The sequence below is a fragment of the Lactuca sativa genome, chromosome 3 (assembly GCF_002870075.4).
Source record: "Lactuca sativa cultivar Salinas chromosome 3, Lsat_Salinas_v11, whole genome shotgun sequence".
Classification (NCBI taxonomy): Eukaryota; Viridiplantae; Streptophyta; class Magnoliopsida; order Asterales; family Asteraceae; genus Lactuca; species Lactuca sativa.
Genome location: NC_056625.2, coordinates 30,337,111 through 30,409,199, shown reverse-complemented (window position 1 = coordinate 30,409,199; position 72,089 = coordinate 30,337,111). Strand labels below are relative to the sequence as shown.

The following is a 72,089-nucleotide window of genomic DNA, read 5'->3' as shown; positions in this document are numbered from 1 at the left end:
CATCGCCGACAACGACCCAGATGCTTCCCACCCTCCTATACAACAACACATTAATGTTGCTGAGGAGGCCCCCAACATTCCACACTTTCTGGCTCTATCCCCATCAACATTTTATGGTATTGCGCCTAATAGTGCCTTACGTCTCACGGGATTCGTCAACCACAAACCACTTCAAATCCTTGTTGATTCCGACAGCACTCACAACTTGATTCAGCCCCACATCGCTGCTGAATTGCACCTTCCGATCCAGACTGCATCAACCTTTCCGGTCCTCATCGGCAATGGCGAACCACTACTTTGCAACGGTTATTGCCCGGACGTTCCCCTCACACTCAATGAGGCTTCTTTTAAGGTTCAGTTGTTTGTTATGCCATTCAAAGGCTTTGATGTTATTCTCGGGTTCGATTGGTTACAATCCTTACGTCCGCTTATAGCCGACTTTTTAATTCCTTCAATCACTTTCAACAGGGCAACAACACCATCACCTTGCAGGGGTCACATCCATTTCCGGTCAAGTCCAGTCCAATTGCAGTAACGATCTCCGACCTTGAGGACAAGGTCGAGTCTCATGGGCAGGGTATTGATACAATCCAGAAGATAACTGATCCAAACCCGTGACCCACTAAACCAAGTGATTAACTTGCATGAGAGATTAGCTTAGTTGAATTAGTCTTTTCCTATTTCCAGTTGTGGGTAGATAATAGCCCACATGATGCATGCATAAGGTCTTTGACCATTTCCTTTCCTAGCTAGTAGTTACTTTTTATTAACTTTATTTAAATAGATGTAATTCCCTTTGGGTAGGAGGAATGAAACAAATATAGAAAATTGCTTCAAGGTTCTACATCTTCTTCTTTCTATTTCTCGGGAGTGTGACCTACTCTAACAGGTCTCTTATCAGGACCTTGTGGGTAAGAATTGTTAAAGTGAACTGATGTGTTAAAGATTTCATTTTTAACTAATCAAGGGAATTGATTCCTGCACCATCCTAATTTTGTTAGAATAAACACACGTTTGAACTTACAGCTCTTATACCATGAAGATTAATGTCCAAAGATGGCTAATTATTTTTTAAATAGTAGAAAATATATCTACAAAAAATATTAAAATATTTGCTATATTATGCTAGCTAATAAAGTATGACGACTAATCGGTGGGTACAATTGCGGCTTACGATTGATGTCTTACTATAAAAATGAGTGGAAAGCGTGATGCAGATTTTAGGTCATGCAAGAATGAATTAACATTTATACCGGTGTGATCTATGTAAAAGATTGGGATAACATTCTTTATATAACTAGAACGAAAATTCTGAAATGATATATCAATTTTATTGCATGACGTACAAATCTTTACAACCGGAAAGTAAAGTTTACCTAAAACTAATGCATTATTTTAAGATCTAGAGTACATTACAAAACTTGCCCCTTGACTATATTTCAGCTTATAGTTTTATGCATCTTAGATAAAAAGAACCCTTATAGTCCTCCAACTATGATTTCAATCATAGAGACCATCTACACCATTTTAGTATATGCCATTTTCTTTTATTGGTGAGAATTAAATAGTTTGATAATGATGGCATGGATGATAAATTATTTTTGATTTTGATTCGTATTCTTCGATATAAAAGGTTTTTGTATCCATCTCACAAAAATATTATTTTCAGTATTGATATCATGATAGAAAAATCTCATTTATGTGTGTGAGATATACTGTAGGGATGGGTTCGTACTCCCAATCATCAGATGTACTTTTTATTAAGAAACATTTGTAATGATTGATGAAGACAAAAACAAAAAAAAAATGTTTAACTTTTTTTTGGTAATTAAAAAACTAAGTGATATGTGGTGGAGCTCAACTTGCTTAGTTCCCTTTGGGTTTTACAAGTGCAATGGACAACTCAACACCCCATGATCATAAAGAAAAAGGGGAAAAGATAAGATAACAAATATTAACTTATTTAAGGTCATATTATAATTATTTGATGAGTATACTTATAAAACTACGAAATTGAATTTTATATATGGTTAATATTATAAAGGGTTAAAATATATTGACGATTATTATTATTATTATTATTATTATTGTTATTATTGTTATTATTGTTATTATTATTGGGTCGTTTACCTTATTTTAAATTTTAACTGGATTTAATGAATTTCTTACAAAGTGATTACTATGAGCGAAAAAATATATTTTCATATTCTTTTAGCTAACTATGTTCATTGAATTTCTTTTTTGGTCACTCAAGTTTTTGAGTAATTAGTAGTTTTAGAAAAAGATTTTTGAAAACAGATTTTGTAAGTGTGAGGGAGAAAAAAATTTGTTTATATAAGCCCTGTAAGATTATACAGAAACGCTTTTTTTTTCAAAGTTCGTTTTCACAAAGATTTGTTTTAAGACTGTTAGGAAAATAACCCAAAAACTAAATAAAAGTATAAAACCCTAAAATAAAACTAAATAAAAGTATAAAACCCTAAAATTGTTGTCTGAGGTCTGTGCTTAACACAATTTTCTTAAAACAAGTTGGTCCTATATATGTGTTTTTGTTTCCAAGAATACATCTGTGCTTAACACAATTTTCTTAAAACAAGTTCGTCCTATATATGTGTTTTTGTTTCCAAGAATACATCTGTGCTTAACACAATTTTCTTAAAACAAGTTCATCCTATATATGTGTTTTTGTTTCCAAGAATACAAATAAGTGTTTGTTTCCAATGATACAAGACAATTCTTCTGGTCGGATTATGCATTGGTTGCAAATAAGAGAAAAGATATATGTGTTTTTGTTTCCAAGAATACATCTATGCTTAACACAATTTTCTTAAAACAAGTTCGTCCTATATATATATATATATATATATATATATATATATATATATATATATATATATATATGTGTGTGTGTGTTTTTGTTTCCAAGAATACAAATGAGTGTTTGTTTCTATTATGCATTGGTTGCAAATAAGAGAAAAGATGAAATAGAATAGTACTATTTCCTCTCATTTGGTGTGTAGAGTTGATAACTTTTGACATATGAAAGAGAGACATAGAGAGAGCATTGGTTTTAATAATTCTTACAAAGTTAACTAGTCTTTGTAATTATATACCCATTTTCTTTTCATACTTCCATCAATATGGGATTAGTTAAAACCATTTAACTCATTTATTTTTCTCTTCCAACTACCACACTTTGATAAGTAATTTCTTATTCATTTCTAATTCATTTTTGGCGTTTCATATATCAAAACGAAGGTATCATGGAGGAAAACACGAACACATAATCATTTGTCCTTTTTTATTATATTAAAAGTTCGAAATTCATGCTCAAAAATGGAGAAAATCCACTTTTGCAAATTAATAAACTTAATTTTCCAACATAGTTCGATCCGTGATAATGGTGCATTCTATAAAGTTTTCTACAATTATGAAGTCAACAACTATGGATTGAATAAAGTTATGATATATGTGGAAAAACATGTAGAAACAACGTAAATATATAAAATTATAAAACTAATAATGAAAATATATATTAAAACGAAAAAAAATAAATGAAGGTTTAAAAAGTTTTTGAAAGAAACATGAACAGTGAAATAGTAAAATATAGTTTTAAAAATAGATTATGAAAAAAACCTGACACTAAAAAAGAAATTCTTAAAGCCAACCATGAAATAATAAAAAAAAAATAACGTAAAACTCAAGTAAAAGATGGAATTTAAAAGAGAAATTGTGAAAAAACATTTAAAAATGAAATACAAAATAAAATTGTAAAAAGGAATTGTGAAAAATATATATATATATATATAAAAGAATGATAATAAATTAAAAAAGTTAAGTGACTAATTTAGACCAAAAAAATTCAATTGTAATGTCTCAAAAATAGGACCTGAAATTTTTTTATTTTTAAATTAATAAAATAGTAAACCATATCATTGTCATAAAACCAAAGTAATCAAATTTTATTAATACATCATTATTATCAGAGTAATTCACAAAATATGAAATCAAGTGGTGTGTGCTCTGCAATTGTCTCGGGTTCTTCCCTTTGGAACCAACAGAACCTGAAACATAAACTGAAAACTGTAAGTACAAAACTTAGTGAGTTCTCCAAAATACCAAATACCAACATAAAATTGATGTTATGGGCAATCATAGTCTTACATATAATTCTTGCCTAGGGCCAAATCCAAGTCTTCTATATAATTGTCAGGGGCCAAGTATTGGTCTTTCATGCAACTGCTAGAGGCAAGATCCTGATCTTTCATATAGGTGCTAGGAGCCACATCCTGGTCTTTCATATAATTGTCAAGGGCCAAACCCTAGTCTTTCATACACATATCACAAAAAAATCGATATTCTATAATACAAATAGTAGGTCGACCTTAGTGTCTTCAACCCATTGATACAGTGAGAAAACTCACCTCAAACTGCTGGATCTCACAGATAAATCTTTGGCTGCTGGCCCGCTAAAATCCTCGTGTTATCAATCACAAAATAACATCCAATTAATAATGGATCCTAACTCACTCTAAGAGTTCAAACTAAGATAAAAGACCTTTTGACCCTTTACCCAACTTGGCCTAAGGCCAAGGCCAAATCCGATTTTCCAAAGAGCCCAAATTTCAAAATAATCACATATAGCCCAAATATGGACCAATTTTCCAAATTGGACCTAAATCCCTTCATGGGCCTTCAACAAAAGGAGTCCAATAAAATATCAACAGCCCGACAATAGAATTCTCATAGCCCAACAAGGCCCTAGACAACTAAAGTCCAACATGGCCCAATACCGAGAAGCCCACAAATCTGAAGCCCACTGCTGAGTACACAAGGCGTACTCCGCATATACGCTTAGCATACTCACTTTTCGGCTTGTACGCAGCGTACCTGCTTGTCTGTCCAACGTACTCCACCAACTTGGCAAACTTCCATTATTTGGGTCTTAATCGCTTAAGACTTCACCCAACACTCAGATCTGACTTCCTTAAGGTGGTTTATCAGGTAACGTTGGCAACTTTACATGCATGTATGTGTGAAAACCCGATATTTCAACTCTTTGTGATGACCTAAAAAGTCAAGTATTGTGACCACTTTTGAGTTAATGAAATTAACTTTGAAAATAAAATGTCCAAAAAGTTTCTATTTTAATTACCTACTATGTTTGATGTCATTAAACCATGATCGTACGTAAAAAGAACGCCCAAATCCAACTTCATATATTGAAGTTATGATTTTTCCAAGTTCGGCTTAGCAGCAGACAGCTAAAAACTCGAATCGGAGATCAAGCGACTTTTGGTCGGAATGACCTAAACGAGAATCGAAGGTCTCGACAATGGTATTTCAGCGGTAAAAAGTCTGGCAAAAACTGACGTCAGATAAAGAAGTTATGAATTTCTAACGAAATTCTCTTAAACGCGACATTTTAAAAATAAATAATAAAAATAATTTCAAAATTTGCCGACGGAATCTAAACGAAAGTTGTAGAGTGTAGTCTCACCTACGCGTGGATATAAAGAACATCGAAAACGGAGTTCGTATGAAGAAGATATGAATTTTAGAAGTTTATTAATTAAATAAAATATAAATTTAATTATTAATCCTTGGTATTATCCGAAGGGGAGTCAGCAAGCCTATCCGAGTTACGTCCAGCGTACAGGCGTACGCCCCGCATACTCAAGGGCTAGGCTTCGGATCGTCCACGTCTCTCCCTATGCGAAGCTAGTAGCCCGTCCCATCCGAGTCCGAGGCAGTCGAGGATCCGGTCATGCATGACGCACGCGTACGCCCAGCGTACCGAGGCGGTTCCCAGCCCCTATAAAAGGGATGCGAGGGTTCCGAAGAAAATTGCCTTTCTCTCTCATTTCTCTTGCGTTGTTGCCTCGTTTTCCGTGCCCGTGCTAACCCGAAGCCCCGGTCATTTTGCTCAAGTCCCGAAGATCGTTTGTGCTCCCGAGATTCCCGAGAATCCCGAGAAAATTCGTTTTCCCGAGAAGAAATTCTGCCCGGTTTTCATCTCGCCTTTCTTCGATCTTTCAAGTGAGTTCATACCCCTTAATTAACCCTTTTAAATATTCTAAATGCTTTTATATGCTTTCAAGAAGGGGGGGGGGGGGGGGGGGGGAATACAAGTAAAACACACGATTATTATCGGGTGTTATATATAAAGTTTTATTATACACTTTTATTAAATAGAATCATATGTGATTTATAAACTTTATAGGGAACTCTCGTATATAAAATATATTACAATAGCATTCTATCTTTTGAAATATAAATTGTTGTCATGCATGTATAAACTAAACATTTTGCTTAGATTATATGTATACGTGTCTATCTTAGACACTATAAAAATCTATACTTTCATATCAAGTGATTCATTTTCTAGGGATTTCTAAACAAATGAGACACAATTTTAGAAAGCTATAATAGGTATAGTTTTACGAGAATATTGCTAACTTTTACATACTAGAAACAAAATTTTCAAGAAGTCACTTTCATATACAAGAACAAACGAACATTTTAACACGTAAATCTGTTTTTATACTAAGATATGTGAGACATTAACTTCACGTACGTTCGAGTACACATTTCAAGTCCTGTATTATATACCAGAATCCCTTGGAGGGGGAGCATGGTGTTTGTGTATAGATCTATACGGGCTTGTCAACCCGCGCCTTGACTGTTAGCTACAGTCCACCATTTGGGGTGACAAACGTCATAACATTCCAACGCCTGAAGAACGTGGTGTATAGGCATTCCGAGTCAATAGTATGGTTATAAAACTCACATGAGGTATTAAAAATACATTTATTTACGGGGTTTTCAAACATATTGGTTATTTTACACGTACATACATTTTCTAGAAACAAACATTTGTCTTGTTAGAAGGCTACATTTATGTTAGTAGAAAATATGGGATTTTCTAGAAACAAACAAACAAAAACAAAACAATTCATTTTCATACAAACATTGTCATTTAATACTTATGAAACTCACCAGCTTAAATGCTGATCTACTCTTTCAAAACTACTTGTATGTCCCAGGGATTCAGTAATTACAGGTATCAAAACAACTTTTGAAGAAGGGACGCTGCGTCGTCAGTTTAAATTCATATTTTGGCATCATATTGTAATTGGTTTTGAACATGTACTTTTAACAATGGAAACTTTCAATTATATATATGATGGTTGTATTGCTTTCTTTACTAGTATTCATTTGTTATGCTACTATATGAAGTCATCCGCCCCCGAACGTTTCTGCCGTTCCGGTTTGGGGGTGTGACAGTATGGCTTAATGAGGCTCTTAGAGCTCAAAAGAGCTTAACAAACGACTTAACACATGCATGAGTCCAAAAATAATATAAAGTTTGCATATTCATGCTTAAGGCAACTTAAAATGTGCAAATCTACAAGGTTTAGCTTTTAGAATGGCCTTAGCTCATTAAGACTAACCAAAAGGGACCAAAATGACCATAAACAAGCTAAAGAGTAGATCAATGTAATTAGTAGCCAAGGTATAGACTTTATACCTCAAAAGTCACCAAAAGATGGGGCTAAATCTTGATCTTTAAGCTCTCCTCGTAGGAATGAGTCTTTAAACTTCTTCTTCTACCACTTCAAGATGTACAAAATCCACCAATGATCAAAACCAAGGCTCAATAGCAGCACACAAGGCAGAGGTATGAATTAGGGTTTCCAAAGGTATGGATGCTAGTTAAATAAGGCGAAAAGAGGATATCATATGGTTTATATAGGGTACAAGCCCTAAATTTAGGGTCTCAGAAATGTTCACGTACGCCATGTGTAGTCCATACACAACTAGCGTATGTGGATTGGACCTACAATCCTACATGCACTAGGACGCCCAACGTACTCCAACTTTCTTGAAGTTGACAAATTTGCCCCCTTAGGGACCAATTCTGCAAAAGATGACACACCAAGGGTCTAAACTGAAAAGTACTTTGAATCAAGTGTTACATTAATAGCCTTAAATAATGGAATATATATATATATATATATATATATATATATATATATATATATATATATATATATATATATATATATATATATATATATATATATAAGTAACGTACTCTATAATTTATTTATGTAGTTTACTCTAAAGTGATGTGCTGTCATGTTTACATTGATTCTACCATTTATTGTTGTAATCATGCATTTTCCATAGAACTTTTGTATATATATATATATATATATATATATATATATATATATATATATATATATATATATATATATATATATATATATATATATATATATATATATAGGGTTAGGTTCATATGAGATGGCCTAATTTTGGGAGACCGTGAGATGCATTTTTTTATTTTTATTTTATTTTTATTTTTTTTTTCGTTAATTCAAGCTCCGAAAATAATATTTAAAAAAATAATTTTTTGATTTTTCCATTTATTTTGCATTTTAAAATTATTTTTAGAATATGTACAGTGTAATATTCTATTTAGAATATTTCACGTATTTTTCAAAAAAAAAAGATTTTTTTTAATTTTTTTTTAGTTAATTCATGTTTCGAAAATAATATTTAAAAAAAGAATTTTTAGATTTTTCCATTTATTTTGCATTTTAAAATTGTTTTTTTAGAATATGTCAGTGTAATATTCAATTTAGAATATTTCACGTATTTAAAAAAAAAACGGAATTTTTTTTTAGTTAATTCAAGTTCCGAAAATAATATTTAAAAAAGAATTTTTGAATTTTTCCATTTATTTTGTATTTTAAAATTATTTCTAGATTTGGTCTCACGGTCTCACAAAATTAGAATGGTCTCAAATAAACCTGAAGTTATATATATATATATATATATATATATATATATATATATATATATATATATATATATATATATATATATATATATATATATACATGTTGCTCATCATACTCATCATACTGATCATTTTGGCAAAAATAATGATGTTTAGTGACATTTTTGAACTTAAGCGAGTTAAGTGACCAAATAAACATAAATCCAAAAATAAAGTAAAAAAATATGACCTTAACCCTATTATAATATGATATACAACTCATGATATTTTTTTCTATTTACCCGATTCCATATTTGAGTTTTTGGCATGTTTGTACGACGATCTAAGGTTGGTTACGACCCTAAGGTTTAATGAATGTCATGACTTGCCATCTTGATGGCACGACGCAACATTGTTGAATGGAGAAATCCTAATTCTCGGCCTTGATGAAGATTCGTGTCTATAGCCGTAACAAGCCCGATAATATTACTATAAATAATAATTTTCTTTTGGGTTACACGCAAGAACAAAATAAAGCAGAACTGAAAAGATATTTATATGAGAGACTTGTTTTGTTAATTAATTAATACTTTTATTAATTAATTAGAAAATAATGGAATATATAATATTTCATAATGATTTGAGTTCCATAGATAATTATTATTATATTCGGTAATTATCCTGAGTGTTTCAAATCACATTCCTATACAAAGATGACTCCAAATCCGGTTTTGAAACAAGTGAAAAATACCTTTCAGCTATCAAAGTTCGAAACCCTCAAAAATCCTAAAGAATCCCAAAGTGCAGTTCCCAGGACGTGGCACCTTGATCACCACGTCGTGGCTAGTTACAAAATCGAGTTTTTGATTCAGTTTGCAACTCACAGTTGAGGATTTCTTAGATCTTCTTACAGAAGAGAAACTCTATGTTGGGTTCTCTATTCCAATTAACCGGCTCGTCAAAAGAAGAAACCTACGAAGAAAGCAAAGGTATGATTCTATATATTATGTTTTATTCTGTTAGATTTGATGTTTCGACTCTATTAGATCAAAATTGTTGTTTTCGTTGCCTTGTTCTTGGTCTTTGACAAGGCTCGAACTTTGCCTCGATAGCATGATAGAGTGTGTATGTGATGGATTTATGCGTGGAAGACAACGTTTTGGCGTTCTGCCTCTTCTCCACGTCGTGGTTGGTCCTCCACCACGACGTGGGCTCGGTCGATGTTGAACTTGGATCACAAATATTTTTGTCTCCGCGTCGTGGTCTGCTGCTTAGAACCCTAAAAAATTATTTAATAATTTTCATGTTTTATGTGTGCCACGACGTGGTTTCTCATTCCCCACGTCGTGGAAGCTGAATTTCCATAGTTTTCTAAATTTATTCCTTATTTTAGTTCCTCATTCCTTTTGATTTTAAACACATACAAACTAGCCTCTATACTAAAATATAAATTAAATCTAATTAATTATAATACTAAAAGACAAATCTTATAATTTAATTGTTAACTTTTACTCAACAAAATTAAAAGACATATATATATATATATATATATATATATATATATATATATATATATATATATATATATATTGTAAAGTCGTATTTATATGTATCACATCAACTACAAACATTGTTTCCTAACGTGTATTTAAATGTGCATTGTTAGTCTTACCTCGACCAGGCTCATTCACTTTATTGTCATAAGGGAGGTTTAAGGTAGGCCTCGTTGATTGCTAATGAGGTTATCTTTTAACTAGCATTCATTGCTCACCACCCTCACCGCCTTCTTGCATTTCAAGTAGAGTTATAGAAAGAGTTTGATAGGAATATTGTACAAAGTTAAAAGTATTAACTAAGCAATAAAACAAAATCATATTTTAAAAAAATGTGAATCTTATGCTTCTCTTGGAAATTACGCATTGTGGTATATTTTTTTATGTAAGCATATGTGGTTTATTGGCTCATCAGGATTAGAGTATAATCAATGATGATGGGTTTAATAGGTCACTGACCAAAAACATGTATGTGCGGAAAATTTCTTAACACTTAAGTGCACATGCACCCTATAAAGATGTATGTTTTTTCTAATTAATTGCAACATACCATGAATATTAAGAACCCTAATGAAACCTTAATAATTTCGAAAAACATACAAGAGTTAGGCTTTACATACCTTAGAATTGTTATTGTGAACAATTCCTTAAATCACTTCCTTTGTGTCTTTAGAAAGCAAGTCTCAAAAATTCGATGCCTTTTAAGGATTCACACTTAAAACCCCAGAAACCATAGAATGAAGAAGAGAGAGAGAGGATATGTATATAAATATCGTTCCTAAGCTTATATGAAAAGGTATGAACGAAATTTGTTGGTATTGGGGTAGTCTGTGAAATTTGTATGAAAGACCATGGGGTAGCCCATAACAATTGCATGAAATACCATAGACGTAGCCCATAGCCTTTGGATGTAAGACCATGGGGGTATTCGATGACATTTCAAGGAAAGAGCATAGGGATAGTCTATGACATTTGGTTGTAAGACCCTAAGGGAAATCCATGGTATTCTTGCGAAAAGTCATTGGGGTGGCCATGGCAATTGTATGTGTGGTACGTGGTATTTTGGGGAATACACTAAGCTTTGTGCTTATAGTTTCCTGTTTATTATTTCAGGTACTTTTAGTTCTAAAGGGAGGAGCTCGACGTGATTGCATCACACCCACCAATGTTCCACATTCTATGATTTGTTTTGTACTCCAATAATTATATGACATGTTTTTATTCATTGATGGGTTTTTGGAGTGAATGAATCTTTTCTTGGTTTTACTTAAAGAAAAATTTTCACTTAGTATTTTTGGGATGTTACAAGTTGGTATTAGAGCCTTTGTTTTAGGGATTTGGATACACTCTCGGGTGTGTCTACACTCAAACTGAGGAATTGGTAAACTTTTTTTTAAAGGAAAACAACTTTTCTAAAAACATTTCGATAATAAAAAGGTGTGTGATGCATGCAATTGGCCAAGATCAAGTAAGTGATTCACAAAATGCCCATACCTAAGTATTATGATTAGTATGCCTCTTATGTGAATTGCATGACAGAGTACGGCTAAGGATACATACATGAATTATATGCTAGAATTTCCTGATTTGTGTGATGCCTTATAGCATAGAGAGATTGAATGCTATGTATTACTCGGGATTCATATTGACTCCGTTAACTATGAAATTTATCCTTTAAAAATTGTATATGCTTAGGATCATATAGCCGTAGAATGACTAGCTTGGCCTAATTTCTTGTTCCTTGTTTGGTTGTGTATTTAGGGTAGAATCATTTATTCAACAGTCTATGTGATCCCATTTGTGTATAATTTGCATGCAAGGCAACCAACAATGTTGGTAGAAGTTCCTGGTAGCGTGGGAGGAAGTGAGTTAAGGATTCCTAATAAATTTTAGGAAATATAGTAGCTTGTTATGTGTGTGTGGTTATCAGGATACTCAAGAAATGTTTAACAGGTGGCTTAGAGGTTTCAGGACAGTTATTGAGGAAGATACAAATGGGTATAGAAGGTAGTATTGGGTTCGTCCTACTGAAAGCACAAGATCTATACCCGAGTCAAAGAAAGTCATGATGATTCTGAGAAACCCCTATAGTATGAGTCTCTTCGTGTGTGTACTGATTATTTGCATGTTGTCTTCCAATATGGTGATGACACGTGTTGGAGCAGGAGGTTCATAATATGGTTCTGGTTCAGGCTATGGAACTAAACCGATTGATAAAGGATTACGAGAGTTCCTCACCTCGGTGATTACATGAAGTATCCTTGATGCGACCTAGGTGACGTTCAGGACGACCAAGGAAGGGATCATTGAGATGATAGAAGAGCGCTTCCGGGTCTTTCATGCTAAGATGTCCGTCGGGCAGTACATATCCTGCACCCTTACATTCAAGGATTTTTGGGGATGCTAACCACCAAAGTTCTTCGGGATGAAATACCTCATTATTTCCAGGCGATGGATAATTGGTATTGAGTGTTCCTGGATGGGGAGCTTCTACCTCGAGGGGTTGAAGGAGAGGTTCGCTTCAGGATGTTTGAGGGAGAGATCCCGAGCCTAGTTGGTGGGGTTTGGCTATAAACTAGGAGCACCGGCCATTGTGGAAATGACTTGGCCTGATTTGGTGAGCAAATTTCAAGCTGAGTTTGCATCGTCTATTGTGGTGTAACATCTGGAAAGGGAGTTATAGGACCTACGCTAGACGACTAAGATCGTAGTGGAGATCATTGCCATCTTGAAAAGAGAGCTTTAAAGGTCCCACAATATGCCGCAGACGAGTAGATGAAGAAGACTTGGTACCACGATATGCTGAGGTCTGATCTCAGGGAGTTTGTGAGCTTTTCAGGTTATTAGACATTGGAGGACATGATAACCAAAGCCTGGGAATGGGAAATTGATTTGAATCACCTCGGAAATAGGAGGGCACAACTAGTGTCGATGGTTGGGGGTTTCGCAAAGAAGCCAAAGACTTTCGATTCTAGATCGAGGGGGTAGCAGGTTCGAGGCTGTTGTGGAAAGTGCGGAAAGAAACACGATGGGGTTTGTAGGGTAGATGGTTTGGGTAATATAAGTGTAGAAAGACCGGTTATTACAAAATGTATTGTACCACCACCACCCAGATATCGAGTCTGATTTGCTTCCATTGCAATCAGAGGGGAAACTAGAAGGCTAATTGTCCGAGTCTAGAAGTAGGAGCAGTTGCAACACCTCTTGAACAACATTGAGGATAACTGATGACCAATAGGGAAAGGAGAATTCACCAATCATGAGGAGTCGAGCTTTCCAGCTAACAGCTGAGGAGGCCCATGCAACACCAGATGTAGTTATTGGTATGTATCTTCTCTCTATCTCTTTTCTATTTTATTTTTATGCTTAATGTGTGTATGATTTTTTAGGGACGTTCTTGGTGAATGGTGTTTCAACTTTGGTTCTTTGCGATTCGGGTGTCACTCGATCATTTGTGTCTCTTGCCCTCAGCAAGAGGTTTGGTTATGCTTATGGGGAGCTTAACTATCTGTTAAAGATGGAGATTGCCGACGATCGTACAGTGAATGTATCGAGGGTTCATTGGGGTTGTATTCTTGAGCTATTTTGGGAGAGGTATCCGATCTAATTGGTTCTTGTTCCTTTGCGAGAGAGCAAGGTCATCATGGGGATGAATCGGTTGAGCCCTACTGGGGAAATGATTGACTGTGAGCACCAACTAGTATGGGTTCGAACCCGAAGTGGGAGAGAACTAATTATTCATGGAGAGGGTGCTCAACATAGACCAACTCTCTCTTCAGCCATGAGAGCTACATGTACCATCACTAGGGTTGTTCCGATTTTGTAGCATATGGGTTGGATACTAAATATGAGGGAAATAAGATGGTTGATGATGTAGCGGTCGTCCAAGAGTATCCCAATGTATTTCTTGAGGATTTTCTTGGATTATCTCCGGTGAGGCAAGTCGTGTTTCAGATTGATTTGGTACCAGGTGCTGCTCCAATAACCAAGGAACCCTATCGGTTAGAACCATCTAAGATGTAGGAGTTGTCTACACAACTGCGTGAGCTGTTAGACAAGGGATTTATCACGCCGAGTATTTTACCCTAGGGAGTACCAATATTGTTTGTGAAGCAGAAGGATGGTTCTCATAGGATGTGCATCGATTAATGAGATTTGAAAAAGTTAACGGTGGAGAACCCGTATCCACTCCCAAGGATTGATGGTTTGTTCGATCAGTTGCAGGGTGCATCTTGGTTTTCAAAGATTGATTTGCATTCAGGCTACCACCATATGAGGGATCGGGATGAGGATGTTCATAAGATAACTTTTAGAACACGATACGGCCGTTATGAGTTCATCATGATGCCTTTTGGGATAACCAATGAACCCACAACGTTCATGGATCTCATGACAGGGTTTTTAGGCCAATGTTGGATCGGTCGGTGAATGTCTTCGTCAATCATATCTTGGTCTATTCTAAGACCAAGGAGTAGCATAAGGACCACTTGTAAGAGGTTCTGGAGACTTTGAGGATGGAGAGTATTTATGCCAAATTTTTCAAGGACGAGTTTTAGTTGCATGAGATGTAGTTCTTGAGGAACCTTGTCAACCAGAAGGGTATATTGGTCGATCTGATAAAAATTGAGGTCGTGATGCAGTGAGAGGTTATGACATCTCCATATGAGATTTGAAGTTCCCTTGTCCTAGCAAGGTATTGCCAGATATTTACTGAGAATTTCTCCAGGATCACGGTTCCATTGACCAAATTGACAAAGAAGACAGTTACATTACGTTGGGGGCCTGAGCAGCAAGTGACATTTAAAACTCTGAGGAAAAGATTGTGCGAGGGTCCAATTCTAACCCTACTGGAGGGTGTTGATGACTTTGTCTTTTATTGTGATGGTTTGATCATGGGTATGGATGCAGTGCTTATGCAGCAAGGTCATGTGATTGCTTCTGCTTCGACGCAGTTAAAGCCTCATGAGGCGAATTCCCCTACGCATGATATGGAGGTGGGGGATGTGGTTTTCGCCCTCATGATTAGGCGATATTAACATTATGGGGTCCGCTATACCATTTATACAGATCACAAGATCTTGAGGTACTTGATGGCTCAGCCAAATCTGAATATGAGGCAACGTAGGTGGCTTGATATAGTGAATGACTATGATTGCGATATTTTATACCACCCTGGGAAGGCCAAATGTGGTAACCGATGCTTTGAGCCGTAAGACTGATAGCGCACCTATCAGGGATATGTGTTTGAGGATGGTTATTGCTTTTCCACTATTGTATTTGATAAAAAAGGATCAAGTGGAAGGGTTGAAAAAGGAAAACTGGAAGGAGGAAAAAATCAGGGGACAAATTCTGTAATTTGTTAAGGATAGCCGTGGGTTATTGACCCAGTGCATGAGGGTTTGGGTTTCGAATATTGTGGGTTAGACATACATTACTGGAGGATGATCATAAGTTGAACTTTTCAATCCATCCAGGGCTACAAAGATGTATAGAGATCTGAGATTGAGTTTTCAACCCTAAACCACAACTAGTATCAAGGAGCCAAGAATTAGAATATGCCAAGTTATTAGACAATATAGTTGATGGGTTTTAGCCATAAGAACTTTCCTATGTGCGCATGCAAAACCCTAATGCTTGGATCTAGGCTTTCTAATTAAACATGCTTTGAATCCAAGACTTCTAACAACTAATTAGGTATAAGAACAATACACAATCAGATCTAGAAGTTTACCTTTGAATCTCTTGTTTGATCTTGATGTCTTGGAGCTCTAGAGTCACAATTGTCACTCCTCTAATGGCTTACAAACACCAACTAGCAAGGAGGATGATTTGAGAGAGAGGTTAGGAGGAAATCGACCAGGGGTTATCTACTTTAGATGAGATGTCGATTTCCCTTGGCCATAGGGTCTATTTATACTTGTACACTCCTTAAGGGTTTCACCTTAAACCCTAGTTGGATAATCATTCCTTAAAGCAATCCAAATCCTTTCCTTAGATAAGCATTGGACGATTTGAGGCTATCCCTAGCCCTAGAATCCGTCCATCCTTCATCCAATAAGGATTTACAGTCTAAAGTGTAACTATCAAACAATTGACAGTTTATACCCTCTTATTTAATTAATCTCTTTAAGTCACCAAATTAATACTAATTAATCTATGACTTATATTAATCAAATAACAATATTATTATTCCTTATATTATTCTCATAATATATTACTAATATTTACTCTCTTATAATAAATTATCCTATCAAGTTGCTATGGTGAAGGCAACCCAAATGGACCATGCACAATCGGGTCAAATACTTGTCTAATATAGTTGCAGCCTTAGACACTATTCCAACAATATCCCACTTGGATAAGTCTAGTAACTATATGCACAAGTACAATTTGATTTGCAATCGTAGCTCTCAAAGACACTATCAAACTCTGATCTAATCAATCTTATCCTTTAGATAAGGGATCGTACAGTCCTCTGTTAGATATCATGCTGACAATTCTATGAAATGATTAGTCAAGCATTTAGGTTTCCCGATCTCTGATTTATTTGATGTAGAACTTAATCGAACACATCAATTCAGTTCTGACCGGGCCCGACACATAAGTCAAATCAAATCATCGAGCGGCCGAGATATCGCTTTTACTTTCTTAGGATAAAAGTTATAGATAAACTTCGACTTATATGCATTTACTTATTCATTAATCAACTATACACAACAATGCGTTTTATAACATCGAGTTACTGATGCTTTTTCGCATTATCAATGTACAATCAATTAACAAATAACAAACCATATATCTAGGTTTTAAGACTATATGATATTATCGTCTTGCGATCACCCTTTTATATCATATTCCATAAGGTGATTCCAGCAAGCACGGGTTTGTTCCAATGCTCAAAACTAGTTCATAAACACTCATGAACGTCGCATCAATCTTTTGCTATGTCTAAAACCATTTAGACAATCTACGCACCAATTCACGACAATCTTCATTCATATCTACTTCCAACATATGAACGATTGTGGAAATTTTGAATAATTCGATTATTCTTAATAAACTCAATTATTCTGGAGGTCAAAACATGCAAAATGAAACAATAGTTAAACAATTAGCATAAGACAGTAACATTACTCATAAATAAAACTCCTTTATTTAATCATCAAATGTTAATTACATTTATCTATTACACGTTTCTAATACTATCTATCTAATCTATGCTAATATCATCCTTCAGCCCAATACTCCTAGCATGCTGCAAGTGCTTAACCCTACTCAGTCCCTTCGTAAGCGGATCTGCTGGGTTATCTTCTGATGATATCCTCTTCACTACGAGTTGTCCTTCTTCTACACGATGTCTAATAAAGTGATATTTTCTGTCGATATGTCTAGATCTACCATGATCCCTCGGTTCCTTGGTCAAGGCAACCGCTCCTTCATTATCACAGAAAATCTCCACGGGCTCCTTTATGGCAGGTACAACTCCATGATCACCGATGAAGTTCTTTAGCCATATTGCCTCCTTCGACGCTTCGCTCGCTGCAATGTACTCTGATTCACACGTTGAATCAGCTACGGTTTCCTGCTTGGAACTTTTCCATGTCACTGCTCCTCTATTCAAGGTAAAGACCCAGCCCGACTGCGAACGGTAGTTGTCCCTATCGGTCTGAAAGCTGGCGTCACTATTGTTGGAATAGTGTCTAAGGCTGTAACTATATTAGGCAAGTATTTGATCCGGTTGTGCATGGTCCTTTTGGGTTGCCTTCACCATAGCAACTTGATAGGATGATTTAATAAGAGAGAGTAAATATTATTAGTATATTATGGGAATAATATAATGAATAATATATTTGTTATTTGATTAATATAAGTCATAGAATTAATTAGTATTAATTTGGTGACTTAAAGAGATTAATTAAATAAAGGGGTATAAACTGTCAATTGTTTGATAGTTAAGCTTTAGACTGTAAATCCATTTGGATATGCTATGGACGGATTCTAGAGGCTATAGGATAGCTAAAATCGTCCATTAGAGTTATCTAGGAATGGATTTGGATAGCCTTAAGAGAAGATTATCCAATTAGGGTTTAGGTTGTAACCCTTAAGGAGTCTACAACTATAAATAGACCCTATGGCATAGGGAATTCGACACATCTCCTAAAGCAAGGAACCTCTGGTCGAAATTCCTCCCCTCTCCTCTCTCCTAAATCATTCTTATTGCTTTGGTGTTTGTAAGCCATTAGAGGAGTGACATTTGTGACTCTAGAAGCTCCAAGACCTCAAGATCAACAAGGAACTCAAAGGTATGATTCTAGATCTGTTTCAATGTTGTTATTTAACCTAATTAGTCATTAGAAGACTTGGATTCAAAGCATGTTTATTAGAAAGCCTAGATCCGAGCATTAGGGTTTTGCATGCGCACATAGGAAAGATCTCATGGCTAAAACCCATCAGTGGTATCAGAGCCTAGCTTGGTTTTCTTTAAATTGTTGCTTGATTAACTGAAACAAACCTGCAAAATTCGATTTTTAGGTTTCTGAGTCACTGACTCGGCGAGTCCCAAGGTGGACTCGGCGAGTGGGCCTGACTCGGCGAGTCCCAAGGTGGACTCGGCGAGTAGGCTTGACTCGGCGAGTCCCCTTGTGCACTCGGCGAGTCCAGGCGTCAGGAATGGCCAGATTCGGGATTTCTTTGTAATTATCTTATCTAAACTTTCCTTAAACTAATTAGATCAATGTTAATTCGTTTTTATGATAAATACAACTGCAATCTTGATCTAATTAAAGATATTTATCTTATAATAAAATATTTAATTTCCTTATATGATAATTAATTAATTATTTTGATTATTTTGGTAATTATCTTAAAAGAAATCTTGAATAAATCAAATATAGATAATTAGGATATAATTGTTAATTGAAATTATTTGTTATCTGATCCTCCATGTTTTAAATGTTTAAAACTTGTCCTTGAGTTTTGAAATTTATATTTGTGATTAAAAGTTTTAATTTAGACAACTTAAATTTCAAAACCCTAGATTTTAAAAAGTTTAAAATACAAGCCTATACTAATATGATATTACTAGTATAATATATATATGTATAACTAAATGCTAGTCTTACCGTTAGTAGGCCTCATTCACGAAGCCAATCTATAAGGTGGGTATAAGGTTGCGGCCTATAAAATGGCGCTTAATGGGTGTACACTCACACCCACCGCTTGCTTGATTGGTGGAGGGTCGTTAGCCGAACGGGTAGGATAGGGCAACCTCATCCTCTCATTAAAAGTATAATAAGAAATATAAAGTAACTACACATATTTTTTAAAAAAATTCCCAATCTTAGTTACTTTAGGAAAAGTGAATCGATGCAATCCCATGAAATTACACTTTGCCCTTTGCTAAGATGTTAGTGGAGCGTGTGTGGTTTACCGGCACACTAATTGGTTCTAAGCAAAGGTGGCAAAGGGTGATTCATTGTTTATCATAGTTCGATGGAGCGTGTGTGGTTTACCAGCACATCGAATAGATGATCGTTACAATGAAGGCACCATGTGAATTTGCATGGTTATTCACACCCGCTTTGTGATCCTCGGTATCCCAGTCACAAACAAGAGGGGCATATCGAGATTTAAACATGCCATTGAATAGTTTCAATGAATCTCATCCGAACCTAGGAATTCTCAAAAACACTTAGGACTAATAGTTTAGGTTTTTGTGATGGAGAATTAGTGAATCGTCGTTCACTTACCTTAAATTTATTTGCATGTTAGATTACGGCATCCCTTTTCTAATATGTAAATGTTATTGTTGGATCCTAGCCCTAATTTTTCTTATTGGGTGATAATTAGGGATTCTTATTCTAATCTATCTTTGTCCTTTTCTAATTGTAGATGTCAAACGCAAACAACGCTGCTGTTAGTTCTTTCATGTTGATGAGCCTTTGCCAAAAGGTCACCTTCGATGGAACGAACTTTAGCGAATGGATAAGATACATTCGCACGATTGATCACTATGAGGACAAGGAGTATGTCCTTGATGAGAAGCTCGAGAAAATCAACACCGAAATCGCTACTCCAGCCGAAATCACCGCCTTTGAAACTCATGAGCGAGATGCAACGAAGGTACATTGCATCATGATTGCTACCATGAACTCCGAATTCCAAAAGTCCTACGAGGACATGTACCCGTACGAGATGCACCAAGACTTATTGGAGAGGTACCACCAAAACGCGAGACAAGAGCGGTATGAGATTTTCACTAACATGATTTCCGCGAAAATGGGTCATGGAGAATCTCTTACCGTGCACTTGCAAAAGATGCAAAGGTATGTCGACCGCCTTCGCAAGTGAAATGCTGACTTCGGGGAAGACTTGGCGATCGACATGGTGCTTCACTCTTTGCCTCCGATGTACAACCAATTTAGGATGACCTACCACATGAACAAAGAAGAGGTCACCCTAAGCAAGCTCCAAGGTCTCTTGAGGGTTGCTGAGAGCAACTTCAAGGACAAGTCTGTCGCACCCACTCCCAATCCGCCCGTTGCTCCTGTCTTGGCTATTGGTCAAGGAAAGGGAAAGAAGAGGAAAGCTTCATAGAAGAACTATCGCAAGGTTAAAGCCCGAGATGGTGCCTCTTCTAGTGGGACCAAAGTTGATCCCGCTAAGCCCTGTCCTAACCCAAAGGAGGCAGAGTGCCACCACTGCCACAAGATAGGACATTGGAAGAGAAGCTGCCCAGAGTACCTGCAAGCAATCAAAGAAGGAAAGATCAAGCCATCTTTCGCAGGTATATACACAATCAAATCTAACGATTTTAATCATACTATTTCTTGGGTTCTTGATACCGGTTGTGGTTATCACATTTGTTCTAATGTGCAGGGACTAAGAAGAAGTAGGGATGTGGAGAAAGGAAGGATAAATCTAATCATGGGGAACAGAAGATCGTCGCCTGTAACCAAGATTGGAATGTATTCTTTAGTGCTTAGGAATAATTTGGTTTTAGATTTGAAGAATTGTTGCTATTCGCCAGAAATGCCTAGAAACATCATTTCATTTCATGGTTTATATAGACAAGGATTTAGATTTTCTTTTAATAATGAGAATGGTTCTATTTTAGTTTATCTAAATGGTGTCTTTTACTTTGAAGCTATACCATGTAATGGAATATATGAAACTGTTATGATTGTTGATAACTTAGGAAATGATGTTTTGAATATTGATTCTTCCACTAGTATGGATAAAGCATCCTTGTGGCATTGTCGTCTTGGACATGTTAACAAGAAACGCATAGCCAAACTCCAAAAGGATGGAGTGTTGGAGTCATTCGACCTTAGGGAAGATGACACGTGCGAGGCTTGTTTACTTGGAAAGATGACTAAGTCACCCTTCACAAGTACGTGTGAAAGGGGTGAGGGTATATTGGACCTAATACATACTGATGTATGTGGACCGTTTAGATCAACCACGAAGGATGGGAACCTCTTCTACGTGACTTTTACCGATGACTATAGTAGATATGGGTATATCTATTTAATCAAGCAAAAGTCAGAAACTTTTGAAAAGTTCAAAGAGTTCAAGAATGAAGTGGAGAATCAATTGGGCAGGAAAATCAAGATGCTTCGATCCGATCGAGGAGGAGAGTACCTAAGTGTTGAATTCCATGATTATCTTAAGGAGTGTGGAATAGTTTCACAATTGACGCCACCTAGGACACCACAGTTGAATGGTGTGGCAGAAAGGCGTAATCAAACCTTATTGGATATGGTTCGCTCTATGATGAGTCGTGCTTCACTATCAATCTCTTTTTGGGGGTATGCCTTAGAGACTTCCGCCCATATCCTTAACCGAGTCCCTACTAAGAAGGTTGCCAAAACACCTCACGAGATGTGGACAAGGAAAGCTCGAACCTCGAAGTGAGCGATGTATTTTCATCGGCTACCCGCAGAAATCCTTTGGATATCTCTTCTATACACCGAAGGACAATGTTGTCTTCGTTGCGAGGAGAGGGGTTTTCAGAGAGCGAGAAATCATATGCTAAGGAGATAGTGGGAGGCAAATCGAGCTTGAAGAGATTCAAGAGTCGATAGATGAAGGAACCTCTACCGCTGGCACTCAACCCGAGGAGGAAACTCCGTTTGAACCGATTGACGAGTCCTTACCTCTTAGACGTTTCGATAGAGTTAGAGTTCAACCCCAGTTTTATGGTTTTCATATTACTACCAAAGGGGACACGTATATTAGTGATGGTACACTAATAAATCTTGATGAACCTAATAGCTATAAGGAAGCCATGGCAAGCCCGGAATCTCCGAAATGGAAAGAGGCAATGGATAGCGAGATCCAGTCCATGTATGATAACCAAGTTTGGAATTTGGTTGATAATGTGCCCAGACGTAAGACCGTTGGGTGCAAATGGATCTTCAAGAAGAAGACTGACGTGGATGGAAAAGTACACACATATAAAGCGTGATTGGTCACGAAGGGCTTTACTCAAACTCCCGGAGTTGACTATGATGAGAACTTCTCACCAGTTGCGAAGATAATATCTATTAGAGTGATGCTAGCGATTGCCGCATTTCATGATTATGAGATTTGGCAAATGGATGTCAAGACCGCTTTCCAAAATGGGAAGTTGGTCGAGGATGTTTACATGGCTCAGCCAGAGGGGTTTGTGGATCCAAAGCATCCGAATAGAGTGTGTAAGCTTGAGAAGTCCATCTATGGACTTAAGCAAGCGTCTCACAGATGGAATCTTTGCTTCGATGAGAAAGTCAAAGAGTTTGGATTTGTACGAAGCGAAGACGAGTCTTGTGTATATGTCAAAGCCAGTGGGAGTATAGTAAGCTTCCTTGTTCTATATGTCGATGACATATTACTCATAGGAAGCCTCGCAACCCCAAACCTTGATATGTGCTAACGAGGGAGCCTTCCTTGTTCTATATCTCGTCTTACGAAAGCCTCGCAACCCTAAACCTTGATATGTGCCAACAAGGGAGCTTTCCCTGTCCACATCTCGTGAGGTGTTTTGGCAACCGTCTTGGTAGGGACTCGGTTAAGGATATGGGCGGCAGTCTCTAAGGCATACCCCCAAAAGGAGATAGGTAGTGAAGCACGACTCATCATAGAGCGAACCATATCCAATAAGGTTCGATTACGCCTTTCTGCCAGACCATTCAACTGCGGTGTCCTAGGAGGCGTCAATTGTGAAACTATTCCACACTCCTTGAGATAATCGTGGAATTCAAGACTTAGGTACTCTCCTCCTCGATCGGATCGAAGCATCTTGATTTTCCTGCCCAATTGATTCTCCACTTCATTCTTGAACTCTTTGAACTTTTCAAAAGTTTCTGACTTTTGCTTGATTAAGTAGATATACCCATATCTACTATAGTCATTGGTAAAAGTCACATAGAAGCGGTTCCCATCCTTCGTGGTTGATCTAAATGGTCCACATACATCGGTATGTATTAGGTCCAATAGACCCTCGCCCCTTTCACATGTACTCGTGAAGGGTGATTTAGTCATCTTTCCAAGTAAACAAGACTCGCATGTGTCATCTTCCCTAAGGTCGAATGACTCCAACACTCCATCCTTTTGGAGTTTGGCTATGCGTTTCTTGTTAACATGTCCAAGACGACAATGCCACAAGGATGCTCTATCCATACTATTGGAAGAATCTATGTTCAAAACATCATTTCCTAAGTTATCAACAATCATAACAGTTTCATAAATTCCATTACATGGTATAGCTTCAAAATAAAAACACCATTTAGATAAGCCAAAATAGAACCATTCTCATTATTAAAAGAAAATCTAAAACCTTGTCTAAAGAAACCATGAAATGAAATGATGTTTCTAGCCATTTTTGGCGAATAGCAACAATTGTTCAAATCTAAACTTAAACCATTCCTAAGCACTAAAGACTACACTCCAATCTTGGTCACAGACGACGATCTTCTGTTCCCCATGATTAGATTTATTCTTCCAGCCTCCACATCCCTATTTCTTCTTAGTCCCTGCACATTAGAACAAATGTGGTAACCACAACCGGTATCAAGAACCCAAGAAATAGCATGAGATGAATCGTTAGATTTAATTGTGTATATACCTATGAAAGGCGGCTTGATCTTTCCTTCCTTGATGGCTTACAGGTACTCTGGGCAGCTTCTCTTCCAATGTCCTATCTTGTGGCAGTGGTGGCACTCTGCCTCCTTTGGGTTAGGGCAGGGTTTAGCAGGATCAACTTTTGTTCCACTAGAAGAGGCACCTTCTCGGGCTTTAACCTTGCGATAGTTCTTAGACGAAGCCTTCCTCTTCTTTCCCTTTCCTTGTCCAATAGCCAAGACAGGAGCAGCGGGTGGATTGGGAGTTGGTGCAACAGACTTGTCCTTGAAGTTGCTCTCAGCAACCCTCAAGAGACCTTGGAGTTTGCTTAGGGTGACCTCCTCTTTATTCATGTGGTAGGTCATCCTAAATTGATTGTAGCTTGGAGGCAAAGAGTGAAGCACCATGTCGATCGCCAAGTCTTCCCCAAAGTCAACATTCAACTTGCGAAGATGGTCGACATACCTTTGCATCTTTTGCAGGTGCATGGTAAGAGACTCTCCATGACCCATCTTAGCGGAAATCATGTTTGTGAAAATCTCATAATGCTCTGTCTCGCGTTTTGGTGGTATCTCTCCAACAAGTCTTGATGCATCTCGTACGGGTACATGTCCTCATAGGACTTTTGGAATTCGGAGTTCATAGTGGCTATCATGATGCAATGTACCTTCGTTGCATCTCGCTCGTGAGATTCAAAAGTGGTCATTTCAGCCAGAGTAGCGATTTCAGGGTTGATTTTCTCAAGCTTCTCATCGAGGACATACTCCTTATCCTCATAGCGAGCAATAGTGCGAATATATCTTATCCATTCGCTAACGTTCGTCCCATCGAAAGTGACCTTCTGACAAAGGCTCATCAATGTGAAAGAACTAGCAGTAGCGTTGTTTGCGTTCGACATCTACAAATAGAAAGGACAAAGATAGATTAGAATATGAATCCCTAATTATCACCCAATAAGAAAAATTAGGGCTAGGATCCAACAACAATATTTACATATTAGAAAAGGGATGTCGTAATCCAATATGCAAATAATATGAAGGTAAGTGAATGACGATTCACTAATTCTCGACCATAAAAACATAACTTTAAGTCCTAAATGTATTGAGAATCCTAGGTTCGGATGAGATTCATGGAAACTATTCAATGGCATGTTTAAATCTCGATATGCCCCTCTTGTTTGTGACTGGGATACCGAGGATCACAAAGCGGGTGTGAATTACCATGCAAATTCACATGGTGCCTTCATTGTAACGATCACCTATTCGATGTGCCGGTAAACCACACACGCTCCATCGAACTATGATAACAATGAATCACCCTTTGCCACCTTTGCTTAGAACCAATTAGTGTGCCGGTAAACCACACACGCTCCACTAACTTCTTAGCAACGGTGCAAAGTGTAATTTCATGGGATTGCATCAATTCACTTTTCCTAAAGTAACTAAGATTGGGAAATTTTAAAAAAATGTAGTTACTTTGTATTTCATATTATACTTTTAATGAGATGATAAGGTTGCCCTATCCTACCCGTTCGGCTAACGACCCTCCACCGATCAAGCAAGCGGTGGGTGTGAGTGTACACCCATTAAGCGCCATTTTATAGGCCGCAACCTTATACCCACCTTATAGATCGGCTTCGTGAATGAGGCCTACTAACGATAAGACTAGCATTTTAGTTATACATATATATATATATATATATATATATATATATATATATATATATATATATATATATATATATATATTAATCTTGTAATATTATATTAGTATAGGGTTGTATTTTAAACTTTAAAAAAAACTAGGGTTTGAAATTTAAATTGTCTAAATTAAAACTTTTAATCACAAAACATAAATTTCAAAACTTGAGGACAAGTTTTAATCATTTAAAACATGGAGTATCAAATAACAAATAATTTTAATTAACAATTAATTTCCTAATTATCAATATTTGATTTATTGAAGATTTTTGCAAGATAATTACCAATTTAATCAAAATAATTAACTAATTATCATATAAGGAAATTAAATATTTTATTAGTTGATAAATATCTTTAATTAGATCAAGATTATAGTCATATATATCAAAAAATCGGATTAGGGTTGATCTAATATGATTAAGGTAAGTTTATATAAGATAATTATCAAAAAATCCCAAAACTGGCCTTTCCTGACGCTTGGACTCGCCGAGTGCACCGAGGGACTCGCCGAGTCAGGCCAACTCGCCGAGTCCACTATGGAACTTGCCGAGTCCATGACTCAGAAACACAAAAATCGAATTTTGCAAATAAGATTCAAACAAACAAGCAACAATTTAATAGAAACCAATCTAGACTCTGATACCACTGATGGGTTTTAGCCATAAGAACTTTCCTATGTGCGCATGCAAAACCCTAATGCTTGGATCTAGGCTTTCAAATTAAACATGCTTTAAATCCAAGACTTCTAACAACTAATTAGGTATAAGAACAATACAAAATCAGATCTAGAAGTTTACCTTTGAATCTCTTGTTTGATCTTGATGTCTTGGAGCTCTAGAGTCACAATTGTCACTCCTCTAATGGCTTACAAACACCAACTAGCAAGGAGGATGATTTGAGAGAGAGGTCAGGAGGAAATCGGCCAAGGGTTCTCTACTTTAGATGAGATGTCGATTTCCCTTGGCCATAGGGTCTATTTATACTTGTAGACTCCTTAAGGGTTTCACCTTAAACCCCAGTTGGATAATCTTTCCTTAAAGCAATCCAAATCCTTTCCTTAGATAAGCATTGGACGATTTGAGGCTATCCCTAGCCCTAGAATCCGTCCATCCTTCATCCAATAAGGATTTACAGTCTAAAGTGTAACTATCAAACAATTGACAGTTTATACCCTCTTATTTAATTAATCTCTTTAAGTCACCAAATTAATACTAATTAATCTATGACTTATATTAATCAAATAACAATATTATTATTCCTTATATTATTCTCATAATATATTAATAATATTTACTCTCTTATAATAAATCATCCTATCAAGTTGCTATGGTGAAGGCAACCCAAAAGGACCATGCACAATCGGGTTGCAGCCTTAGACACTATTCCAACAATAGTGTAAATACCTGCATGGTTGGGTTACACTTTCCCATCCTTAACATCTTGCAAGTACTTTGGGCACTTTCGCTTCCAGTGCGCCTTTTCATGGCAATAGAAGCATTTAGCCTCTTTAGGGTTGGCAGAAGGAGTGACAGAGCCACCTTTGGTTCTATTTGAAGAGGAGCCATCAAGAGACTTTCCCTTGGTACCCTTCGAAAGGCTCTTCCTCTTCTTCCCTTTACCTTACCCGATATCCAGAATAGGGGTGGCGGTAGGACTAGGAGTGGTAACAACCGATCTACCTTTAAGACCGGTTTCGACGATCTTCAAAAGTCCTTGAAGTTTGCTAAGTGTGGCCTCCTCCTTGTTCATATGATAGGTCATTCAGAACTGATCATAACAAGAAGGTAAGGAGTGTAATATGATATCAATAGCCAACTCCCCGGGGAAGTTCACATTCTACTTTAGAAAATGGTCCACAAACCTTTGCATTTTCTGCATGTGGCCCGTGATGGGTTCACCATCCTTCATCCAGGTTGTTATCCTGGTGCATCTCAAAAGGATAAAAGTCGTCATAGGACTTTTGGAGCTCAACTGTCATCGTTGCCACCATGATACATGCCACTTTGGTAGCATCTCTCTCATGTGCCCTAAAGTCAGCGATCTCCTCGGGAGTAGCAGTAGACTCCTCGGGAGTAGAAGTGGACTAATCCAATCATTGAAATTAGTCCTGTCAAAAATGACTCTCACACAGAGGTTTATGAGAGAGAAGCAACCAATAGGGTTTGAGCCAGAAGCAACATTGTTGGAAGACATCTGAAAAAGAAGAAAGACAAGTTTAGATTAGATAAATAGATATTCCTTAATAAGAAACCCAAATGTAATATTTTGGCTAGGACCCAACACAATATTTTTATAACTTAGAAGAGGGATGTCGTAATCCAAGCTATAAAATATTTGAAGGTAAGTGAATGACGATTCACCAATTTCCACCATGAAAAAGAAATGTATTATTAGGTTTTAATTGGTTTTGAAACTCCTAGATTCTTTTGTGATTCATTGAACTTTTCCATAGCATGTTTCAATCTCGATTGTGCCCTTCAAGTTTGGTGACTGGAATGTTAAGGATCACAAAACAAGGTGTGAATAATCATGCTAACTTACTTGGTACTCTTAATGTTTATCACCTAATCGATGTGCCGGTTAACCACACGTGTTCCACCGATCTATGATAAACATTAAGCCACCCTTTTCTAACCTTTTTAAATCGAAGTTAGTGTGTCGGTTAACCACACACGCTCCACTAACGACTTAAGCAAGCTGCAAAGTGTAATTTCATGGGTTAGCACCAAATTCATATTATCCTATAGTAACTAAGATTGGGGATTTATAAAAACATGTAGTTACTTTGTAATAATCATTATACTTTTAATGAGAATTAAAGTCATTGTCCTACCCGTTCGGCTAACGACCCTCCACCACTCAAGGAAGTGGTGGGTGAGAGTGGACACCCATTAAGCTACCATTTTATAGGCAACAAACTTATACCCCCTTATAGTCCGACTTCGTGAATGAGCCCTACTAACGGTAAGACTGACTTGCTCTTATACACATATAAATATTATTAACTTATAATACTATAAAGTATAAGGGTTGAATTTTAACTTTTAGAATTATAGGGGTTGGAACTAAAGTTATCTAAAGTGACTTTACATGTTCCAACACTTGAGGGAAAGTTTTGTAACTATTCAGAACTTTTCAACTTCATAGCTTATGAGTTAATGGTTTGTTAAAATGAAGACTCTTCATTATATGTAACCTATGTGTTCTTGAATCGACTTTAAAAGAAACACTTTTGGTAATCCATAACTTGAGGACAAATTATGGATTCCATTAAAAATATCAAGATCAAGAATTTAATTTAACAAACACTTTGAAAAGAATTCCTATGATCTACCAAACTCATAAGTGTATGAACATTCATATCAACAATTTCAAGAATCATATAAACACACATAATACTTGAAATTTTTGATAATAACAATCGTAAATGGATTAGCATAATCATTACCATATCAAAAAAAAGTTTTATAAGTCCAAAACAGTTTAGGGTAATGATTCTTGTCCATTTCCAACAACAAAACTCGAAAAACTGCACTTCGGGCCTCCTACTCGTCGAGTTCACGAACGTACTCGACGAGTAGGATGAATATATGCATGGACTCGTCGAGTCCCCCCATGGACTCGACGAGTTCACTCGGCAGAATGCTGAAATTTCGATTTTCTTCAATAATTTGCATCAAGTATCATGAAAACAAGCCTAGGCTTTGATACCACTGAAGGGTTTTGAGAATTCTAACACTCCTATGGTGTACATGCAACCCTAGAAACATTGGATCTATGTTTTACTAATGTACATGCAAATCTGATTTTTCCAAGGTTCTTAACCTTACTAGAATAGCATGGGGAACTTTAAACATAAATTCTAGTAGAAGAACATACCTTTCTTGTTGCTTGGATTCCTGAAGAACTTTTTGAGCCTAGAACCCCAAAATGTGATGCCTCAAATGTTTCACACAACACCACAACTCTTGCAATAACTTTGGGAGAAGCACACTATCACTCAAAATCGGCTAGCCCTCCTTGTTCATCACTTAGTGTCGATTTTAGTAGCCTATAAGGTATTTATATAGTGTGTCAAAAGTAGGGTTACACCATGTAAACCCTAATTGACATGGCTTTTCATTTCCTCCATGATCCGTGGGTTTTAAACTCCATGGACTATCCATGGAGCACCCTATGAGTTTTAGCCCAATCCAATAAACCATGGATAATTAGCTCACTATATAAGACTGGATGATTCACACAATCAACCCCATATATTCAATTAGTCTCTTTATGATCACAGAATTAATTCCAAATTAATTCTTGATCAATACTAATTAAATAATATCATTTCGTATTAATATATTGTAACTTATAATATATTAACAAATCATAAGTGTCCTTTTTCTCATTTTGTCTATCCAACTATCATGAGCCCATGTAACCCAAACGGACCTTGTCAACCGGGTCAAATACATACCATAAATAGTTACAGACTTAGGCACCTTATCCAACAGATTTCTCATTAATAGTATAACAAATAATGAAATAAATTGTTAACCATTGATTTCATATTAGTTTATTAATCACATAATAAATTAAAAAATAAAATATGTATTTCCAATTAATATATTAATCATATCGTATATTAACAAATCATTTACTCTCTCTCTCTCTCTCTCATCTCTCATTCTCCTAATATGATTTCTTGTTATTTTTGGTTATAAGGGCAACCCAAAAAGGAATTTCCTTATATTTTTCAGTTTATACCAATTTTGTTATGAGCTTAGAGACCTTAATCCAAAAAATGAAATGTGTATGTTGATCGCAATTCTCAAGCGTTTCTTGACCCGAATATCATTGTCACTTAGCATGGTTGATTCACCATTTTGATTCATGATCCTCTGCTAATCCAATCATGATTTCTAAATGAGAATTCACTACTAGAAAAAAACCTTTTATGACGCTCATTGTGCATCGTAAAAGGCTCAGACGACGCGCAAATGCATGTCAAGGCCCTGTCATAAAGAGAGACGACGCGCAACGACGCGCATTTATGACGCTCATTTACGACGCACGTTTACGACACGCAATGCGTATCAAGAAAGGCCTTATCATCAAGGAAGACGACACGCATTCGCGTGTCATAACCTTACGACGCGCGTGTTAATGACACGCAATGCGTATCAAGAAAGCCCCTGTCAAGATAGGCCATGTCATAAATGAAGATGACACACATTTTTGCATATCATAATTTTAAATGTTTAAAAAAAATATTATTTATAGATTTACTAACTTTGAAATTAAATAATACATTAAAATTCTCATAATACAAAATAAAATACCATAAATAACAAAGATAATTCATTTAAATAATATGTCAAATACAAATAATTATTCCAAAAGTGAGTAAATGTTATAAAAAATGAACTCATTTATATACAATTGCATCATCTTGCTTACTATGTGCCAACAACTCTCTGTATGTTTACTTTTGCTTGAGTCTCGTTTCCTTCAAAGCTTCTAGCCATGCCAAAATATGATATCTTGAGTCTCGTATGAATCGATCGCGCGTAATAGGTCTAGCTTGTATCATTCCAAATAATTCCAATGTTGGTCTCTATACAAGCCAATAATTTGAGAACTTAATTTTACCATTATTTTATAATTAATCAAATAAGAAAACAATAAATACCTTTTGCCATATACGAAAGAGATCAAGATAAACAAGATCAGTATCGCCACTTTCAGTTGCCTTAGTTAGGGCTGTATCTTCTTCCCCAATGCCTAGTAACAAAGGAACCTGAAAAAGTGCTAATATCCTCCTGCTAGTCTAATATGCATGAGCAGCAACTGCAGCATAAGAATTGCTTCTGCACAATTTTAACTGAAAAATCCTAAAAAGTTAGCCATTAACATTTTGATGAAATAACACTTACAAGACAGCCTTGTTCTTGTTGATGATCAAATTTTCAAAAATAAAAATAAAAACCCTCTCCTAACTGTTACTATTTCATCATGTGGAAGAAAGCCAATTGTAAACAGGTTACAACAACAAAGATATCATGTAATGTAACACAACATTGATCTGCATGCATTTACGCACTAAAACGACTAGCAGTATTTACATAATTCCCCCACCCCACCTTAGGCTTAGGATTTGATTTGGTTTGGTTTGGCCAACAACAATGACAACTATACCCCTACTACTATTACTACTGCTACTACTAAAGGGGCATTAGTTAATACAATGGGTTCCAAAAATATGAGAGAAATAAACAAAATCTTTTAACATAGGAAACGAGAGATGGGAAGAAAACTATGTACACACATACCTCTATATCTTTCTCCATGGCCAAAGACTGAGACAGAGACTGAGAGATCCTACTTTGAAATTTCAATCGAAAACAATATTGCAACCTGTATTCATCTTCCTACTAACCTCCTGACAGCATGCAACTATGAACGTCATCTGCAACCAAGATTAAGAATCACCACTCATATAATGAGATATGTTATACAACATTTCAATCACCATTTTACCCTTGCAATCTAACAAATAATATTCATCAATTTTAATGTGAGGAAAAAAGTAGAAAAGCAAATAGGTAAAGAGTGTGTATCAGAATAGATTAAACCAGGTTTTTTGGTTTAATCATTTATGTCATGATGTATAGATTAAGTCAAATAAAGAACAACCATGTGTCTAGATTAAGCTCGGTCAGTCAAAAGAAATAGAAACAACCCCTTAATCTGGTAAAGCTATATTATATAAGTGTGTATTTCATTGACCTAATAATGCACACAAGTAACAGAACTTACCACAAAGTAGAAAACAAGGCTTTCTTACATATAAACATCCTTGTTAGAAGAACACACACACACACACACACACACAGAAAGACAACAAACACCTAGTCTACATTTGTTACAAGGGATGGGACTGAACAAGCTCTTTAGGTCTATTTTCCATGAGATAATGAGAAGGGAATTCATGTCATTTGCACACAGAGAGAAAATTTCCCAACTTGTTCTACCTTTTTGGTTGGGAGTGACAAAAAATTGCAATTTCTATCTCATTAGTCCAACATGTGTCTATGCAATATTGGTATGTAGACCTCTCGTGGTGCTCAAATTCTTGATGGTGCTTTCATGACTCAAGAACTACGCTTTTTAAGACAGCCAAAAATAAAATATGTTGTGATTTCAAAATTAGTTTGTTGATAAAATAAATTAAAATTTATGATTCTGGTTTCTGTGGCATATTATTTTCTTCAGGTTTGCTCCAAATTATTAGCTGAGTTGTTAGATTTAACAAAATTAGGACCAAATTCCTTATGAAACATTAAACTAAAGACCAAAAAATTCAGATTTGGACCAAAACCGAATGTTTTTGCTGAACACAAGGACCAAAATTGAAATTTCTCGTTGGCTGTGGTAGGTTTTGCATGTTCTTCAAGTAAATGTGAAAAAATCTATTGTTGTTGATGCTTACACACCCCTCAACATGCACCATGAGTATCAATAGCGTGGTTGCATTTCACAGCTCCAAGAAAGCAATAGCTTGATGTACACTGTATCATGATAGAGGAATAGAGCCATGGCTAAGAAAGACAAGTACATATGCTTGGCTTTTGACAGGTGTCAGTGAGGCAATTGAAGGAACCGACGGAACACCTCAGGATCAAGGCGATATATACTGTGTAGTCTGTTATGAAAGCGGCTCACTCAAAATATACGATGTCCAGATTTTCTCTTGTGTTTTCTCGATTGACATCATTCAAAAGGGTTGAATTCTGATAAACAGACTCATACACGAGATATTAAAAAAGGGTTGAATTCAGTTTACTTTCATTGTTGAGTTTCTTTCAAAAGGGCATCCCTCTTCTGCTCTCTCATGTACATCATTCAAACCAAACAATCAATGGGGAAAAATATGTAAAAAGTCGGGAATTAATGGTTCTCTCTAATCTTTCTGATATAGACATAAAGTCTTCAGTTTTCCAGATTTGTTCTCTATTTTTGTAATCTTCCATACCATCACAAATTGGATTATAATTTTTTCAATTTATAAAGATGCCGGAGGCTAGGATTGAGGCAAGGCAGAACTACAATGGTTATGGTTGTGTGTTGGTGCCGAGATTGGGAGTTTTAAAAGTGGGAATTGTGTCCATCCTATTAAACACCTAAGAAACTGTTTGACATGACTTGTAATCATACCTTGTAATCAGGCACTTTCACATACTCCGGAGACCCGAGAAGTATGTTTTGTGTACCTGAATGATACAAGAATCAATCAAATTAGTCAATATATATAATGATATATTACAAACAATTAGATGTAATTTGTTCATAAATTGTACTCACTTTCTCCCATTTTCCGATGAATCTTATTTGCAAGTCATGCAATCAAACAAATAAAGAAAAGAATCAGTCTGTACAGGTTTAGCTGTTTAGGGGTTATAACTTATAAATATCAGATTATTTCAAATAATTTTTTTATAAAATCGAGATGTGGGATTTGGAAATGATTATCGGATTATTTCAAATAAAGTTTTATTGTATAGGTTTGCTGTTTAGGGGTTATAACTTATAAATATCCAAGAAATGAATATCTGATTCTAATTATTCACGAAATCATTTTCAAATGCCATCTCCTGATTAAATAAAATAAAAAGCATAAATAGATAGTAAATAATAATATAAGCAATATGATGTTCATAAATTTAAAGAAGAAAAGGGGAGCAAAGGCAAGAGGTGTATTACATGAAGCTTGGTGTGAAAAGCTTCATAATAACATAGTCTTCAAATACAGGGCCATTTGGGATAGCATACATGCATCTTTGCATATTCTTCACCACCACACAACAACTGTGATAAGTCCTTCCTAATTTGACCTTGATTCAAATGAAAGTTATTAAAGATCAAGATCAATCTTTATCTTGGTATGAATGATAAAATAGTGAGTCTTATATAATTACTCAAGCGTTATAATACATATGAACAGGGTCAACTAAGATGTAACTGAATTAGCTAAAATACCTTCCCAAATAGAATGATATTGCCAACATTAGATCCACAAAAACTCCTCATATGCATCGAGCATGTAGAAAGGAAGAGATCCATAAAGTTCCACCACAAATGGTGGTTTTTCATCAAAATATACACCAGGAACGATCTCAGCATTCAAATAAGAGCTTATGTTCATCTTCAATCCTGCTATTGCACTGAGAGTTGGATCCTTTTCCATTTTAATTTTAACATTTAAAGTCCAACCGTCGGCCTCCTTCATCACTAGCTCAACTTTTAGTTCACTATTATCCTTGGATGCTTCAACTTCACTTGCCACCACCGGTGGCTCCTCCACAACACCCAAATCTGTTTCATTTTTAGGAAATTCTAGAACTTCCTCCCTTCTTCTATTACATCATGTTTATGCAAACTATTAGACGATGGAGTATTCAGAGCCACCACACTTAGAAATCTTAAAAGACCAAAACTTGTAGTAAGATGAAATTGAATACAGATCAAGCTCAGATTGGTACGTATCTCTTTAAAATATGCTTCCCCGTTACGCTAATCCCACCGCTATTCCACCAATAGCTCCGACAACAGCCGCCGACCTAGAGCCCGCCGCCGCCTTGTAAAGCACTCTGGTCGCTAATCCAGCCAATACGCTCTAGTCGCTAATCCAGCCACCACGAATTTTATACCGATTAACCCTAAGTTTCATGGTGTCTCTAGCCTCAGAAGCCTTCACGCGCTCTAATAAACCCTTCCCGTTGCCAACTACTGCGCCGTTGAGGTAACCGATGCTGGTGTAGTATGTCAGGTTTTCGCCCCATGAACGCCGTTGAGCGATGGATTCCTCTTGAAAGAGGTATTCAGGAGATGTAGGAAGTTTGTATAGGGACTCTAAGATCTTGGTAAGGGTTGTATAGCCGACAATTGTCGTGGTGTTCGTTGTTTATGATGCGATTTGAAGATAACGGTTGGTAAGACATGTCGTAGTTAGGGCTACAATTAGGGTTTCGATCATTCAAGAATCTGATTCCAAGAGAGATAGAGAGATGTTTGATGATACTGAAGATGAAGATGAGGGACCTAGGGCTTTTTCTTTCTAAGTAGAAGAGGCGGGGGATTAACTTTTTGGGATTCAATAGGCGGGGGTAATTTTCGTCGATTTCATTTCCCACCTAGAACACGTGTTTCACTTAAAAATTATAAAGCGACACATTTACATGACACACATTTTATGAAAGGCGCCCTCTGCATTTCTTTTTATTTTCTCTTTTCTAACACTAATTTTTGGGTGCGCACAAATGTGTGCCCTCTATCCTTCAAATTTTGCAAAATTGACATTATCTTTTAGGGCACTTACAAATGCGCGTCGTCTATCAGCGAGTGTCATTGTTTGTGCGTCATTAAAGGGTTGTTTTCTTGTAGTGATTAGAAGAGATTAACATGTTATTAACATATGTGAATAAATCTCTTTTTCTAGGAATCTCATAAGATTAAGTCTGACAATAGTTTGTCCACCAAAATAATTTCATTTTGTAATTTTTGGCAAATGCACTTTACATTGTCAAGAAAATATGGATCCTAGCCTTTTGTTTAGTAATTTGATATTAGGTAATTATATTAAAAGGTTTTCTTGATCAAACTAACTTTGTTTCATTCTCATCAATATATGTCTTCTAGTATAGGTACTACTCCTCCTCTTGCACCAACCACTTCATCAAACTTCTCACTACTGTCACTCCTATCATGAGATAACCTCACTGGTCCTAACTACCTTGGTTGGATTCGTAACTTTAGTATCACTTTGGTATGAAAAAAGGAGAATGTCTTGGATTAGTATCTTGAAAATGAGATTTCTATTGATGCTAATGAAGAAGAAGCAACCAAGTGTGAAAGGCATCGCTATCATTATATCAAGGTCTTGTGTCTGATGTTGGCGATCATGTATTATAAACTTCAAAAAATTTGCAAAAACCTTGGGGCATACCAAATAAATGAGAATCTAAATGAAATATCCCAAGTGCAAGCTTGAACTGAGAGATTTAAGGTGATGCAATCAATTTTAGCTTGCAAACAACATGAGGTTGGTTCTGTGAGTATCCATGTTCTAAAGCTAAAAGGGTACTTTGACTGGCTATAGCGTCTTGATTTCAAATTATCTGAAAAGTTGGCCATTTATGGCATTATTAACTCTTTTACAAGTGCATACAAGCAGTTCACTATGAGCTACTATATGAATGGTTTGTAAAAACCAAAGGGCTTGTATCCTAGTGGTATCAGGTTGTGCCCTCTCTCTTTGAGGTTAAGGGTTCACGTCTCGTCGTGGACATAGGTGGAATAGGTGTTGTTAGCTTAGGAGTAGATTATATTTTCCGGTTAAAAAAAAAAGAATGGTTTGTAAAAATGTATAATGGAACTACATGATATGCTCAAGACTACTAAGGAAAACATTTTTCCTCCTAGGAACACAAGTTCAACACTCTTGTGTTGGCTATTATGGAAGGTGGTGTCAAGAGAAAGAGGCCCTCTCATCACAATGTTAAGGGAAAAGGGAAGGGGATATTTGGTTCTCCGAATCCCAACCCTAAGAAGGATGTTTCTGACATACCACCAATGAATGAACCTATTGACACCATTTGTTACTACTACCATGAAATGGGTCATTAGAAACGTAGTTGCCCTAAGGATCTGGAGGATCTTAAGAAGAACAAGGCCATGGTTGTTGGCACTTTAGGTGTGCTTCCAATTGAATTACATTCAACCTCTACTTCTAACAATTAGATACTTGACACAGGATGTAGAACTCGCATTTGCTCTGATGTGTAGCGACTAAGATGAAATAGTAAGCTAAGGCACAAGGAGCTTGATTTGATCATGGGGAAAAATATTAGAGTAGCTATTACCATGATTGGAGATTACGAGCTTTCATTACCTTCTAGTTTTTCATTTGTTTTGAAATATTGTTGCTACTTGCCTTACATGGTAAGAATCATCATTTCACTTTATGCATTATAGCGTGAAGGTTATAATTTTGGATTTGATAATGATAATGCTAGTATTTTGCTTCAGAAAGATAATACTCTATATTTTAAACAAAATCCTTTCAATGGAATATATAAATCTGTTATTGGTGTAAGTAGAAACGATAACTTAATCTTAAATGTTGGTTCATCTACTTCAGATAAATCATGTATATGGCATTGCATATTAACTTGTGCCTAGATCGACACATTACATATTCCTTAACTACCCATCCAACCATTGTGATTACCAATGTATTGATCTCTCTTCCCGTAAGATCATTATCTCCCATCGCATCGTTCTTTAAGAGACATCCTTTTTTTTGCTCCATGTTACCTAACCAATCATCTCCTTACATGTTTTAGATCAACTTGGTTATCCTACTTCTATCTCTCGGTCCTTCCTTGAAACTAAGACCACTACACCCCCGTCATGTCCCAACACACAACTTTTCTCTATCTTGCATCCACATCAACCATCCAATAATCCTCCATCTTCCCCTCATAATCTCGACCTCCTCCTCCCTAAACACTCTCCCATTTCACTTTATGGTTAGTAAAACCCAACATGGAATCTCAATACTCGTTTCTTATATCAATATTCATACCACAACTGAATCCCCATGCCTATCACATGTCCATGCGCTTTGTTCCTCAAATTGGACCATTTCCATGAAGGTTGAAATGATGTTCTTACTTATAACAAGACATAGATTATTATATTGAGGACCATAGAGGAAAATATTGTTCCGTCTATGTAGCTGTTTAAATAGAAGTAGAAAGCATATGACTCTCTTGACATGTATCAAGACTGTTTAGTCGAAAATAGGAAGAGTCATCGGTTTATGTTGGCTGTGATATGACATTTAGCCTGGTTATTAAACTAGAAATGATCAGGTCAGTTCTTAGGATCACCCATTCTGAAAATTGGTCAATTAAATAGTTAGATGTGAAAATAATTTTTAGACGGTCAACTAAGCGAGCCAGTATATATGCAACATCCACTAGGATTTCATGATTCATACCACCTTGACTATGTTTGCATATTATATAATCCATACATGGATTAAAAGAAAACCATGAGAGTCTGGTTTCATCGATTCACATTGTATATCACACATATTGGTTTTTCTTGTAGTGAATCTGATTTTTCGTCGTTCATATTTAAACAAGGAAAAAAATATTGCTTATCTAATTTTATATGTTGATTACATTATTCTTTAAATCTTCTTCTTTGGATATTCTGATGCGTATCACCTCCTTGTCTTCATAATTTCTTATGACTTATGTGGGTAGCCTCTCATATGTCCTTGGTATTGCGCTGACTAGGGATAAATCCAATTTTTTTCCTATGCCATCGCATATATGACCCCGAGTTACTTCAAGCGTGCCAACATGTCGGATTCTAATCCTTGCCAGACACCAACTAATACATAGTTAATGCTAAATCTCTCAGCCTCTCCAATAGTTGACCCTTTTTATACTATAGTTGGCTGATGAACTTCAATATTTACGTGACACTCGGTTTCGAATTGTTTCATTATTCGGGGTCGTGACCCAATTATCATAAGGCTTATGGCCTTGGGGAAGGAGGTTATTGGCCCTTTTTGGATGGTGGGGGGGGGTTATAGATTAAGTAATCCAATGTTCGTTTGTGTTTGGGAGCCCAAGGGTATAATCGTAATTTGGTAACTCGGTCCTTAATGAATTTTGGGTTTTTGTTCGGTAAGTTCTTAGGCAAGGGTGATCTGAAAGAAATGTAGGGTTTCTCGTAACCTTTCTATGGATATAAAGTTGGTTGGAAACATACTTAAGTTAAAGGAGTTATGGCCAATTGAATATCATGAGATTTGGAGCTTGGTCGAGGACGTGGGGTGTACTTACCAAGTACGTTGGGCGTAGAGGGTTAATAGATTGTGGGTATTCTTTGAGTACGCCAAGTGTACTAAGGGGTACGTGGGGCATACTCCTTTCAGCAAGAAACCCTAAATTTGAGGGTTGTACCTTATTTAAGCCATAAGTTAGCCTTTTGTTGCCTTGTTTAACCAACCTCCTCACCCTTGAAAGCCCTAATTCGTTCCTTAGCCTATGTTTGGTAATTTTGAGCTCTTGTGAAGCTTTTGTGGAGGGTTTTGTGCACCTAGAGGAGCAAGGTGAAGCTTGAAGTCTCATTCTTTGGGGGAGGGCTTTGAGATCCAGCTTAAGCACCTTATTTCGGTGGCTTTTTAGGTATAACATTCAAACCTTGAAATTTCATTTCTTATATCTACTTCTTGGCATGTTTTTAGTAATTTTGGTACATTTTGGTTGGTGATTGGGAGTTCAGGCCGTTTTTGCAGCTTATCATTTTAGATCTAGACATATTAAGGGGTCCTTGGGCATAAAGGTGCAAACTTTATGGTGGTTTTGGTCTCATGCATGTATTAAGTCATTCATTAAGTTCGTTTTTGCTCCAAATCCTCATTTAGCCATGCATGGACATAAAGTTGGCAACTTTATGTAATTAACCACTTCGACGATGTCAAATTTGAGTATGGAGTAAAGTTTTAATGGGTTAAAAGATGAAATGGAAAATTTGGCCACGTTTGTGAGTACATTGGGCGTACAGGTTTGTACGTTGCGTGTACAAATTGTTTGTGTAGTATGTTGAGCGTATACGCCCTGCCTACTCAGCAAGGTGGATTTCTTTTGTTTGGGATTCGATTTTGGGCTTGAGTGGGCTTGATTTTCTTGGGCCACTTTGGGCCAACATAATTATTGGTTTGTATTGAGATTTTGTTGGACTTTTTGGGAAAAGGCCAAGAAAGGGATTGGACCCAATTTAGAAAATTAGGCCATATTTGGGTCATAGATGTTTATCCTAGATTTTGGGCTTTTGGACATTTGGTTTGAGCTTTGGCCTTGGGCCAAGTTAGAGGAAGGGTAAAAAGGTCTTTTACCCAAATTTGGACTCTTAGTGTGAGTCGGGATCTAGTTATTAATGGATTGTCGTTTTGGTATTTCATAGCATGTGGATTTTTGCGGATGTGTCGTCAGATTTTTATCCATGGGTCTCAGCTGTCGGAGGTGAGTGTCCTCACTCTACTATGGATTGAAGGTAGAAATGTCGGACCATTGGCTTATGTATTATAGGTAGACCAAGGGATGGCCCTTAGCATTTATATTTAAGACCCAGAGGTGGCTCCAGGCAAATCAGTATACAAGACCAGGGTTAGAATCCTGGCAATTAAGTAGATATTTAGTTTTAGATTGTATGCTAGTTGCCTCTGTGATACTAGCATGGAAGACCAGGAGGTGGCTCCTGGAACTTATCCATGAGACCCAGGGTTTTGGCCCCCGACCTGGCAAGGATAAACGATGATACGACTCATGGCAGAAGGGCAAGACTATGATTAGCATATAGGACCTCCTATTGCATGTTTGATATGTATGGCTCGGATGTTATGTATGGTATGTGGTATTTGGGGAACTCACTAAGCTTTGTGCTTACATTTGTTGTTTATGGTTTCAGGTACTTCCGGTTCGAAAGGGAAGGGCCCAGTTTGATCGCAGTGCATACACCCATATTTTCCGCAATCTTGAGATTTTGGGATTGTACTTTGAGAATTTTTTTTATTATAAAATACCTTTAAGGGTTTGAGTAAATGATAAATGGGTGTTTTTGTTGTTTTAAAAATGAAATTTTTACCTTCGTATTTTGGGATGTTACAAATTTGTATTAGTGCCTTAGTTTGAGGGATTCGGTCATACTTGCGGGTGTACATGAACTCAAACTAAGGGTTTAGTGAAAATTTTCATTTAATAAATGTTTTGTCAAAGGGGTGTGATGCGTGGAATTGGCTGAGCTCAAGTAAGCAGTTCCCAAAAATACCAATACATGTTTATTATGTTATATGATATGATTATGAGAATTGCATGCTAGATTAGGGCTAAGGATCTGCTTTGGATTTTATGATAGGAGAGATGCCTTTATATGCCTGATTGTATGAGCATTTAGGATTGCATGCTAGTATGGTTTCCAGATAAGTGGATATAATGGCTTGCTTAGTGTATGTTGGTTAGATTTTCCATTGCTTGAATGTTGCTTTCTTTGTGCTTTATGAGACTCTTAGCGATGTAGATAAACTACCAAGTGAATGTGCTAAGTCACATGTGGCACAGGTTAAATAATCTCAGAGTGATAGATTTGAACCTGTTGCAAAACTCTTATCTGATTCCAACCATTTTAGGGTTGAGTCTTTTACTAGAAGGATTATCCGATCTTTGTTGCATGTGGCTATATTCATGAGGTAGTTAGTTGACATTGGTGGGAGCCTTTCAGTAGCTTAGGGCAGTGTGAGGTCGGGAACCTAGGAGAACGTAGGAAATGCTTCAGTTGATTTAGATGCGTTGTTTAGCGATTAATGGGTGCACCAGTTTGAGAAGGTGACTTAGAGGACCCGAGATGATTCCTGAGGAACATATAGATATGTGTGGAAGGTAGTATTCGGCCAGTACTACTGAAAGCACAGGATCCATACTCGAATCGAGGAGAGTCTTGGAGAAGCTTGGAAGCTTGTTGTATAAGGATTCTTGAGTATGTTCTGATTATTTGCATGTTGTATTTCAGTTTGGTGATGAACACTCAAGGAGGAGGTTCAGGTTCTGGTTCTGGCTAACGTGCTGGTACTAAGCTGATTAGCGAGCAAATGCGGGAGTTTATTTCGTTGGAGATTACCGACGGTATTGTGGAGCAAACTCCTGTAATCTTTGGTATGGTCAAGGAGGAGATTATGGAGGTTTTCAATGAGCGCTTTGGCGCGTTTCGTGCTGAGGTTATGGTTATCGTTCGATCTTACACTTTTTCTTTATGTGAGTTCCGTGTTTGTGGAGCTACTATGTTCTATGGGGAGAAGGACCCCATTGCTAGTAGGAGGTGGTTAGAAAATATGGCTAACGTGTTTACGATGAGTTTCTGCCCCGAGGAGTCGAAGGTCATATATGTTTCATACCTATTGAAGGATAGGGCATGGGACTACCAGGAGGAGGTAAGACGTGAGGTGGATGATGATGATGTTGTTGATGCAATGACATGGGATGATTTTTCGACCAGGTTCAACGCTGATTTTGCACTAGTGATTGAGCTGTAGCAGTTGGCGAGGGAGTTCAAGAACTTCGTCAGACTATGGAGACTATGGAAAAGATTACTGCTAAGTTCCGAGAAAGGGCTTTAATGGTTCCACAAGATGCAACAGATGAGGAGATGAAGAAAGTAAACTATCATGATATGCTGAGGGATGACATCGGGGATTTTGTGAGTATTTTAGGGTGCAAGACCCTAAATGATATGATTTCTAGAGCCCGAGAGTAAGAGATCGGTTTGGAGCACATGAGGAAGAGGGGGCCATGTCAGGTGAAGATAGTGGAGGGTCCCGGGAAGAGACCCAAGACTTCAGATCAGCGGTTATGGGGCAAATATAGTCGAGGTCAGTGCAACATGTGGGGGAAACTAGATGATACGTTTTGTCATTCTAGGGGTATGGGCTGCTACTAGTGTGGCAGGGTTGGTCATGTAATCAGCTATTGTCCTCAGGGGCCAAGCCTGTTATGTTTTCACTACAACCAAGTGGGCCAGAAAAAGGCTGACTATCTGATGCTGAGGGGAGGAGTATTGAGTGCACCTGCTTTGGTTACTTTGAGGATCACTGATGGTCGTGAGGGTAGGGCAGGAGCCCCAGTAGAGATGAGCAAAGCATTGCAGTGTCAGACAGGGGAGGCTAGGACTCTAGCATGTGATATTCCTGGTATGTTATCTTTTGCTTTCTCCTTGGTTGTTATCAGTATTTATCTTGCTTGGAATTTTGTATCGGTTTGGGTAAGCTTTATCTTTGGTTTATATCTCTGTTAATTGTTTGGGTAGTATCATCTCGAATTATTATATGCCATTTGCATACCATGAATCATTAGTGGATTAGTAAAGGATTGTATCTTTTTGAGCTGGTTTTAGGGTGTACAGGTGTTGTTCCGATTCTTTTTCAGGATCAGTCCACGGGTATCGTTTGGAAGGTCTATGGTCAGGATCAGCGGGATAGTCCTCCAGTAAAGTCAGGGTTCAATGGTTTTAGCTTTCGCTGGTAGGTTTGGCGATTGTCTGTAGAAGAACCTTTAGGTTCAATCACTACCGTTTCTAGGAAGTAGCGTTAGCAAGAAAATAGTGGTGTCAGTTACATGCATTTGGTCGGTCCCTGGAGATGCCAAGGAGATATATCTATCACGAGGGTAATGATCTTTGTCACCAACATTAAGGAGTTCAGAATTTGGGTGATGTATCATTGAAAGCGTCTGGGGCTATCAAATTTGCTGAGATTTTGGGGAGTATCCATATGGATTTCGAGAGTTGTGGGGACGTTGGGATGGGCTAGTAATGGAACACTAGGTTTGGTAAGCGCAGGTTGTCGGCGGTTCAACCATAAGGAGGAAAGATGGATTGGGAATCCATCAGACTATGTGGGTAGGGAGAACTTCAGCGAAATGAATTGGGGGAGAACCACTCAGATTTCCGAGAGCGGAATCAGTCGTGTAACTAGGATGAGTTTCACATCCTTGTTAGGAAGGTGGGCGACCCAAGTGGCCGTCTGGGTTGAGGATTGCATGGGTTAGGAGTTTTGGAAACTTCCAACAGTTGCTTAGCGTCTTCTAGTTGATAGATAGCACACTTGTTAGGGTCCCAAGCATGACCTGAGCCCCAGATTTGGCACTTAGTCTGATGCATGTTCGACTCAGGAGGAGTATGGATAGGTTGTTAGATGAGCGGTAAGACCATGGGCAGTGACAATGGAAAGATAAGAGTATTGTAAGATTGTGGGGTGGCCTGTAGCATTCACTAGGTTGGCTGATAGTGTGGGAGTGTTGTAAGACTATGGGGTGGCTCATAGCATTCACTAGGTAGGCAGTTAGTGTGGAGTGTTGTAAGACTGTGGGGTAGCACGTAGCATTCACTGATTCTTGTGTAGAGGTGAGGGTGTGGCAAGTCCATGATTGGTTATGGATTTATTCAAATGGATTAAACTAGGATGGGTCAGTTTGTAAGGTTGTGGGAAGGCCAGAGTATGCAGGGAATCAGGAAGTGGTAGGTCATTGGAGGACTATTATGATATAAGACTATACTTGGTCATGTATCCTTCACTTTTAGCATTAGATTTGCTGGTGTCAGGTTTTTCAGGCTGTTATGATCAGTTAGAGTCATAAATGCCAAGTTAGATAGGGAAACTCTTTCCAAATGAGGCTTTCATTGGGAAGTTGCATGGGGTGACTGTGTGTGTCTTTTGACTTAGCAACCTGGCAAGAATCTGGTGATTCGGTTAGTTGGCAGATAACTTAGGACTAAGGAGGTCTCGGCTGCTTTTGGGAAGCTGCTAGGGGCATGAGATAAGTAAAGACGATATTAGTGATTTGGGACTCGTGTGTAGAGTCGCTTGTTATTAAGAGAATATACTAAGTCGCTTGCATCTTGGACTGAATAATCTCAGAGTAAATGATTTGACCTTGTTGCGCTGCTCTCGTCTGAGTCTAACCGTTTTAGGGATGAGTCTTTTAGACGAAAGATTAACTGAGCCTTCAGTCAAGTATAAGTGTTCTTCAGTAATAAATGCTCAGTGATTCAGTTCCCAATAGAAGCATCAAGTCAATCAAAGGTTGGAAGTGTCTTGTTTAAGTATGTACTTCAGTGAGGATTTGGCCTGGTAGTGGTCCAATATGGGTGGCCCGTCAGGGAGTTAGATCAATTCAAGATTTCAGGTATCGGGGAAAGTAGAGGTGGTTTTCTAAAAGGGTTAAGGATCCGTTCTTCGTTGGGTTGGAGAGTGTTGCTAGGGTTGGGTTCGGTTGATTTTAGGAAGGCTATTGTGCACATAGGGTTGAGATTATGTATTTTAAGCTGTATGGTGTGCCGGGAATGATAAGGAATGATTTCAAGGAGAATGTAATTTAAGTAGGGGAGAGTTGTAACACTCGGTTTCAAATTGTTTTATTATTCAGGGCCATGGCCTAATTATTATAAGGCTTGGGGCCTTGGCGAAGGAGCATATTGGCCCTTTTTGATGGGGGAGTTATAGATTATGTAATCCAATGTTTGTTTGTGTTTCGGAGCCCAAGGGTGTAATTGTAATTTGCTAATTCGGTCCTATATGAATTTTAGATTTTTGTTCGGGAATTTCTTAGGCAAGGGTGAGCTGATAGAAGTGTACGGTTTCTCCTCACCTTTCCGTGGATATAAAGTTCGTTGGAAACGAACTTAAGTCGAAGGAGTTATGGTCAATTCAATATCATGAGATTTGGAACTTGGTCGAGTACGTGGGGCGTACTTACCAAGTACAATGGGCATGTTTACCAAGTATGTTGGGTGTAGAGGGTTAAGTGATCGTAGGTCTTCTTTTAGTACGCCGAGTGTACTAAGGGTTATGCGGGGCGTACTCCCTTCAGTAAGAAACCATAAATTTGAGGGTTGTACCCTATTTAAGCCATAAGTTAGCCTTTTGTTGCCTTGTTTAACCAACCTCCTCACACTTGAAAGCCCTAATTCGTTTCTTAGCCTATATTTGGTGATTCTGAGCTCTTGTGAAGCTTTTGTGGAGGGTTTTGTGCACCTAGAGGAGTAAGGTGAAGCTTGAAGACTCATTCTTCGGGGGGAGGGCTTTGAGAACCAGCTTAAACACCTTATTTTGGTGGCTTTTGAGGTATAACATTCAAACTTTGTTCCAAAGTCTTAATGGGTTAAGAGTTGAAATGAAAAAGGTGGCCATGTTGGTGAGTACGATGGGCTTACAAGTTTGTATGTTCCGTATACTAGTTGTTTATGTTGTACGCTGAGCATATAGACTGAGTACGCCCCGCGTACTCAGCAGGATGTATTTCTTTTGTTTGGGCTTTGGTTTTGGTCATAACTGGACTTGGTTGTCTTGGGCCATTTTGGGCCATTAGATTTATTGGGTTGGGATGTTGAGAATTTTTTGGACTTCTTCGGAAAAGGCCATGAAAGGTATTGGGCCTAATTTGGAAAATTGGGCCATATTTGGTCCTTAGATGCTTATTTTGGATTTTGGACTTTTGGACATGTGGTTTGAACTTTGGCCGTGGGCAAAGTTAGAGGAAGGGTAAAAAGGTCTTTAACCCTAATTTGGACTCCTTGTGTGAGTCATGATCTAGTTATTAACGGATTGTCATTTTGCTATTTGATAGCGCCCAAATTTTAGTGAATATGCAGTCAGATTTTTATCCATGGGTTTCAGCTGTCTATGCTGAGTCTGCTCACTCTACTGTGTAGGGGTGAGCATAATAACTGAAAAACCAAACCAAAACCTAATTAACCAATATAAATGAACTATAATAACCAAACTGTTTTAAAAACCATTGGTTTGGTTTCTAATTTTTGTTAACCGATAACTAACGGTTTGATTATGGTTTTATAGGTTAATAGAACCATTATTAACCGAACCGATAACTTTATATTTTAATATAAAAAATTATCGATTATATATAAATTATAAAATAATATATTAAAACTTATTTAAAACCCATTAAAATTCAAAAATATAATTCATTAATCCTCACTTATCAGGAGACGAACGAACAATCAAACCATCAAAGGTTGATCACGTAGACACACACAATCTTCCAATCGTGCCAATAGTTAGATTATTCATTAATGTTGTAATTCCTAATCGGCTAATTCTACAATTTTCAAACATTATTCACAATTAGTTTAATCTTCACACTCATAATCCTAAATTGATGCTTCTCACATTGTTAATCCTAATCAAAGATCGTTTTGACTTTATAGAACTATTTGAATGATTCTTTTTTGACTTAATCACATTGAATGTATATGAGTGACTTGAACTTTTTTTTTTATCCAGATAACACATAATATAAATGTTTGACTATTTTATTTTATAGTTTTTGATTTAATCAAATTGAACGTGTATGAATGTTTGGCTTTATTTGAATGACTTTATTGAATGTTTTTTATTTTAAATGTGACAATGTGTTATCTCACTCTGAGTATCAAATGTACACTTTTTTTTATTAGTATAAGCTAGGTTACAAACATTGGCGTCCAGGACTTTTTTGTATTCCATTTTCATTTTCTATGTCAATATACTTTCGCCATTTATATTATTTTGAACATTATGGTTAACCAATATTAACCATTAACTAAAACCGTTAACCGACAATAACCATTAACCATAACCAATATTAACCATACCCAATGACTACCAAAATGCATTAACCAATCATAATGGTTATGGTTTGGTTTTGACCAATAACCGAACCAAACCGCCCCATACACACCCCTACTACTGTGGGTCGAAGGTACCAATATCAGCCCATTGGCTTATGTATTCTAGGAAGACCATGGGGTGGCACTTGGCACTTGTATGAAAGGCCCAGAGGTGGCTCCTAGAAAATCAGTATGCAAGACCATGGTTCGAACCCTGGCAGGTAAGTAGATAGTTAGTTGTAGATTGTATGCTAGTTTTCTCTGTGATGCTTGCATGGAAGACTAAGAGGTGGCTCCTGGCAATTTTCTATAAGACCCAGGGTTTTGGCCCCCGGTCTAGAAAGGAAAGAAAATGATACGGGTTGTGGCACAATGCCAAGACTATGATTGGCACATACCACCTCACATTGCATGTTTGATATGTATGACTCGTATGTTATGTATGGTATGTGATATTTGGGGAACTCACTAAGCTTTGTGCTTATAGATGTTGTTTATGGTTTCAGGTAGTTCCAATACGAAAGGGATGGGTCCGGCATGATCGTAGCGCATACACACATATTTTCTGCAATCTTGAGATTTTGGGATTGTAGTCTATTAATTGTTTTATTATAAAATACATTTAAGGGTTTGAGTAAATGAAAAATGGGTGTTTTGGTTGTTTTAAAAATGAATTTTTTACCTTTGTATTTTGGGATATTACAATTTACCCTTCACCCAACCATACATTGCCTTTGTGGTTCAGAATATATGCCTCTACATACATGAAGCCTAAGAGCCTCACCTCCATGCTCTCAAACAGATCCTTAGATACATTTGCGGTACTCTGGGGTATGGCCTTTAGCTTCACCCATCGACTACCTATTGCTTTAGAATCATTTACATCAGCTTCATTTCCCTCTCTCAAAAGCAACCATTGTTTATTATAACAACGTCAATGCAATGTATCTACAAAATAGAGCATATCGAGATTGATATTCATTTTGTTCAGGACAAAGTTGCCATTGGTCAGGTTACAGTTGTACACGTCCCTTCGACTCTTCAGTACGTTGGAATTTTCACGAAAGGGATTCCGTCTGCACTTTTCACAAACTTTTGTTCCAGTTTGAGTGTTCGTCTTCATACTCTCCCTCCAACTGCGGGGACGTATTAGACTATATTGTATATTTAGCCTATGTGACTACTAGAAAAACAACCTTTTACTACACGCAATGTGTATTGTAAAATGCTTAGACGACACGCAAATGCGCGTCAAGAAAGGTCCTGTCATAACGAGAGACAACACGCTTTCGCGCGTGGTCTATAGACGACGAGCATTTACGACGTGCATTTACGACACGCAACGCGTATCATTAAAACCCCTGTCAAGAAAGGCCATGTCATAAAGGAAGATGACACACATTTCTGCGTATCGTAAATTTAAATGTTTAAAAAAAATAAATTGATATATTTATTAATTGTTAAATTAAATTTGCATTTAATTTCTCATAATAGAAATAAAATACCATATACAAAAAATACAATCCATTACATAGTATAAAATAAAATTTCATACTAAAAAAATAAAATAAATTGCACAAATTATAATGTCATACAAAGAATCATTCAAATCTTAAACAAAAATAATACATTGATAACATGGGTTATACATTCCTATAAAACTAAAAAATAATCATACAACTCTATTTCTTACTGGAAACATTTCAACCCATTCTGCACCACTTTTAGGGATGTTGTCATTGTTAGCTGATTAGTTGTTCTCCAAAGAAGCAACACCTTCACTCTCAGTAAAAGAATCCGTGGTTTTAAATTTTAATTAATAAATGAATCTTGTTTATTAAATATAACAAAAAATAAAGTTCATAACAATAAAGACACATAATTTCCAAAACTCTATTTATTTGGCAATGGAAATGAAAAGAATTACCTTTTTCAGTTACTACATTTGATTGCACGGGTAAACGTGAGATCCCATCCACATATCCAAGACAGAGTTCATTGAGACTCTTGATGGCAGAATCTAAGTCATTTCCACTCCTTTCTAGTGCTTTCTCCAATAGCTGAAAAGACAGTTTGTTTCTTTTCAAATGATATTCATACACCATAACATAGAATAAAATTAATGTGATTTGAAGTTTGAACAACACTAGACATCAGACATCACAATTCACAGATATTATAAAATGTATTTAAGTGAATTCGATCTGATTCAGGCCAGACAACAAACACATACAAAGACATTATGCATCTCGAATGCCACCATGGGAAGGAACTTGAATATAAGCCCTATGCTCTATATCTATCAGTAATGTTATATATTTTGGACCCATATTGGAAGAGAACAACAACATATAATGCTCCTAAGAAATCTAGAAGTTCTTGTACTTTTTGTCTGTACACAAACTCATAGTTAAGTTCCTATTTAACGCCATATATTAGGTTAAAAGAAGAGAAAGGAAATGAATTAGTAATATTGTATTTTGTATTGGGATTAAAGTATACGGAAGCCAAAGTTTTAAGATTAATAAGTAACTTGAGGACCAAAATACCATTGTGTACATGAAAAATGAGTGGTCTTAACGACTGATATGGTAAAGGACCGACAGTGGTCTTAACGGCTGTTATTCGTTCCTGACCTTCATCTGCATGTGTTGGACTCATGCCTTGAAAAGGGTATTTCAATATTCACCTTCTTAAAAGTTCAAGCATGCATGTGTTATGTGCAGTATAATTATTAGGAAACTAAATGGAAACAATTCTATAATTAAACATTGGGATCACATGAAGGAAGTAAGTTCAAGACTCATTATGTGCATGGTTGAGGTTTGGTATGCCCAATCCTGTGATTAGGATTTCTATTAGCGTCTTGATTACTGAATCACACGTCTTCAAGTATTGAAGAGCTTCATGCCTACATAAGTAACAAGATTAGTCTTAACGACATTTCAGAAAAGGGAAATAATGAGTTTCTTGTTTAATAAATTGAGTAAACTGTTAAGACTTATGCATGTCTATGACTTACTTGCAAATAGATGGCCAAAGTTCCAAGGTTTCTTCATCAGAAACATAGAAACAACTTAGGTGATCTTTCCACTCATAAGCTTTGTCAACTTCAGGACTGAAACTTGTAACATATCTAACATTTTTTAAAGGAGTATTCTGGGACAAGTATTTCTTTTTCTCTTCGCTTGACAACCCGAAAAACTTATGTGTTGCGTCTTTAACACCCTCAATTATGCTAAGTGGTACACCATGTTTAACTATTTGAAAAAGTCCCAATTTATCGGTTGCATCACATACTGACTTTATTACCTCAGGGTCTTCAGAATCGGATATGTCAATGACTGGGATCAACTCATCTGGCAGAACCTTGCTCATATTGAGCCGTTTTTCAATTGGTTGAGTGAACAACTCGGGTAATATTTTGAGGAACTGTACATAATGGAATATCCTTTACAAGATCCAGGTCTTTTGATGTCACAGAAAATCGTCCTTTTATGTGTACTAAATTTGCTTTTGACTTATTATCCAAAGAATCCCTATATCATGTGCAAGTTATATATATATATATATATATATATATATATATATATATATATATATATATATATATATATATATATATATATATATATTAAACGAAAAAGAAACGAAAACAAAGAGGGCTTTCATTTATGTTGAAATGAATTAAAAAAATACCTCCAGATGGTTTAATTGGAGCTGACAAACTGTTTCCTGAAGCTCGGTTTGGAAGGTTTAAAGGACCACTAAAACTGGGAGCTCTTCTTACTTGATGATGGACTTTATCAACAGCTTGTGAGCTTTTAGTTTCAGACCTGTAAACAACAATGAAATCAGAAAAATATAAATATAATATAATATAATATTTACAAGTATAATCAATAATGAAAGAAAAGATAATAAACCTTTCTAAAGTATGAGTTATGATACATGAAGGAAGAAGTTTGATGCCCTTACCCTATCTTGCATCTCCTTGCTTGCCATTTTGGCTCTGAACAAGACCAGTAATTCATTTTCCATTCTGCTGAGATGAATCTGCTACACGAACATCACTATTTATATAATGTGCAACACTAAGATGCAGATTATCCCATAAACACCTGCAACAACATCATCAAAAGGAACATCTGGATAAATAGTCTACCTAATCTGCTTCAACACTTTACAACATGGAATCAATAGATAAATAAATACAAGAGAAAAGAGATTATTTAAGAGGGATAACAAGATCAAATAGAAATAGAAATAGAAAAACAAAACAATTCCAAGCTTTTGTTATGGACAGTTGCTCCTGATAAAGCCTCATGAACAGATGAGTTGGTGAGTTGGACAACAGGTAAATACTCCACTACCCTGATTTTAAGCCTCCACACACTCCTATATGAGGCCATGGTATCATACAGAGCACAAAGCAATTGTAACAGAACCTTAAATCACATAGAAAGGACAAACAAAAAAAAAGAAAAAAAAATTATGTTTACTACAGCCCCTGTACGTGAAATCAAAAGAAAAGAAATAAAAGAAGGAAATAAATACAAATAAGTCTCTGTGTGTGTGTAACAAATTGGAAAACTTCTAGCTTATCAAGATTACCAGCTTTCGTTTCATTTACAGGCCATGGTTCAGTCGTTTGGGCATCCCTGTTCATTGATGACTAAGGCAGTTAAACATATCTTTGAAAACTAGCAATAATTGGGTGGATAATGGGGATAGATTCAAGAGTTCTAAATAAAATTAAGTAAAATTAAAAAGAAACGAAAAAAGAAGCAGAACAATGTTCATGTGTTTGTTATTGAGCAGTTGTGTCTCTAAGCTTACCATATATCAATAGCTGATTAGTGACGAAGAAGGAGCCAATACTTCTCTCAATGAAGAAGCCACGACGTACAACGATGAAGAAATCGGACCATATTTGAGCTGGTTGACCATATTTCTTCTGACATTTGTGTGCATAATACATGAAATTCAGAAACCGTAGATGTATAAATCATGCTTCGTGAACCCCATAGGAACATATAAGGAACTCATAGTCCAAGTCTATATGTGTTATGAAGGAAAAGGGGGGGGGGGGGGGGAATGAACTAGGGTTAGAATCGAAGGAAAGGAATTTTATATGGAATGTAATAAACCGGGCCGACGCTGCTAACGATGGCGGAGCAAAATGCTAACCACAATGGGCCGTTTTTTCTCGGGCGATTTCTTGAATCTTTACATTATTATTTGGTGATATTTGATTCATTAGAAGCAAGAATGGGGAGAAACAGTATGGTGAGGATGAAGATTGAAAGGAATCACTTTGTGGAGGCTTTTCAGCCAAGAAATCACCCTTTCCTCCCGATTTATTACATTCCATATACAATATAGTGGTGATCTTTACCATGGAGGAGAGAGAGAGAGAGAGAGAGAGAGAGAGAGAGAGAGAGAGAGAGAGATGGTTGTGAGTCGATCGAGGTGAGCGTTCCCGTGGAAGGAGGAGACACAACAAGCAGGGTTTTTAATTTTTTCGATTTCATTTCCCCCTACTATTAAAAAAAGAAAACGCACGCTTAGACTAAAATTATAAAGCGACAAGGTAACACAACACGCTTTTTAGGATAGGTGCCCTCCATGTTTTTAATTTCTTTTTGTTGGACACTAATTTTAGGGCGCCCACAAATACGTGTCCTCTATCTTTCAAATTTTGCAAAACTGACATTATTGTTTAAGGCACGCATACATGCGTGTCCTCTACCAACGCGTGTCATTGTTTGCGCATCATTAAAGGTCTGTTTTCTAATAGTGTGTATTTATTTTTCTTGTCCAAACCTCTTTGTATAGTCCCACTTATTGTGTGATATAACAAAAATGTTTTTTCAACAATTTTTTGATACAATATGCAGAACTTTACACATTATGCCTATTAAAGGAATCATTTTAAAAGATTTGTGAAATGACATTGAAACTTAATGGTTCAAAAAAAAAAGCCTCGTCGTACTACTATGAAATAGCGTTAAATTTTTTGAGAAAAGTGTGACCTTTTTAAAAACGACGGCAACTAGACCGGCCGGTTACAAGAGGATTGAGACATGTCTTTTCTTGGCTCGAAGCTTTAATCTTATGCGGTTTTACTAAGAACGTGAAAAATGAAAACCACCACATGCTTTAAACATCAAATTATGTAGGAGATGTATCATAATACGTAAATAAGATAAGATAATAAAAATCAAATTATGTAGGAAATGTATCATAATAAATGAATAAGATAAGATAATTAATACCGAGGAATAATAAGAATATGGTAATATAAAAAGCATGTTTCAGGGATAAATAAAACAATTAAAATTTATATTTGAATAGGCTAATATTTTAGACTAACAAACCATACCTTCCAATGTTAATACTATCATTCTTCTAGCGTCTAACTCATACACCTTTAATCTACTACTATTAAACTATAAATTTCTCTTACACAATTTGTGAACTAATTCAGAGACACTTTTCCAACTTTGAGTAGTGATTGTGACTGTTGACTACAAACGTTTTGGTTAATACCATGAATTCATATGTGCCCAACGAATTTCATAGAATATGAAAAAAGAAATCAATAACTTGGGTTCAATGGAAGAAAAAGTAGACAGTAACAACACTACTAAAGCCTGTTACTTGTTGCATAAATGCCGTTCTAAAAAAAATCGTTGCATAAACACTTTACATAAAAGCGACCCATAAAAGTTTCGCATCCCAAATATTCCAATGTTTACAAATCTTATCTTACCATCATACACCATATTCTTCAAAGATCAATTCAAATATCAAGACAGAATCCTTGAGATAGATTATATATAAATCCCACCATGCAAACACTGGTTAAGCATTACATGTATGTATGCATGTATGTGCGTATGTATACTGCATATTTTACTTACAGCAAATGGAATAGGCAATTTAAAATATTCATAACATCCACTTGGACCATCTATATATGTTAAAGTCGCTCAACGTACACTAACACCATGTGATAAGCACAGCAAAAAGTGGATTCTATTTGAGCAACATGTTACAAGAACAAAATTTTGGGGTTAGCATCTAATGCTATCCCAACCTCAAACTAAAACCCACCCACAGAATAAGATATTGGTGAGGAAATAATACCCAATTAAAGTCGTAATAATTCTATTATAGAAAAAAAAAAAAATACATAAATAACTCATATTTATAGCGACTTTCCCTTTTTGACCAATATGAGGTTAAAATAATCTAAGCTCCCTTTCGTGTTTTTAAATTGTTATGTTTATTTTCATCTACAATATTTCCTTTAATTCAAACGACAAATTTCAGAGAAAAGGCATTGTATTTTTTAAATTTTTTACCTCAAAAGATATTACATTACTTTTTTTTTTCCATCAAAGCAATTACATTTTGAAAGTCTTGAAAAAAACAATTAATGACTTGCTATAACCTATTATCTGTGGTGCTAAAAAAAATAGACTCTCCTTTGTTTTGTTTAGCAAAAGAAAACAACTATCTTTAATTCTGCAAAAAATTATTCAAGTCGTCTTTGTGGTTTGTAAAACTTTTACTTTTGATCCATAATTCTTTTTTTATTCGGGTCTTTTTTATAGTCTGTTTTTGTTGCGTTTTTCGTTTATGGTCTAACATGAAAATTACTTTTTTACCTTTTGTTTTTTGTTTCTAACTTTTTTATTTATAAATTAAAAACAATGAAAATTATATATATATATATATATATATATATATATATATATATATATATATATATATATATATATATATATATATATGTGTGTGTGTGTGTGTGTGTGTGTGTGTGTTTGTGTATGGAACCCACTCTCATACTCACTCCCACTCTCACCACCATTAGTGTTGCCCGATAACAACCAGTAGTCATCGGCGACTACTATCAACCATTAGCAGGCAATGGAAACCACAAGCGACCATCTCCAAAAACCACCAAAATTTTGAAATCATCTGGTTCGCAAACACCACCAACAACATCACTATCATCAATCATCATCTCCTTTACCTATGTTGTTAAACACCGCCGCCACCACCACTTCAAAAACCACCAGAGAAACCTAAAATACAACCCACAACCACCAAATCTACCGGAAGAAAATTAGTAATCGAGAACCACCGCCAACATCACCTCCATTGATGCCAATATCGACAAAATTAACCAAATCTGGAGAAGCATATTTGGAGAGAAAAAAAGAAGAACTAGTTGAAGGTTGTGGGATATGTATTTGCCCAAAGGGGAAAAAGGAGGCAGAACGGAAGACAATGGGGGAAGGAATTGAAGAGGGTAGCATCTCCAACAACGTCTATGGCATACGAGTCAAAAGACGATGAAGAAGCAAATCTTGAGAAAGAAGAAGAAGAACCAAACAAAATCGCCGAAATACTGATTCACGTTGTTGGATGACCTTTTGCTTTAGCCTCTCCGATAGTGGTGGCTAAAGATTTCGCCAAAGAAGGTAGTGGATAGGCGGAGAGACGTGGTTCAAGTAATAGATAGGTGGTAGTGGGTGGTTTCTGGTGATAGTGGGTTTCGACAGTGGCAAGTGGCTTCCAACGTTAGTAGGTGGTTGTCAGTGATGATGTGTGGTTTCCGGTAATAGTGGATAAAGTGTTTATTTTGCTAAGATGAATGAGAGAGAGAGAGAGAGAGAGAGAGAAAGTTGAATCAGGTTTAGAATGGGGGTAAGGAGATGTGGTGGGTATATTTTATTTTTATAAATTTAATAACATAAACAAATAATAATGAAAATGAAAAAGAAAAATACAAAGGGCAATATAGTCTTTTTATGTCTGCAACGGACCACAAACATAACACAAGCAAACTATAGGGAAGGTCCGAGTGCAAAAGAAAAGTAAGAGACCAAATATGAAATTTTTCCAAACCATAGGGACGATTTCCATAATTTTTTCTTAATTCTATTATAAAACAATATTTAGTCTTCATGGATGCACTGAAATGATCACATATTTGGTACGGGTAAGCCAAAGAAATTGACTCTTTTAATTATATTGTAACTCAAATCGTATTTTCTGTTTTTTCATAGATACTCACAACTAAAAGTCAATTAGTTTGCATGGCTTCATGATGCAATAACCTATATCTCTTATGTGTTATTTTTCATTCTACCTTCTTGTTAGTAGTAATACATCTGCCATTCTTAAAAAACCACATTAATCTTCAAACATATTTTTTGGGATATTTGATAAAACTAACAACAATATAAATTAAGTTTAATGTAAATACATCATATTATGGTTTGGTTAGGACAATGAAATCAGCTATTTAAACGAATTCCAAAATGTGGCACCCGCCACCATTCCGGAACAAAATTTTCTACTCGATGTACTTGGAAAACATGGTAGTTGATCACGAAGACATTGAGAGTTTATAGGTATGTTCTTACTTCCTTTACTTGTATCTTTCATTTACAGGGTGTTAGAATCTTAAAAAAAATGTATTCTGAAATGTGTTAACCTAATCTAATTACAAAGAACAAGTCCAAAATGTGTCCTTTTTTCAAGTTCGGATGCAGTTTTTATTCATTAGTAAACCTTTGATAACTTACCAAACCAGTAAAAAGGTGTTACTATACATTGTCAGAATGGTATTCTACAATCCAAAATGTATCATTTACAATTCTAGAATAGGATTCTCACGTCCTGAATGAAGGGTTTTGAGTATTCTACCACTCTTATGGTGTACATGCAACCCTAGAAACCTTGGATCTATGTTTTCTCAATTATACATGCAAATTTGATTTATCCAAGGTTCTCAACCTAACTAGCATATCATGGGGGTATTTGTAATATAAAAAATAGTAGAATGACTTACCTTTTCTTATGGTTGATTGCATGGAGCTTCAAGAGCCTAGCACCAATAATGTGGATGCCTTAAGTGGAATCACAAATTACCAAAACAACTTGGAAGACTTTTAGAGAGTATGAAGCACACTAGAAATCGGCCCACCCTTGTTCTCACGCACACTAGTGCCATTTCATGTGCCAAAGACCTCTTTATATAGTATGGTGGATTAGGGTTACATCCATGTAAACCGTAATACCCATGACCTTTCATTTTCGTAGGATCCATAGGTTAAAAACTCCATGGACTATCCATGTAAGCTTAGCTCATCTTAAATGAACTTCGGCCCATTCTATATATATAAGAGTCCATATTTAATTAGTTTTTTTATTACTAAATTAATTCCAAATTAATTATTGATCAATACTAGTTAAATGATATGATTTCATATTCATATATTGTAACTTATAATATATTAATAAATCATAAATATACTATTCTCAAAAGATTATCCATACAAATTGTTCGGTGAAATGCAACCCAAATGGACCATGCCGGGTCGGGTCAAGTACATACCAAATATAGTTACGGACGTATACACCTTATCCAACAGTCTCCCACTTGGATAAGTCTGATAACTATAGTTGCAAGTGTGACTTCAGGAACCGACCAACAATCGTAGCTCTTAAAACTCTGTTGAACTATGAAGTGCCACTTTAGATATGTGATCATATAATCCTTTGTTCTCAAGATATCAGCCGGAGAAATACATGAAACAATGTTGTACTTATTGTCTAACAGTTTATTTCCCGATTTCCGATTTGTTTGACATAAAACTAAATTGAACACATCAATTTGGTTATGATTGGGCCTGACACATAGGTCAAAACAAAATCATCGAGGGGACCAAATATCGCTTCTAATGCTCCAAGGATCAAAAGAAACAGATAAACTTCGACTCATATGCTTGTTACTAGTACTTGTTGAATCATAAACAAAGGCACGTTTTATAACATTAAGTTACTGATGCGTTTTCGTGCAATCAATGCACAACCAACTCATAGTCAACAACTCATATCTCTAGGTTTAAAGACTTATATGATATTACCGTCTCGCGATCACTCGAGATAAATTCCATGGAGTGATACAAGTGAGCGTGGGTTTAATCCAACACTCAGAACTGATGAGCACTCATGAATGTTGTAGCAACTTTTTCTATGTCGAACACCTTAGACATCTACAAGCCCAATTCATGATAGTCTTGATTCATACCTACTTCTAAAGTATGACTGAAAATGGAGAGTTTGAATAAAGTAGTTATTATGTAAGTCAAAACATGCAAAGTTGAAACAGTAGTAAGCGATTGACACAAGATAGCAACACCTTACTTATAAATAAACAACAACTTTTATTTAATCATCAAATGTCAATTACATTTTACAAGTTTCAGAGATAGATATATAATTTGTAAAACTAATATCGTCCTTCAGCCCGATACGCCCCGTATGCTGCAAATGCCTAACCCTAGTCAATCCCTCTTTGTCACGAGGAGTCCTTCTTCTATCTTGTGTCTTATGAAGTGATATTTTTTGTCAATTTGTCTGGATTTGCCATGATCTCTTGGTTCCTTAGCTAAGGCAACCACACCATTGCTGTCACAGAAAATCTCCATATGCTCCTTTATAGCTGGTACAACTCCAAGGTCTCCGATGAAGTTCTTCAGCCATATCGCCTCCTTCGTCACTTCACTTGCTGCTATGTACTCTGATTCACACGTCGAATCAACTACCATCTCCTTCTTGTAACTTTTCAAAGTAATCGTTCCTCCATTCAGGGTAAACACCCAGTCCAACTGAGAGCAATTGTTATCCCTATCGATCTGAAAGTTGGCGTCGCTATACCCAACTACTCCCAAGTCATCACTCCCACCAAGGGTAAGAATCCAATCCTTAGTCCTTTGCAGGTACTTGAGAATGTTCTTTACCGTAGTCCAGTGAGCCTTGCCAGGGTTCCCCTGATATCTACTGACCATGCTCAAAGCAAAGGCCACATCAGAGCAGGTACGAGTCGTAGCATACATGATCGAGCCAACCGCGGAAGCATATTGTAATCAACTCATCTCAGCTTTCTCAGCCTCTGTACTCGGACTCTGAGCCTTACTCAGTTTGGCATTGCTCTGTATCGGTAAATCACCTTTCTTGAAATTATGCATGTTGAACATCTTCAACACCGTGTCCAAGTAGGTGCTCTAACTAAGTCCAATTAGTCTTTTACGCCTATCTCTCAATATCCTTATCCCTAGGATATAAGTAGCTTTTCCAAGGCCCTTCATAGCGAAACACTTCCCAAGCCAGGATTTAATCTCCTACAAAGTTGGGATGTCATTTCCTATGAGTAGTATGTCATCCACATACAGTACCAAAAAGCTAACTATACTCCCACTAGATCTGACATATACACAAGACTCATCTTCACTTCTCGAAAAACCAAAATCTTTGAAATTCTCATCAAAACAAATATTACAACCGCGAGATGCTTGTTTCAATCCATAAATTGATTTCTCAAGCTTGCACACTCTATCAGGCTACTCTACATTGACAAAACCTTCTGGTTGACTCATGTAAACATCCTCAGCCAACTTTCCATTAAGGAAGCTGTTTTGACATCCATTTGCCATATTTTATAATCATGAAATGCAACAATGGCTAGCATCACCCTAATAGGCTTAATTTTCACTACTGGTGAGAAGCTTTTATCATAGTCAACTCCCTGAGTTTGAGTGAAGCCCTTCGCAACCAATCGCGCCTTATGAGTGTGCACTTTCCTATCCATGTCGGTCTTCTTCTTGAAAATCCATTTGCACCCGACAGTCTTATGGCCCGATAAATTATCAACCAAGTTCCAAACTTGATTGTCATACATGGACTGAATCTCGCTGTCCATAGCCTCTTTCCATTTAGCAGACTCACGGCCTGCCATGGCTTCCCTATAGATGTTAGGTTCATCCAAATTTACCAGTGTACTATCACTGATAAATGTATCACCTTCCGCAGTAATATGGAAACCATAGTAATGCTCTGGTGGATTCCTAACTTTAGGGGAACGCTTCATAGGTACACACTCGTCAGTTAGTTCAACAGAAGTTTCCTCCTCAGGTTGATTGCTAGGGTTTGAGGTTCCTTCACCACGTGACTCTTGAAGCTCTTCAAGATCAATTTTCCTCCCACTGTTTCCTTGCCTTATAAATTCTCTCTCGAAAGACCCCTCTCCTTTCCACAAAGACCAAATTCTCACTAGGTATTTAGAAGAGGTAACCAAAAGATTTATGTGGGTAGCCGATGAAAATACATCGCTCACAACGAGGTTCGAGCTTATCGTGAGTCTCTAAGGCGTACCCCCAAAATGAGATTGGTAATGAAGTTCGACTCATCATGGAACGAACCATGTCCAACCATGTTCGATTGCACCTCTCAGCCACACCATTATGCTGTAGTGTTCTCGCAGGTGTCCATTAAGAAACAATTCCACATTCCTTAATATAGTCAATGAACTCTGTACTAAGATACTCTACAGCTCGATCAGATCGAAGCATCTTAATGTTCCTGGCCAGGTAATTCTCCAATTCCTATTTAAAATCTTTGAACTTTTCGAAGGTTTCTAACTTATGCTTGATTAGGTAGAGATAACCAAATCTACTGTAATCATCGGTGAAAGTCACATAGAAGCGGCTAACATCCCTTGTAGCGGTTTTTAAGGGTCCACACACATCTATGTGTATGAGGTCCAACAAACCTTTACCCTAGCACAAGTACCAGTGAAGGGTGACTTTGTTATTTTTCCAAGTAAACAAGACTCGCAACTATCATATGACCTTAAGTCAAATGATTCCAAGACTGCAGCCTTTTGGAGTTGGCTTGTGCGCTTCTTGTTAACATGTCTAAGACGACAATTCCATAAGGATGCTTTATCGAAACTAGTGGAAGAATCAATATACAACACATTATTTCCTAGGTTGTCTACAACCGACACAGTTTCATATACCCCATCACAAAGTAATGCTTTAAAATAAAGAACGTTATTATAAAAGGCATTAATACCACCACATTCATTATCAAATGAAAAGGTAAATCCTTGTTTGTACAAACCGTGAAAAGAAATAATATTTCTCGCCATTTCAGACGAGTAACAACACTTATTCAAATCTAATATTAATCCACTCCTTAGCAACAAAGAATAAAGTCCAATCTTGGTGACAGGTGAAGCTTTCCTATTCACCATGATCAAGTTTATTTTTCCGTGCTCCACATCCTCACTTCTTCTTAGGCCCTGCAAATCAGAACATATATGAATACCACAACTTGTATCAAGGACACAAGAATTAGTATGTGGTGAGTTATTAGACAATATAGTGTAAATACCAGCATGGGTAGGTTTTACCTTCCCATCCTTAACATCTTTCAGGTACTTGGGCAGTTTCATTTCTATTGCCCCTTATCATGACAATAGAAGCATTCAGCTTCTTTTGGGTTGGTAGAAGGAGAGACAAAACCACCTTTGTTTCCACTTGAAGAGGAGCCATTAAGAGACTTTCCCTTGGTACCCTTCGAAGGGGTCTTCCTCTTTTTCCATCTACCTTGCCCGATTGCCTGAACATAGGCGGTGTTAGGAGTAGGAGTAGTAACAACCGATTTACTTTTCAGACCACTTTTGGCAGTCTTCAAAAGTTTTTGAAGCTTTCTGAGAGTGATCTCCTCCTTACTCATATGATATGTCATTCAGAACTGATCATAACAAATAGGTAAGGAGTGCAATATGATGTCAATAGCCAACTCCTCAGGAAAGTTCACATTCAACTTCAGCAAACGGTCCACAAACCTTTGCATTTTCTGCATGTGGCCCGTGATAGGTTCACCATCCTTCATCCAAGTTGGTATCATGGAGGAGATGATTCCATAATTCTCGTGACGAGCACTCTGATGGTATCTTTCTATAAGGTCCATGTGCATCTCAAAAGGATAAAAGTCCTCATATGACTTTTGGAGTTTAGCTGTCATTGTAGCCAACATGATACATGCCACCTTGGTGGCATCTCTCTCATGAGCCCTAAAGGCAGCGATCTCATGTGGAGTAGCAGTAGACTCATCAATTTCCTTCAGCTCCTTGTCAAGGACATATTCCTTGTCCTCATAACGTATGACCATCCTGATGTTCCTGGTCCAATCATTAAAGTTGGAACCATTAAAGATGACTCTCCCAAAAAGGTTCATGAGAGAGATGGAGCCGATAGGGTTTGATCCAGAAGCATTGTTGGAGGACATCTGAAAAGAAAAAAGGCAAGTTTATATTAGATAAAGAATCCTTAATAAGACACCAAATGTAATATTAAGGCTAGGACCCAACACAATACTATATAACTTGGAAGAGGGATGCCGTAAAACAAGCTATGAAATATTTGAAGGTAGGCGAATGACGATTCACCAATTTCCACCATGAAACACGAAATAGGCTTTAGGTTTTTATTGGATTGAAACGCCTAGATCTTTTGAGATTCATTGAACTTTTCAATGGCATGTTTAAATCTTGGTTGTGCCCTCTCAAATTTGTGACTGGGATGTCGAGGATCACAAACAAGGTGTAAATAACCATGCGAATTAACTTGGTACCCTTAACTTTATCACCTAATTGATGTGCCGGTTAACCATACGCGCTCCACCGATCTATGATATACATTAAGATACGCTTTGTCACACTTACTAGTCCATGTTAGTTTCCGGTTAACCACACACGCTCCTCTAACGACTTGGTAAGGTACAAAGTGTAATTTCAATGGCATGTTTAAATCTCTATTGTGCCTTCTAAAGTTTGTGACTGGGATGCCGAGGATCACAAACAAGGTGTGAATAACCATGCGAATTAACTTGGCACCCTAAAATTTATCACCTAATCGATGTGCCGGTTAACCACACACGCTCCACTGATCTATGATAAACATTAAGTTACCCTTTGTCACACTTACTAGTCCATGTTAGTGTTCCGGTTAACCACACACGCTCCACTAACGACTTGGTATGGTACAAAGTGTAATTTCATGGGTTAGCACCAAATTCACATTTTCCTAAAGTAACTAAGATTGGGAATTTATAAAAGGTTTAGCTACTTTCTATTCAACATTATACTTTTAATGAGAATTATAGTCCTAGCCCTACCTGTTCGGCTAACGAACCTCCACCAGTCAAGGAAGTGGTGGGTGAGAGTGGACACCCATTAAGCTGTCATTTTGTAGGAAACAACCTTATACCCCCCCCCTATAGACCAACTTCATGAATGCGGCCTACTAACGGTAACACTAACTTGATCTTATACATATATATATATATATATATATATATATATTAATAGCTTATAATACTATAAAGTATAAGGGTTGAATTTTAACTTTTAAAACTCTAGGGCTTGGAATTAAAGTGTGTGTGAGAGTTTACAAATTCAAAAAATTGATGGGAAGTTTTGAAACTATTCAAAAACTTTTCATTTCTATAACTTATGAGCCTTAATGGTTTTAAAGAAAAACTTTTGGAATTCCATAACTTGAGGACAAGTTATGGAGTCTATTAATTGGCATTTATATCAAAAGATACACTAACAAACACTTTGCGAATAATTCCTATGATCTACCAAAACTCATAAGCATGAACATTCATACCAACAATTTTCAAGAATCATATAAACATATATAAAACTTGAAACTTTGATAATTATCATTGAAATTGGATTGGAATAATCGTTACCACATCAAAAATAGATTTACAAGTCCAAAATAGTTTAGGGTAATGATTCTAGCGCAATTCTAGCAACAAAACTCGAAAATATGCACACAGGGCCTCTTACTAACTGAGTGCATGAACCTACACGACGAGTAGGATGAACTTTCACTTGGACTCGTCGAGTCCCCCATGGACTCGGCGAGTTCATTGAACAGGGAGCAAAATTTTGATTTTTTCAAGCAGTTTGCATCTAGTATAATGAAAAGAAGCCTAGGCTCTGATACCACTGAAGGGTTTTGAGCATTTTAACACTCCTATGGTGTACATGTAACCCTAGAAACCTTCGACCTATGTTTTCTCTATTATACATGCAAATTTGAATTATCCAAGGTTCTCAACCTAACTAGCATATCATGGGGGACTTGTAATGTAAAAACAAGTAGAATGACTTACCTTTTCTTGTGGTTGACTGCTTGGAGCTTCAAGAGCCTAGCACCAATAATGTGGATGCCTGAAGTGGAGTCACAAATCACCTAAACAACTTGGAAGACATTGAGAGAGTATGAAGCACACTAGAAATTGGCCCACCATTGTTCTCACACACACTAGTGCAATTTCATGTGCCAAAGAGCTCTTTATATAGTTACAGACTTAGACACCTTATCCTAACTGAATACGAAGAACAATTCAGAACATGAAGAACTATCTTCTAACATCTCAAAAATACGGAGTAAAATTTTCATTTTTTAAATAAGCGAAAACCATTCATTCATTATCTCAAAGTCATTTAGAATAAAAAGTATTCTCAAAACATCAGAGTAATTCATAAACATTCAGCGTTGAATAAATCTCCAAGGGTTGCAGTGCAACCTAGCAGGGCCCTTTCTTTTTGAACAATAAGTACCTGAAAACATTTTAAACATAAACCATAAAACACAAATCTTAGTGAGTTCTCGAAAATACCACATACCATACATGCTTAGCACACAAGGCTATATTAGTTCTATTTCGCCCGGGTCTATTTCATCCCCGAATCCCTTCCTACTCAATCGTTATTTTTCAACCAAACGGGTCTATTTCACCCCCATTTCTATTTCACCGTTGAGTCCCTTCCGAATTAATCGGTATTTTTCAACCGAAACGAGTGTATTTCATCCCCGTCTATTTCATGCTTGAGTCCCTTCTGATCAATCGGTGTTTTTTCAACCGAACGGGTATATTTCACCCTACATACATATAGCATACATGCATATAATCATACAACAATAGTCACAAAGACAGCTAGCAAATACCATACCTAGTGTCCTACAGTATAGTGAGAAGGCTCACCTCAATCTAAAGACAACCAAATCTCACACTCGTTGCTGCTGCTGCAAATGCTCCTCACACTAAACATATCCAAGCAACCCTAATTAACAATTAAGGTGATAATCCACAATCAAAGTTCCATTTGATACTCTCTTTCTAGAGTAAAAAACCATTTTACCCTTCCAAAGCTAGAACCCACCAAACTTGACATAATTCTAAAAAACGACCAATAACACCTAATCGTACACCATACATACTCTATCTCAACGCCATGCATAGAGCCTTCCCACTGAAAATGGGTCAAGGTCACACTACGTGTAGCATAATCCAAGGTTACACCATACATAACCAAGTAGTTGCCAAAATCCATTTTTAAGTGCTTAATACATTAAGACATTGCACTCAAAGCTCATCTCAATTTCCTAATAGCTCCACAATGGATAAGTTTCCAACATTATCCATTAGGATGGTTGAACCAACCAAGATCTAGTCTATAAGTCTCGAAGGGACCAAAAATGCATCTTTCTTAACTTAATAGATTAAGTCGAGGTCTCCAACTTTCAGATATGAATCAATATGATGTGCATATGGATAAAGTTTCCGACTTTATTCGTAACAAGGTCACAAACTTTCGACATCTAAACTTTATGCACTAAAATGACCAACAAGTGGAAAATATGACAGATGACTAGATCTATGAAACCAATGAGCAAGTTAGAAGCTTTTTACTGATAATGGTCCAGGAATGATGCAATCTTGTTGGATATATACTTGAACTCTTCTTCTATACACATTATCACCACCTTTCTCTTCAAGATTCAACCTTCTAATGGAGAAATAAGCTCATTAATGATGCCAAGGCTCATAAACAAGTGAGAGGAGGCTAGTGTTTCTCAAGGAATGTTCTTAGGTGATGGAGGCTGGTAATGAGAGGATTTCGCATAATTTAGAGCCCTTAAATAGGGCTCAAAACCGAAGATTTAGGATTTTGATATTATGCGTATAAATTACACCCTGCGTAATTCATTAAATGCTCGTTACGCCCTGCGTAACTTTAAATTATGCCAGGCTTAATCAAAAGCCCCAATTTTCCACTTCAAACTTAGACAACCATAACGTCTTCGATTCAACTCCATTTTCGGCGTTCTTTAATGAACAAAAAGGTATTGAAGATCCCCACAATCCTATCTAATTACTTTTGGCTTAAAACATGCCAAAATAAAATCCTTATTTCATGAAAGAAGTCAAAAAATCACTTTTCCCATTTTACCCTTTGACTTTAAAACATAAATCGAGGGCTTGGTTCTCATAACCAATATTATTAACATCTAATAGGGTCTAAAACTTATTCCATAAGCTCCCTCTAACCATTTCGAAATCAAGGGATCTTATAAAGAAAAATCGAGAGACCACTCGATCGGAAACCCACAACTGCCAACAAACAACCCAATCACTTGAAAATACTCAGCTGCAACAACTATCTTTCTCTCCCTAACTGTATGATTAATCATCCAAAGAAAACCACACATAGCGGGAACTCTTAGAAATACAAGCACAAACCAACTTCGTCATCATACTCCCCTAAACCGGAAACCCATTAATCTATACTTCGGAAACCTTCCCCTAAGACTGACGATTATCCAACTCTCAAACCTACCCCTATTTCCCCGAATACGAAGACCACCAAACCATACAGAAAGAATAGTAAAACATCCTGATCATGAATTTCACTTAATCCCAAATTCGGATGTTATGCCCAGAAACCATAAATATACTCTTGACTTCCTAACAAGTCATCACCAACCAGCTGCCCTCACGAGCATAAGGATGGTTAGTTCAAGAATTACCACGTTGCATCCAAAACCCTCATCAGATCAAGTGTATATCCAGTTGGAAAAACACTCGAGATACTTACAACGAACTCCATGACTTAAGATTTCAAAACCGATACCCGAAATTGGTAAGCAAGCTCCTAATAGACGTCCTACAAGCATACGGGGTTCATAATTAAAACATTCAGCAAGAGACTTCTGATGCAAAATTAATACTTCGACCACACTCTTACTATCCACATTATTCAAACCGGCTGGTCACTATGTCACCCGACTCCCAATCAATGCACTAATACCCGACCATGCCAATAAGACTAATGATTGAGACTTAAGAGTATCTTTCAAATGATTATCTTGTCCCATTCATATGAATCATACAACCTCTGGTTCACGACACATCATAACACCTTTTAACCACTAAAACGATAGGCTCACGGTACTATGCCGACCTTGTCGTTATGCCATCACTAGCCTAAAGACTTACGACCAGCACCACATGTGCCTAAAGATACATAACCATCAACCCACCGTCTTTTAGGAACATAATCAACATCCCACTCAATACTAACTGAACATTACAAGAACCATACTCTTCTATAACACACAATTCCTTTCATAGAACAGGCTGCCACCAATGCAAAATTAGACGAAAACATGGTCACACACAACCATAAAATAATATAGGTTGTTGTAATCTTATTCTAACTCAAAGGCTTCAACCCAAAAAGAACCATGCAAATAAATTGAACCAAGTGCTCCTTTGCTATCTTGTTCAATCCACATGCACCCCTCCTGAAAAGTATCTAATGAAATTACTACAATACATACCCTCAAGAAAACCAAAAATGATGAACCTCAATCATTAACAAAAACATCTAAAGGGTGAAGTACTAGTAGATCTTACCAAATGATGAACCTCAATCGTTAACAAAAACATCCTTATAAATGTCTAAAACAAGTTCATACCCCTTGACTGGAACTGAACAGATCCCATTAACACATAACTAGCGCGATAAAACTTCCAAAGTTATCCAAAAATGCTACTAAAATCTTGGTCAGATCAATTCAAATACCAACCCTATCGACACGACATGCCAAAATTGGATTCCTCGCAGATCCAAAGCCACACCTAAAAAAGTAAACAATACCGCTCTGTCTGAACTCCCAATAACCAAGGACAACTGCCAAACCCGAGCCTACTATGAGCAACACCTCCATTGATACAACTCAAAACTTTCGAAAAACCTAATCCCTTGACGATGTATGAAATGCGCATGATAGGGAATGCATTGAAACGAATCCACTAATCCATTACACTACTAAACAAAGTGTTGGATTAGTGTCTAAGTCCATAACTATTTTGGTATGTACGTGACCCGATGGTGCATGGTCCTTTTGGGTTGCCTTCACCAAAGCAACTTAATAGGATGAATTATGGAGAGAGTAGATTAATTATGATTTATTAATATATTATGAGAATAATATATTAAAGGAGAAATCATATTGTTTAATTAATATTAGTCAAGAACTAATTGATAATTAATTTTGTGGCTAAAAGAGATTAATTAAACTTAAGGGACTGGAACTGTAATTATAAGATAATTGCATTTGGGCTATGGATCACATTGGAATAATAGGTTGGATGAATTCTGTGGGGAAATCCATTAGAAATCGTCCAAGGGATATTCTAAAAGGGTTCATGGGCTGCTTAGGGCTTAAGCAGTCAGATTAGGGTTTGCTAGTTGAAAACCCTAATAGCCTACATGTATATATAGTACCCTTAAGCCCCAAAAACGTGGCTAAGAGTTCCACTAGGGTTTCTGGACGTTTTTGGGCAGCTTCCTCTCCCCTTATTCTTCATCCTCTTGCTCTTGCTCTTGGTGTTTGTGAGCCATTAGAGGAGTGACACTTGTGACTCTAAGCTTTCTAAAGTCATTACAAGGAGGATTTGAGATTGTTATTGCTACATAAAAATCAAGGTAAGATCTAAAACCCCTTTCACATGTTAATATGATTAATTGTATGCTAGAACTAGGGTTTAAAGTCTTGGATGAATTGCATGTACAATAGAGAAACCTAGATCCAAGCATTAGGGTTTGCATGAGCACATAGGATGTTCTTATGGCTAAAACCCATCAGTGGTATCAGAGCCTTGATTGGTTTTTATTGTATTGATGCCTTGGTTATTTTTTCAAGCCTCAGAAATCGATTTTTTGGCTCCCTAGCTGATGAACTCGGCGAGTTCCAATGTGGACTCGGCGAGTTGCTCCTACTCGGCGAGTCCATAGAGGAACTTGGCGAGTTTAAGCGTCAGTAAGAGCAGATTTCGGGATTTCTTGCTATTTTGCTTGAGGATACTTGCCTTAACTGTTTTGGGTCTTTAATATTTGAATTTTATCTTATATTTGAGTATATCCTTGATTAAACAAGAGATAATTACGAATTGATTAGATAATAACTTCCTTATATGATTAAAGATTGATTATTTGTATTAATTGGGTAACTTATCTTGCAAGAAATTGAAATTAGGTCAAATATAGATAATGACAAAATTAATTGTTTAATTTCTATTATTTGTTATTTGATCCTTGTGTTGTGAAAAAGTTTCATTTGTGCCCATGCAAGTTTTATGGTTTAAATTTGAACTTAAAGGTTTTGTTTTGAAATTTAAATTGTTGAAACCCTAATGTTTTGGAATTTAAAAATTGATTAAAAGTTTAATTTAGAAATGTTAAATTCTAAAACCCTAGTATCGTTTTGAAAAGTTCAAATCATACCCTTATGGTTTTATTAATTAATTAAAGTGTATAATTAAGGGAGATTTAATAAATCCATAAAAGTTTTGGTTTACAATTTAATTAAATTAAAAGTATAATTATTAAATTGACCACCTAGTATTTTAAAAGTGTAAAATACAACCTATACTATATATAACATTAAAAGTCTAATATATATGTATGAGTAAAAGTCAGTCTTACCGTTAGTAGGCCTCATTCACGAAGCTGGTCTATATGGGGTGTTTAAGGAAATTGCCTATAAAATGGCGATTGAATGGGTATCCACTCTTACCCACCGCACTCTTGACTAGTGGATGGTCGTTAGCCGAACTGGTAGGATAGGACAGAAACCTTCCATTATAAGTATAATGAAGTACAAAAGTAACTAAATGCTTTTACAAATTCCCAATCTAAGTTACTTTAGGCAAAAGTGATTTGATGCAATTCCATGAAATTACACTTTGTGCCCTTATGAAGACATTAGTGGAGCGTGTGTGGTTAACCGGCACATTAAATGGTTCTAAGAAAAGGTAGCAAAGGGTGACTCAATGTTTTTCATAGTTCAGTGGAGCGTGTGTGGTTAACCGGCACATCGAACAGATGACTGTAACATGTGGGGCCACCATGTAAGTTTGGATGGTTATTCACACCCGCTTTGTGATCCTCGGTATCCCAGTCACAAACTAGATGGGCATATCGAGATTTAAACATGCCATTGAAAGTTCAATGAATCTCAAAAGATCTAGGAATTTTCAATAGATTTAAAACTTAAATTTCGTTTTCGTTTTTCATGGTGGAAATTAGTGAATCGTCATTCACTTACCTTCAAATATTCTACAACTAGATTACGACATCCCTTTTCTAGGTTGTAGAGTATTGTGTTGGGTCCTAGCCTTAATATCTCATTTGGGTGATTTATTAAGGACTCAATCAATCAACTAACTTGAATTTAATTTTTCTCCCGTTTTGTAGATGTCAAATTATGACAACTATGGTCTTCCCAAATCCCATGGAACAAGCTTTTCACATGAAGATGATATTCCACTATTCGATCGAGGAACACCAGATCATGCTTCACTTCCTCCACCCCCTCCTATTATTCTCCCTAACCCACAAGTTCAAAAAATTGAAAAGTTCAA

At 36.6% G+C, this 72,089-nt stretch overlaps 1 protein-coding gene across 1 annotated transcript; it reads right to left on the bottom strand.

Annotated features, from left to right (window-relative positions):
- Positions 1-35,199: 35,199 nt before the first annotated feature.
- On the bottom strand, positions 35,200-51,806 carry LOC111890817 (uncharacterized). The gene is made up of 5 exons (XM_023886899.2): positions 51,451-51,806; positions 51,303-51,339; positions 50,356-50,488; positions 35,843-35,999; positions 35,200-35,548 (listed from the first exon to the last, which is right to left on the bottom strand). Exons 1-5 carry the CDS (start codon positions 51,804-51,806, stop codon positions 35,200-35,202), a joined length of 1,032 nt encoding a protein of 343 aa, XP_023742667.2.
- Between the last annotated feature and the right edge of the window lie 20,283 nt (positions 51,807-72,089).

Bases quoted from the DNA above. Each gene is read 5' to 3' on its own strand.
- LOC111890817 (XM_023886899.2), bottom strand. From the start codon at position 51,806: ATGAGCAAGGTTCTGCCAGATGAGTTGATCCCAGTCATTGACATATCC. The intron at 36,000-50,355 runs GTAATTCTTTTC...ACCTCTTTCAAG, and splicing joins AAATGTAGTAACTGAAAAAG to AGGAATCCATCGCTCAACGG. The intron at 35,549-35,842 runs GTATAAAATTCG...ATGATGTAATAG, and splicing joins ATGAAACTTAGGGTTAATCG to AAGAAGGGAGGAAGTTCTAG.